The following is a 72,089-nucleotide window of genomic DNA, read 5'->3' as shown; positions in this document are numbered from 1 at the left end:
GATAGCAAGTAGAAGTTATGTGTTGTTTCATTTTCGCATGGAACTTGGACATCAAACGATGATTGTTCAGCTTGACCCTCGATATTCTGTGACCCTAAATAGGTGAAATGACAGAAGGTAATGTTATGCGTTGGAAAGGATACAACCACATGTGGCTGTAATAAAATATCGTGCCCTCCATATGAGACAAGGGTATTATTCAACACTCGACAACCCGGCCCTTAAGCTATCAGAGGAGTCAAAAAAAAAAGTTACAATATAAAACTGCATAGCCCCGCTGATTGTGATGTAAGATATCGCCTGAACGTGCAGAAAAAGCTGATATGCAGTTCATTTCGATGATCATATTCTAACTCGAGAATCATGATCTAAAAAAAAAATTGTATTTTTACCTTTACTTTTGAAAGAACTTTTTGATAGTTGAATAAGCCAAACCAACAGGGATCCGACTAGAGTTAGTGTCCCAGGTGTCACCGCAAACGCATGTCGCACGTAGTTGCCAACCGCCATATTTGAACTGGTTTGAATCGATAGAGGGAAATTTAGCAAATGAAAACATAACATTTATAGATGATTAAAAGTATGATGTCGCTACGGTATTTTCATGTGATGCAGAAAGGTGGACTCGACCAGGAAAATTTTCCTTGGTTTGAATCGAGAGAGAAATATTTAGCTAACCACAACATTACATAAGTGATTAATACTGGTAATTGAACTGAGTATAGTGCAATTTGTATGGGTAATCACATGATTCCGAGTGCAGTTTGGAATAAATAAGAACAAGTACATTTTTCAAAGACTAATCAAGTTGTTAGAGCCTGCAGGGTGGTGTAATTTGTAGCCATTGAAAGGTCAAAGTATATGCACGATAAATAAACAGCAATATCAGTTTTACCTTGAAATTAATCGGTTTTAAATAAAAACAAAACATTGAAGTAAAGTGTGCAGCTGATCCCAGTTTTGCTATTAGGAGTCTTTTTTACATTAAAATAATTGAATTCTCAGTTGATCACTTTGGATCACAGGGTACCTTCATCCATTGAAGAAAAGTATGGCAGCTCTTTACAGCACACTGACTACACTTCTGTTGGTATTACGACACATCTTTCGCATAAGCATGGTCTATGAAGTGTTCGATCGGCGGTCAACACTTCCAGAATTAAAACCTCCATATTCTTCATCTTCTACTTCATTTTCTTGGCTCTCTTCACTTGAAGAGTGCTCCGGGTGCAACTGATGGAGAAGATCTGTAACATATTAACTAAAATTTTCTTCAGACGTTACAAATTTCACATCGCCAGAAATCGAGGACATTTTGCTCCCGCATTCATTGGTCAGCGGATTGGAGTCGGATGAAAACAAAGATAGTGGTTAAGACAAGTTCCATATTAAATATGGAGCGATTTAAGTTCTGTGGACCTTCTTTATGGAGAAAAAAGCAAAAAAAATAGCTTTGAACATATCTCTGTATTTTTACGGCAGAGCGACTTATAGCAATTTGCTGTCTGATGTAATGCAAGGGACAATCTGTACAAAGCTTCAATGTCCATTCAAACTGCCTTTATTTGTAATCGTCTACGGATGTCAGACATTTTGGAAATTGTAGTTTAAACCACTTGCATTAAATAATGGGAAGATCTAGGCAAATCTTACTTGAAAAGGGCTTTTTCTCCCAGTTGAAAACACAGTTCAACGAACGTACTATACAGATCTCTTTGATCTGCTTCCTAATTTTCGCGCGAGAAAATAAATTTGTTCAAGGCTCTATTTTAGTATGAGAGGGTTTGGATTGAGTTTATTTCCCGTCAAACATTGTTTAATAAGAAAAACAAATATGGCGACAGTTTAAAGGTTTCGAAGAGGGTTTTTGTTTTAACGCTTTCCTTTCTGGTGCGTTCTCAAGGATGGTCTCAGATCACAGACTCCACAGAGCAAAAATAGCAATTTTCAAGCTCTTTTGAAAGTATCTTATTGTCAAGAAATGTTTCTTTTTATGGACGATTTGCTTACTTCGAACTTCCCTTTATCTAATGCGAGTCGGAGCTAGTTGACTTCTTGGAGGGTTGCTCCTCAAATCGACGATCCTTTGCCATGGATGACGCTATATTTGAAACCGACTAGAGGTAATGGCTAGCCTCGAATATCGAACATTGCTGACATTGCTGGAAGTAAGTGAACAAACAGCTTTTGGATTATTTTTATGCTAGAAGTACAGCTTAATCTCTTCTGAACTCGTTTCGAGTCGGAGCTAGGGAATACTCTGACTCGTATTTGTTGTATTCTAGATTTTTGTGGAAATCCCATACATTTCCTTACACGATTTCGCCGCCATTAACTCCTCAATACGCACGTGCGTCCGGCATTTTGACCCAAATTTCTGGCAAGGACGGACAAAACAAAGAACCACTTCTGGTTCATATCAAACTGAATCACACCAGTTCAGTGTTCTATCGCCCTTCAGAGCTACTTGGAAAATTGTCATAACGCTACTTGCAGACTGCATCTAAGCCAAAAAATACTTTGTAACGCAATGAGGTCGCGGCTCTAAAACCTCACCGAAGCAACACAACAATAGTCATCATGAATAAGACAGAAAAAACAAGAGAATTACAGCAATGGAATTACAGCAATGGCGGTCGGACGGGTTAATTTGACGTCCTTTATAGTTCTGTGTTTATGCCAAATAATTCTTCGCCAGGACGACATTGAGGACTCCAGAATATCTTTGGCTTCCTATCGTGTTTCGTTGGCAGAACGTTTTAACCGTCCTTCTGGTCGATATGGTAAATCTAAACTCGTCCGGTCAACAAGCAATGCGTGTTCCGAAACTAATGTCAAGGTTACCAAGTTACTGCACCTTATCCCGATTGGCCTAGTTGCAGAGTGGGGCCTGCTATGTGTATGTGGCGATATTTCGGTTAATCCTGGCCCTTTCAACCTATATGCCTCGCAATGCCGGAATGGTTTATCGCTCTGTCACTGGAACATTCAAAGGCTTACGGATCCAAAATTTGAAGAGATCTCTAAATCGCTTACTGGCGAAGCTCGACCTGACTGCAAGCTTGACATCTTGATCCTAACGGAGTCCTTTTGTGATAGTAAAGTGCCGGACTCGTACTATTGTATTCCCGCTTATAAGCTATATAGGAAAGACCGACAAGGAAAGCTTTGGGGTGGAATCGTCGCTTATGTAAATGAGAATCTATGCGTTCGACGCCGTTTAGACCTTGAGACTAACGACATTGAAGCCTTGTGGCTTGAAGTTTATCCACATAAATCAAAACGATCTTTATTGATCTCTGGGATCTATCGTCCTCCATCGGCGAAACGAGAATATAACATCAATTTCGGGAAAAACACCGAAAAAGCCTATTTGACAAACGCGGAGTTGATTGTGATGGGAGACCTGAATTATGACTTTTTAAATTCGACGCGTTTTTACAAACAAGAACTAAATTAAGTCCTTAGGGATTTGAGCCTAAACCAGATGGTAAACGTAGTCACCAGACCTGCTTCTGGCGCGTGCTTGGATCATATTTACGTAAGTCATTCTGAGAGGATATATGATGTCTCTGTAGCTAATGTCGGTTTGTCTGATCATTTGCCAGTTTTTGCATTGAGGCCTTATAATCAGTGGCAGGAGCAAGGCCCTTGAGGTAAAAAGAAACATCTTTCATTCAGATATAGGAATCTCAAGAATATTGACAAAGACAATTTTATAAAAGACCTTAATGAGGCCCCGTGGGACGCAGCCTTTGTCTTCGAAGAAACCGACGACATTATAGACACCTGATACGATATTTTCAATGGCACCTTGGAAAAGCACACACCAGCTAAAACAAAAAGAATCAAGGGAATTAGTCAGCCTAAATGGTTTACTGGCGATCTAAATGTCGAGATCAAGAAGAGAGATTGTCTCCTTAGAAAGGCTTGAAACTCAAGAAATCCGGGGGACTGGATGCTTTTTAGAGAAGCGAAAAATAAAGTTACCAAGTTCCTAAGAAATACTAAGAAAGCCTTCTTCAAGTCTCAAGTTGAGGAAAATCGGAATTGTCCAAAGAAACTATGGTCATTGATTAGAGATCTCATAAGAGATTCGCAAGGAAAGGATTGTCATGTTGGAGAGCTTGATGAAGACGGGGAAATTGTCACTGAAGACATTCATATTGCCGAACTGTTTAACTCAACATTTGTAAATCAGGCCACAAAAATATTGGATTCCGCTGATTCATGTTTACCAACTGAAACTGTGTCTTCCATTTTAAAGGAAACTAAGGAAATCGAATACGCATTTGAACTTCCATTTATCTCCCCTGTGAAGGTTTTGAAAATGCTGCAGGAAATGCCTTCTAGCAAAGCGACAGGAGATGATAGTCTTGGCATTCGAGTGCTAAAAATTGCTGCGCCAGGTATTGCCAGCTCGGTTACGAGCCTTATCAACTATTGTATTTCCACTCACAGTTTTCCGTCAATATGGAAAATGGCAAAAGTTACACCAATTTTTAAAAATCAAGGCTCTAAGACTGATAAACAAAATTATCGTCCAATCTCGGTACTTCCCACTTTGTCAAAGATCTATGAGAGGCATATATATGATTCATTGTACGCGCACCTGTCTAGAAACGGCCTTCTGTATGGATCACAGTCAGGTTCCGAAAGCATCATTCAACTGAAACTGCCCTTATTCGACTCTTGGATCAGATCCTCTTTGATATTGAGTGTAATAATGTAACTGGCCTTGTGTGTATTGATTATAGTAAAGCTTTTGACCTGATAAATCATGATATTCTCCTTGCTAAACTGAAGATCTATGGTGTCGATGATGGAAATCTACAATTGTTTCGGAGCTACTTGGCTGACCGTCCACAATATGTTAATATAAATGGGTGCACCTCATCCCCACTAGGTATCACCCATGGTTATTCACAAGGAAGTATTTTGGGCCCCTTGCTGTTCCTGACTTTCATCAATGACCTACCACAAGTGATCTCCAACTCTACTGTGGATGTTTATACCGATGATACTACCTTTTCCTCAAGTGCTCATTGTACTCTGGGGACAACGGCAGTTGAAGCAAAACTTCAGGAGGACATTGACAGTCTTTGCGCATGGTCTACTCAAAATCGCATGGTCTTAAATGCCGGGAAAACCAAATCTATTCTGGTAACTGGTAAGCGTCTCAAGTCACGTGTAGCTGACCCTTGTTTGAAGTTGCAAGCAAATGGAACAGCTATCGAGCAAGTTATACATCAGAAACTGCTTGGGGTTACAATTGATCAAGAACTAACTTTTAACGAACATGTAGATAAACTTTAGAAGAAGCTTAGCAAAATAATTGGCCTACTGAAAAAGTTGTGTACTTATTTACCCATTGAGGAAAGATTACTCTTCTATAATGCCCTTATTAAGCCGGTCATGATGTATGGTAGTATAGTTTGGACCTATTGTTCTAAGGAAGATCTCATAAGAGTGTTTCGGTTGCAGAAACGTGCAGCGCGTGTAATATTAGGTACAGGTATCAGATCAAGAACTGTGGAAAATTTTAAGAAACTAAATTGGATCCCATTCTATGATAAAGTCAAGATAAGAAAGTGCGTGTTAATCTATAAGGCACTGCATGGGGAATCCCCTACGTATATTGAAAGTACTTTAACTACAAATCCCTCCCTGCATGGTAGAGAGACCAGGCATGGCCAGTATAACCTAATCTGTCCCAAGTATTGAAATACTACTGAGGCAGGAAGGTCTTTCCAAGTTAGTAGTATTAAGTTATGGAATAGTCTTCCAAATGAGCTTAGGAAACAACATAGCGTCTTCTCTTTTAGGAGTGATTTGATGAATTATTTTATAAATTCTTATAGAGACATTGATTCTTTTGAAGCTGTATTATAATCTAGTTTTATTGTATTTATATAATCTTTGTATTTTATATAATCTATGTATTTGTATAATCTTTGAATAGTTACATTGTTCGATTAGTTAGTTCTATTTTTAATCTCTATGGCTTAGAATGTATTACTTACTAACTTTAGTTTTGAGGGCCACTGGTTTATCAGCGCAAGCTGTTATGTGTATACCCTCTTTAAATAAAGTCGATTATTATTATTATTATTATTATTATTATTATTATTATTATTATTATTATTAAGAGAGGCCAAAGTGCAACTCAACAACAGAGTTCACTTCAAACCTCTCAAAGCACCGATAGTAAAAAACACGAAGGAAAGGGTTAATGAGATCATTGACCAAATGCATCGGGGAAAACACATTGATGGCTTAGAAATGGCCGCTTTCACAAACTCCCAACATCCGCCTTCGGATACACAATTAGCCATTGCCGAAAACTATTTTTACTAATCACCCGATCATTTCTTGCAAAAAAGGAAAATCCCTTACGACAAGAAAAAAATTACAGTTCGAAGGCGATAAAGTGATGCGACCACAAAAGCCACATGGGTAGTCCGTGCCGTTCTGTGTTTATCTGTATTCGCATGGTAAAAATTCATCGTTTGTCGGCGCAAAACTTTCCACAGAAACTTCAGATGATTTCTGGGACAATCCATCGTCTGAAAAAGTCGGCATTTCCCGACTGAAAACGAAACATTTCTCAAAAAAGTAATATGTGTGATTCTCTGTGCAGCGAGCAAAGAGAGTTGTGACAAAGCAAAGCATAAGTTTGTTGATCCTTTGACGTCATGATGACGTTTTGCGGGCTCGGCTGGAACATGTTTTCAGCAATGGCGGACGATTTTTGGACTACTTTGAAACGTTAAAAGTTGGTCATCGAAGGTTTGTTTTGAGTTTTTTAATGGCAAAAGGGTCTTAACTTGACCCAATTAAACATTGTGTAAACAATTTAGGCCAAAATAAAATGTTCAATTTTCGTCTCAGGGGCACTTTAAGGCACCCTACTTCTAAATTTAAAAAAAAGGTTACTGTAGAGTTGCTCTCGGCTGCACCTCGAACAACTTTTATGCCTCTCTCGCGCTCTACAATATTCCGACATGCATTCATATCCCGATATACGCATGCTAAACACGAACCAATTCTTTAATGTATTTACGCGTAATGATGTTGTGTACCGGTATATAATCTTAAATGAAATTCTCTCAGAGTTTCGATTTCCTCTTTTATTCAGAACAACGGTTAACCTTCTTGAGTGGTGTTTATATTTATGCCACCGCCTGGAGCCTTCTTGGTCTTCACGATGGTGATGCTGTGGGACCCAGCAGCCCTCCAGATTTTACGGTCAGGAGCTTCTCCCCTACTTTTTTTTTAGAATTCATATACTCTAGTGAAGAAAACCTGCATAAGCGAAGGTATTTACAGTTGTCAAACGGTTTAGGGTAAAGTCACTTCGAGACCTATCAAATTCCCTGCTTTGGGGTAAGAAGTAGCTCTCGAGAAACTTCGCAAAGAAGTATATTCATAACTTTAGGTATCGCTATCTCCCTCTGTTGAACTTAAACTACATAGTGTGCCAAGAGATGCACAGCCAGGGTTCTTCTCCCACTGCTTTGATAGAGCTTCCTCTTCTTAGCTCTACTTGCAGTGGAGACACCTTTTTTTTGTCAGTTCTCTTGCTATTTATCTGCAGTCCCTTTCATGGATAGCGACTGGAACTGGAGTCTTCTTCAGTGTAATCATCTTTCTCTTTGGTGCAAAGGAACTTCAAAAACTGAACGAAGAGGGGAGGCAACCCACATGCGTTCACAGCATTGAAGATCAAGTTGCAATAAGCGACAAAGATGGCAAATACGATGAAAACGATTGCAGGAATCCTGCTACAAAAGAGCCTAAGAGACGTTTACGCACAAATAGCACACATTCAAGTATTATAGTAAGTCAAGATCAAGATCCTTGTAGTAAAGCCTCGTAAAGATAGTTGTGACTGAACAAATGTTTTGGTACTAGCACCTTCAATTCGCTTTGAACCAGACATATATCATTCGAAATGAAATTCACCCTAAAGTACTTATTACGTATACGCACCTTTGTATCCGACACTTTCGCGAAGGTATCGCGTTTATAGAATCGATAGGGGATTCTGTAATTATCGCAATTTCCAATTTTTTTATGGGTTGTGGAATAAATGGACTCAGTCAGTTACCTTTCTTTTATCTCAGGACGCTCTTGTAACAATACTGACGCCATTTGGAAGTAGAAATAAAGGCAAGTATGAATAAATCGTGCGATTTTATATTGATCGTGGTGAACATGAAGCGAAAGGAAACTTTCTCAATACTTTGATCAGGAAGCCAAAAAAGGCCGTGACTTTCAGCTTACCTCTATTTCAAGAAATGCCGTCAATACACGAGGACCAGCTAAAGGAATTAGTTTTTTTATGATTTGGCCGGAGAAGCAATGATCGCTAGTGAAAGTGCTCAGGATCATTATCTGAGACAAACTTGGAAAAGCGACGAAGGTCTGACTAGTATCTTATAAGGGAAACAATAATTTTTCAGCTTAAGAAGCAAATCCTGCAGATCTACACGGTCCTCGTGTTTCGCTGGAAAATGTTCAATCTAAGAGGAAATGTTCAAAATAAATCAAAGATTGGCTGAGAGATCCAAACTTGTATAAGGTAAAAAAACCCAGTCTTTTTACTGTCTTATTTGTTTGCTACTAAGGTTTTTAAAATTTTCTGCAATCGTTCTTCATCATTTTTCTTGTGTCACTTTATTTTTAGGCAGCCATTATCTTCACATGTACACGTCTTATACAGGACACTGTATACAGTTATTTACCATTATTCGTTACAGAAAGGCTGCTAGTTGCAAAGGAACTATATCAAAGTCCCTTCACTTTAACATTTGCGCTGTTGACTTGCTTACAAAATTCTTGAGTGTAATTACAGTGTTCTTCCCTCCTATGAGGAAGCTATCGCCTATATTCCACTTATTTTCCTGATCAATGCCTCCTTATCAAGTTTGATATGCAACAGACTCAGTGGGAAGATGGCGGAAGTAAGGTATAACCGTTAGATAAGTCCCATGAACAGTTATGACGGTATAACCGTTAGATAAGTCCCATGAACAGTTATGACGTACTACGTACGTCATTTAACGGCCTCCCGGTTGGCTCAGTTGGCTAGAGCGCCGGACTGTTTTGCGGGAGGTCGAGGTCGATGGTTCGGTCCCCGGCGGACCAACACTCAAGGTCTTAAAATAACTGAGGAGAATGCGCTACCTTTCTATAATATCAAGAAATGGATAGACATTCTAGCCTTCTTGGATAAGAACGAATAAACCGTAGGTCCCGTCACCTGCATCTATTAATTAGTTAATTTGGTTAGGCAGGGGACGTTAAAGAACCCACTCATGAGATTACTGTGATGTGGTCTGGCCTGTTTACTGGGAATTGGGGGGGGCATCTTCAAATAAGTTTCCTTCGATTGTTTGTAAACTGCTGATGCAGTCCGGCCAAAGTCCCCCGAAAAGTGTTGTGATGCGCATTGGATCATATCCACATGTTAATTTGCGCAACATAAATATTAAATTATTATTATTTAACAATGGGGTCGCGTGACCCTATTTTACTTTTTGATGTCTAAAATGCTTGTCACTATAAATCCATTCGTCATTAGTCATTGGTCATCGGTATCCTTGCGAAGTAATAAATCAATGGATTTGCGTTCTTACGTTCAGAGAAAAGTGATCGTTTCCCAAAATAAGCCCTACTCATTTTAATTGTTTGATTCTAATGAATTTCAATTTTGTACTGGTCGCGAAAATAAGTGGAGCTACATACTTGCAGCTTTCCTTGTAATGGGTGATGCTGTTTGGAGCTATTTTCTGACCGTCTCCACCAAACAGTCAACCTATGCACCATTAGTAATAATTGGAAGCGGTCTGTCAGTTACTACGTACGTCATGGCACTTGTCTTCATTACAGACTGAGCTGATTGAAGAAAATAAGGTTGGTGGTACACTTGTTTAACTAAAATTAATGGTCTTTAGGACTCACGGTTAAAATTTGTCAACTTTTACGCCTAAAGGCTAATTTTTGCCGTTTTACGGCTAACAGTTAAACCCATTGAGAACCACAAAGATCTAGCACCTGGGTATGGCATTTCAACAAAGTGGCTGGAACCAATCTTCAAAAGTTAGAATTCCTGAAGGGAGGCGATGTTGAAGCTTTGAATTGATTGCGCATCATTTTTTTTCTTCTAGCATAATACTTTCAGTATCCCTCCACCTAACGATGTCATCTGTTTGATGATAATCACCAAGAAAAACCGTGCCACAATGTATACTTTCACTCACGACGGAGTCTAGTGATTTTCCGTTAAAAATAGTTAACATATGGGTTTTCAACGGTGGAGGGGGTGGGGTGGGGTCGAGTCCTCCTACAGTTGTATCTCTACTTTTCAGTGAAACACTCTTCCAAGGTAACATATTCAATATTTATCTAATGAACAAGTTTTCTAAAGGTGTTATTCTCGTGGCCCAAAAAACTGCAAGAAGGGAACAATCCAATGTGTTTTTGTAATTGTAAATATTTCGACCTTGCGTGACAAACGCTTGAGTATGTTGAATTCATAATAATATCAAATTGCTTCCCGTCTTCAACATCTTCGGCAAAGAACATTTGACCTGCCGTTATAAATGATTGAATTGTCCTCTTTCAAGTCCACAATGAAGCTCAAGTCTACCCCAGAACTTTCTTAAGACTTACAGGTGTTCGAGTACGCAAAGAAAAACAGACGCTCTCCGCTAGCTTAAGGAATGTGTTATTGTAAACAATTCCCCAATGAGAAATGGCTTAGAATTTGAAACGAAAGCAGAGATAAAAACCAATCTGACGTGGTTAGCTATGCAAGGCTAGCTTACTGTATTGATTTCCTGATCGACCACGGTGCTAACTTCTAAAATGTGCTTCGAATTTTGCATTTAACAACGGGGTGCCTGATTAGATTATGTGGTAACATAATTGACAATGTGCAATTTTCACAAAGTTCAGCCTGGTTTTTCCGTGCGGGAATAAAAAGCCCCAAAATAACTTTTATATCCTCGAAAACAACACTGTTTCCACTTATCATGAGCTTAACCTGAAGGGATTCTGAGTTATACCACATGGTGAAAATGATAATTGAAAATTTGCAACAAAATGCAATATTTGGATTTTGAAATATTGTGGACTTTTAAAAGCGTTCCGTGATGTCAAAGTTAAATGAAACGGTCCCGTTTTAGACTTAAGCCATACCTCAATCCTTCATACACAAATTTGTAAAATTAATACGAGCTTCCTTCCTTTTGCGCTTTTCATGGGCAAAGTTCATTTGCCTCTACTCAGGGTACTGATTTCCGCCATTTTACTGCTACCGACGCTAATTTCAGTTTTCGCGAATTTTCTAGGATAAAGAAGCAAGTCTGGGAAAAACCTTGCCATGTTTCTAAGTTCACTATAAGGTATCTCTGCGCAAAATATGAAGGTTTTCAATTTTTCGATCATGCGCCACATTTTTCGATTTCCACTCAATCAATTCAAACATTCACTCTTATAACTTGCATTAAGCGACTGGGAGTATTGCTAGTTCCCCTGTAAGGGATGCAAGTCCACTATGGCGGGACTTAAATATGGGGCTAACCTTAGTTTTGAAATGTTGGATCGTGACATCATGTTATATGAGGTCATGTTCTAGACAGAACTGTCTATGGCCTCGACTGTTTCAGAAATATACTGCCTGTGCGTAGGTATTGTTGTATAGACCATTCAAAGATATGTTAGAATGATTTACAACGTCATTGCTTTAAGAGAACAACTTACTATCGGCCAAATGTAGCTCATGGCCTGAGAGATGGCTAGCTCAAAGAACTTTCCTAGAATAATAAGTCTCATTACGCTTAAACTCGATCTTTATCAATTTGATGACTCAGAGGAATAATAAGCTAGAGTTGAGTTGTAGTGTTAATGGGAGCTGGCTGGTGAACGTGACTGAGTCGAATTTACATAAATGTTCTCTCGATCGATTTTTTTTTTTAATTATGGAAAGTGCTATAATGGAGTTCCTAAAACAATTTACTGTGTTTTTCAATGTAGAAACCAGACATTATCCGCCCAAAGGGTTAATAAAACCGCAAAAAAGAGAAGCTCTCAAACGTAGTATCTAGGCCTTCAAAAGACGCAAAAGATTAGTTCAATACATTTTTGAGTATTATTCTTCGGTCAAAGTATAATATAGTGAAGGCTGAGTTACGATCCAACTCCATACGTTTTTATGAATTAATTTGCAAGCCACCTTGTAATTTTTTTACTACGCCCACGCGGTTGTCTTAGACTTTATTGGCAGTTATCAGGTTGATAAAATGTAATTAATCATGTTATAAATTGAAGGCAAATTAACAATTTAAAAAATAATTTCACTGATGCTTTCACGGAAGAACAAAGAATATCTGAATGATGTTATTTCAGTGTTTTTGGGATCTTAATCAACTATCAATTGTGGTAATAGGCTTTGGATTAATAAAGTGATCGTTATAAAATCAATTTACATACCTCAGCCGATCGATGAGGTTAGAGGTGAACTCTCAATGACACATTTTCAGACATAGTGACATATATTTTTTTTCAATTAACAACCTTTCGTAATCTTAAGAAGCTGTAGTCACGTTCTTAAGGTCAATAAATGATTGCCAAGTCCGTTTTTGCAGTGTAACAAGTGAGAGTCACTCAATCAGTGAACTGCTTAGTAATACCAATTTGTATAAGGTCAAAAATTTGGAAAGCACCCCTCCATTAAAATTCAAGCTGCTGAGGACCTTACTGAAATTATCTTGTTCCTGCGAGATCTATACATACTTTTTGAAACGAGGACTCTCAACCGTGAACGAGTCACTAAACCCTCCAGGTGGAGAAGCAATAGAGCATAAAATCGTGTTTCCTAGCAGGCACAAGACATTGCACAACTCTCAGGATCTTTTTAAGTGCATTTCTTTTGTCTGAATTCGGGGCCGCAGTAAGATCTTGGGGGCAGCTCGAGGTAACGCTCATCACCGTATTTGATATCCTCTAGAAGACTTGTTTTGCAAGGCACTTGGCATCCTGCATTTCTCTCACTTATCGGCCTTATTAAATTTTACAGAAGGAATAAGTTTGATAGCAAGGATTTAATCGAGCCTGCTAGATTGTTCTTGCTTGAGATGTTACATTGTTCGCACTTCCAGCCACTCAGGTTTGGATTTCCGTCTCATGATAGACGTTTGTTTTCAGTTCTAATTGACAGACTTCCGCTGACGTATTTCTCGCTTCCTGTCTTTTTCTTCGCCACGCTTTTCTCTTCCTATTTTAGAGTTAGTACAGCTCGAGAAAGCTGCATTACAGCTTGTTGATGATGCAGGTCAAGAAACGATTATCTTGTGCGGTTGGAAATGTTTTCAACGATCTCTACCGACAGCTCGGATTGTCGTTTCAACTCTTGTTCTTCATGAACGTAGTTGAACTTTCAGCTTCAGAGGCAGGACTGATGTTTCTGATCGGACAAATTGCGGACGCCCTTTTTTCTCCAATCTCAGGGTACCTTGGTGATCATGTTGATATACCTTTCTTTTCAAAGAGAATTGGGAAGCGAAAGTCCTGGCATTTGTTGGCAACAGTTCTCATGGCCGTCACAGTCCCTTTTTTGTACAATCAGTGCTTTTTGTGTACTGGCAATTATCAAAACTGGCTTCCACTCGTTTACTTCGGCTTTTTCGTGGCGTTGGTAAATATATGTTACAACGTGGTGGACATAAATCACATGGCTATCATTCCAACTGTTGCTAAGTCTTTGGAGGAATGTGCAGTTCTGAGCTGGATGAGGTATGTTTTTGATAATTTTGTTTGAATTATGTTTGAGAAATGATATATAATGCATATAGGTGCGGTTTTATGTCTTTTGGTCCGCAGTGATAATGCGCGTGAAACCTAATGAGAATGTTATTTTTCTGTCTCGTTTTCGTTTGATATAGAACTGTGTTCAGCTTCGTAAGTGGTGTTTACATTTATGCCATCGCCTGGGTTCTTCTTGGACAAGACAGTGCAGGTGCTCTTGGACCCAACAACCTGTCGGATTTTGCGGTTAGTAACAGCTCTACATATACTATTGGTAAAGAAACTTCAACGAGCGTAAATCATAAATCAAAAAAGCTAGGCTTTGGGTACTCTTTGCATTTCTCCATGCTACTCTACTATGAAAATTACCTTTTCTAAAATATTTATTATATTCGCTTTTCTTTTAAAGTACCTCTCATGGATTACTGCTGGAACTGGAGTCTTCTTTGCAACTGTCTTTCTCATTGGTACAAAGGAACCTCAGAGACGTGTGAGAAGAAAGAGCACATTCTCGACTATTATGGTTAGTAAAAAACTGATGTAAAAGTCCTCGTATTGAATTTAATTTAACCACACAATGATTAAAGTAATCAAACATTAGAGTAGCGGCTTATTGTCGCTCTCGTCTTCAACTATAAACATCTTACCATAAATTATTTCAACCAGACTTTTCACTACCTACCCTGAGTCGGTGGCTATGAATCAGGGTAACAAGACTGTTGCAAAAAGAACGATAAACGGCATTCTTCAATACAGCAAGTTATTTGCGACGTTACGTTTCTGGAATGGACCAACTTAGTCCTGACTTTATATTTCCTTGTAGGAAGCCCCAGGAATAGTTGTAATGCCGCCGTTTGGAAGAGAAAGTGCAGGTAAGTCTTCAAACTTCAAATGATATAATATGACTCTCCATGATACCCTATGACGTTGTAAAATTATCAAATCGACAGTGGTTAAGCGTGTTCTGTTCTCTTGACCACAACGATATTCGTCATTACAATAGATAAAACGTTGTGGACTCAAGAGGTGCAGCCGAGTAAGTCCGCGACAACTTTTTACCACAATATCGAAGTCAAATAAAATGACTTCTTCAGTGCGTGACGTGCTGCGTGATACGATGACGCGAGCAGCGCAGTCTGTAATCTTATCAACAACGGCAAATTGCCTCGTTATATTACGACATTACTGCCAATTGTAGTAACAATTGTTTTGTCGGTGTTCGTTTAGAATGCTTACAAGTTTTAATTACAACATCGTTTCGAAAAGGAGTGTTCTCCAATAATTGATTGTATCTTTTTTCAACGGTAAAGGTTCTTCACAAATCAACCTCGCTCATAGATTTGTGGACATGATCATGGCTTCTTCTCAAGTTGAAACTTATCAGCATGAGCACAACGGACGTGAAGAAAACCAAAGCCATGAACAGCGAGAAAGAAGAAAAAGTCTACTGCACAAGTTTGCTGCTGCAATATTTTCCGATGAGCAAAAGGACACTGACCTTACTGAGTCAGTTCCTGATCCAGAGAAGGGAACTGAGAACCCAGAAAGTGAGGATACAAAGTCGCAAATGTGTTTAGAAGTACAGCAATTAGATAGTGAACGTAAGAAGAGTCTGCTGGTGCGTTTTTTGGACGGACTCCTCGTAAGATTTGATCAAGAAGAGGAAGAGCAACCTAAATTCACTGTCGACATTGAAGACCAAGTTTTATTGGGCAGTCAATGTGAAAGGTATGACACCAATGAAGATTACTATAAAAAGGAAGAGATCAGGACCTTTCCCAACAGAGAAACTCGCAATATGTACGACAGCAACGAAGCTGGTAAAGCTCAAACAGAAGAGGAGATGGAAGAAGATGATGAAATAAAAAGAATCCGGGCCATCCCAGAAACATCGATGGATTCCAAAAGTCGGCTAAGAAAGCATGCCATCGTCAACACTTCCCTCGATGTTGATAATAGCCTCTTTAACTTGGGATTTGAATATGACAAAAGTGACGATGCGCAGAAAGACAATTTTTTCAGCCTTTCCGATAGGAAGCCAAAAAAGTCTGTGACTTCCCGTGCGCCTGAATTTTACGATATGCCGTCAGTGGACGTGGGAACGCAGAAAAAATCAAGCGTTGTTGAACTCACTGAAGAGGAAACCATCCTGAAAGAAAGTGTTCAGAAGCATGTGGAACAAGAATTTTCCAAAGATGAAAATAAAGCATCTTGCGAATGCAACAATAATTCGTCAGCTTTAGATGATAATACTAATTTGCAAAATTTTCCCGTTCCATCGGACAAATTGCCATCTATTAGAAAACGTCCAAAAGCAGTTAAAGACTGGCTGAGAGATCCAAATTTGTATAAGGTACAACCACACCTTCTTGATGTCTTGCTTATTTTCGCGACAAAGGTTTGAAAGCTTTATTTTCATTTTGCTCTTGTGTCATTTCAGGTAGCCATCATATTCACGTGTTCACGCCTGGCGCAGGGATCTGTATATATATATTTGCCTCTTTTCCTTACAGAAAGGCTACTATTTGCAAAGGTATCGTGGTCCAATCTTCTCTAATCGATTAAATTTAAGATACAATTTACGATGTTCACTTGTGTTTTTGATAGCGCTGTGTTTTTTTTCCTTTTTTAGGAAGCCACTGCTTATTTCCCACTTATTCTTCTGATCAGTGCCTGTTTTTCAAGTTTAATCTGCAACGGACTCAACAGGAAGATTGGAAGCAAAGTATGGCCATAAGATGAGTTCAATAATTAACAGTTTCGTTCAGTAACTGGGCAGTCACACGTGCGACCCTATTTTATATATTTTATGGCAACAGCAGATTTTGTAAAGGGACCTGAGTTACACGCAGGTTTCTTTGTGTGAAAAACATACTATTTCAAAATAATGAGCTTTGCTACCTTGAATTGATCTTTTAAGCTTTAATTTTTCATTGTTTCTGGTGTTTAGTGGAGTTACCTTTTGGCCGGTTCTGTAGTGGTGGGCTGTGCTGTTTGGAGCTTTTTTCAAACCCTTTCCACCAGGCAGGCAGCCTATGCACAAGTGATAGTTATAGGAGGTGGTCTGTCCATCATGCAGGTCATGGCACTTGTTTTCATCACAGAGCTGATTGGAGAAAATAAGGTTAGTATTGTAAAACGAATTTCATTGTCTTTAGATTTACCCAGGCCCCCAACCAAACTCTCAGAAAGTAAATATCGACAGTCAACTCTATGCAGCCAAATTGTTATTCCGATTATTTTCTCGATCAGTTGCGAACTTTTCCCCTTCGCTTCGGGAAAAGTCCCTCCGCACCACCACTACAAAAAAACTTTTGTTTTGAAAGGTTGAACCGGAACAATGGACCATTTCTTGATATAAAAAAGGAGGACATTTAAGCAACCATGGGCATATTTATAAAGCCTATAGGTGGAAAAAAAAATGGAAAACTCTTCATTGAAGCCTATTATTTGGACATCCTGAGCTTATTGTGTTTTCCGGATAGATAACTCCAAGAATTTCTTAGTTTCCTTGAAATTTGGCAGGGATCCCTTTGAACCCCTATGTGTAGAAAGGCGCCTTTTAAGAAGGTATCCTGTCTAAGAGCACACACCATAAACTGGCAAGGGGTAGGACTTCACCCCCGAGTCCAGTGCACTACTAGATCCGGAAGTCCAGTGAGCTAACAGACATCGGCCTCAATAAATTGGAATAATCATTTGCTTTTAGGAAACCAGTGGATCAGTGTTTGCCATCATCAGTGTGATTTCTAAACTCTTAGGTGGTGCACTCATCATCGGAATTCAGGAGTTTTACCCCGAAGAAAGGTCAGTAAGCTATTATCAAGTCGACATACAAAGAAACCTTATTATGATCCTGATATAGTTGTGAACGGTATGTGAACTCACTGTTTTAAAAAAATACTGAAATTTTAATTTAAAATTCAAATATTGTGGCATCGTACGGAGGAAATCATTATTTTCTGGCTCTACTGGGCTAATGATTACAGCTTTAAACTTCTTGTCATCTGATTCCCCTTTCTCGATTCAGAAACGACTCAAACGACGCAATTAGCAACTACGTGCGATATGTGTTTGCAATGGCGCCTGGAATACTAACTCTGGTAGGATCCCTGTTGGTTTTGGTTTTGCTATATCAACCGTCAAACGTTTCCTGCAAAAGGAAAGGTAGTAACCTTAAAATGTTCTTTGATTTTTGTATCTAAGCTGACTTATTAAGAATAATTTCAAACAGCGTCACCGCGACATGTTCGTGTATCTTTTCAAATGCATAACTTTTCCACGTACCATTTTACTTGTTTAGGCTCACAGGATGTTGAGGCTCAAGCTGTTCAGTCATCGCCTAATGTGGAAGTTCCTGGGTCTCCATCTGAAAATGATGCCACGTCAAACGTCAGCTTGGAAGCAAATCAAAGTTCTTCTCTCGCGACGGTGTATTCGTGCCCTGAAGACACAAAACTGTAATTTGTTCAGAAATATTTTACGCGTAGGTGATGTTTTGTCGACCATTACGTTTACTAACCTTTGAAAAGGCTACGCCCGTAACTCCACGTTCGGGATTTTCTTGGGGGAAGGATTATGCATGTATGTGATGTGACCACTATTGCGGTTTACAGACGTTTGACACTGTTAGCCGCCTTAAGTAAATCTTCCCTGTCTAACATTAGGAGATACGGTAGACCGATTTACTTGAAATTATATTACAAAAAAATATCACTTTTATAAAGATACAGCTTAACTATTCTCTTGAAGCTAATGGGATGTGGACGATGAACATGAGGATTTTTAAACACGTTTCAATTAGCTGCTGTTGCAATCCACTTCCTTATGGTACTGCAAGGTTGACGAGTATTTTTATATCTAGCGACCAACATTTTTATCGATTACTATCCTCATAAATCTTAGTCACCACTGTCTGCGGGTTTTGGCGTCTATTTATGCAATACTTTAAACATGAAAGTCAAGGATGTGCTGAGCTAGAGCTGCCTACTCTGACTACGCTAAAGTATTTTACTCTTGAAATGTATGCTGTCAAGTTTTGCAAAGTTCAATTAATGTTTCAGTGGAAAAATTCTTGGCTGTTTTTAAAAAAAGCTATGGTGTATCAATTCACTAGAAATGCAAAAACTGTCAGTGTTCTATGATACAAATAAATAATCTGCTGGCTATTCACGAACGTGAGTATCCAATACTGATTCCACACAACATACGTCTTGTGTAACTCAATCAACTTCCCTCCCCTTTGACCTCACTCTCTAAATTTTCTTAGTAGTAATGGCCTCTAATAGTCGGGTTCGAATCACGTGGAAGCATTAATCTTCTCAGGCTTCGTGTCTGCAATCTCTTTAAGGAATGAGTTGCCAGTAATCGCATCCTAGTATTTTCGCAAAAATTTCTTAGATCGCCACTGGGCAAACATAGCAAATTGCTAGAGGAAAGATATGGCGAAAGGTTGTTTCGTCTACGTTCAGAAAAACTATTTCGGAAATAGATCAACGCTTTTTTGCTGCATTTTTTATCATAATTGGATTAAGACGATGTTCATACGACGGAAGGGTAAGTTTGTCTCAAGATAACCACGAAATATGTTATAAAACCAATCGACTTCTCTTCTTACATAAGGTTTATTGTGAAGTCGTCTTCGCGTAATGGTTTCGACATATCCCAAAATTAGGCAAAAATCGCTGGGAAATAACACATTCAAGTCCACTCACGTAGGGAGAAAAGTTATCGGTTGATTTCATTAAATATTTCATGGTTATTCAACAAAAACTTACGCACCAACTTATCCACATTACCTTAATCCATTTCTGATAAAACAGCGGGGAAAAAGCGATGATCTCTCTAAAAAAAATGCAGCACGCTTGCGAGAAAGATGACTCTACTCGCAACTCCCCTTCAATTATGCAAATCACAACAATTGTAGACGATAGCTATCAAATAGGTGACACTGTGGTAAGTATATAAGCTGAAAGTACGTTGTGGCGTCAAGGTAAGGTTGAGCAACGTTTTGTCAGAAAGAGATGATGAAATACGACAGTGCAGTTGTCTCCAACAGCAGGGAAAAGTAAAACGGTCAACCCTCTTTTCCTCTTTCCAAAATGCAAAACAAAGAAATGAAGGCCGCGTTTCTCACGTGAATTCTAAACATTCATGTCAGAGGTACGTGGAGAAATCCTGTTAAAAGCGGGTCATTTTATTATTTTTCTTCAGCCTGATCTTTAATTTATTTTGCAGGCTTTGCTGGTTTGTAAGTTCGTGTGCTAGTAAACTAAGTTAATGATTAAGCTAATTAACTAAACTAATGTTTATGCTCACTCCATTTTAATAATCTGCTTTGCTGTAAATTTCATAGTAAACTAGGAGAACTATGGGTACCTAGGTGTGTGTGTGTTAAAAAAAAAAAAAAAAAAAAAAAAAAAAAAAACAGGAGGTACAGATATGTGTCCTGCAAGTTGGAATATTTTAGTAAACAGCGTAAAATTAAATGACCGCTGGATTAATTATTAACTGATTCAAGCATCAGCTTGTGGTCCTCAAGACACAATGAATAACGCACGTGCAAAGTTAAAGGCACAAAACTATAGTTAAACACATACACGGCGTGACAGCCTTCAAATTAAATTAATCGGGTCAACACTAAATTAATATCGCTTGATCAATCAACCTGAATTCGCTGTACGTTTTGGAGATCCTTCGATCTGACAGTGGTTGTTGAGTTTTTGGATCATCGAACTATATTTTAGCACATTTTTTAAGCACTAATTTTCATGATTTCGCAAAAAATTTCTAAGAATGAAGGTAAAAACTGACCAGCACAGACTCCCTATCTGGCTTTTGTGGTGGCATCGCACTATCAAATTTCTGACAGTCAAGTCAGCATCCCAGCACCCCTAACAAACGAATGTAAAATCAGGCCAACTCATGCGAGATCTGTTCGCAAGATGAATGCGTCTCAATTACACTTTTCAAGGACAAAACAAAGAACCACACCTGTTTCCTATCAAACAGGATGCCACCAGTTCAGCCTTCAATCGTCCTTGAGAGTTACTTGGAAAATGTCATAACACAACTTGCAGAGATTACTGTATCCAAGCCACAAAACAGTTTGTAATGCAATGAGGTCACGGCTCTAAAAGAGTTGAAAAACAACTCTGCTTTAAATCCTTTAAAAAGCAACACACCAACAGCCAGCATGAATAAGACAGAAAAAAACAAGAGGCCAAAGTGCAACTCGACAACAGTCAGTTCACTACAAACCTCTCTAAGCACCGATATTAAAAAAACACGCAGGAAAGAGTTCATGAGATCATTGGCCAACACATTGATGACATGACGGAGAAATGGCTTTCACAATCCGCCTGGATACACAATCAGCCCTTGCTGAAAACAATTTTTATATAGCATGCGATAATCTCGTACAAAAAAGGAAAATCCTTTACGACATGCTTTTGAGAGCAAAAATACAATTGGAAGGCGATAATACGACGTAGCCATAAAAGCCACATGGGGAGTCCTTGCCGGTCTGTATTTACCTTTATTCGCTAATTGGTTAATAAACGATGAAGCTGCGTAACAGGATTCGCTCATGTACATAACCATGAAAACCACGATAGGCAATCACGATCACGATCACGATCTTAAAATATCGGTCCCGCTTGTGCCAAAGGTTAAGAACCAAAAACGGCAAGTCGAACAGATAGAATGGACAAGGCGAAATACAATCATACACTGGCTAAAGGGACGCTAAACGAGGCTTTTATACGCGCGTGGGGACGCTAAAATATCTGATTACAAACCAATCGAGAATAGACAACAACGTAACCACATCCGTAACTAAAGTAATTCGTAACAAACAAATCAAATTCCACCTAGGCTGAATGAATCGTTTGAGTATCCTTAACCCTTCCCTTTAAGCAATACAGTCAACCTTATCATAAGCTGACACTGTCAGGAATTGGGAAAAGTGTCCATCAATAGAGCTATTGCCTACAAGAGTTGTTCTCATAAGCGGACACTAATTAAAGAAAATAGAGTGGATGTCTTGTTTATGGGAGAGAAACAAGAAGCAAGTACACTGTAGACCCTGACAAACATGGCCTTAACATGACTCTACAAATTAAGTTTATGTTGCACTCCTGTTAATTTCAAATGAATAAACAGCTCGCTCTCCCGTGGACAAATGAAAATTTGATAAAACTGATCCCCACTGATCTGTTACTCTGTCAAAGGTCATATTTTTTAATTGCAATTTAAAGACAAATTTCATTGTCGAGAGTAAATTGTTATGTATGGGGTGGCTACTTACAAGAGAGTGTAAACAAAAGAGTAAAATCTAATCTTCACTTTTAAGTGTCTGCTTTTGATTACGAGAGAGTGTCTGCTCATGGGAATGTGTAAATACAGAGTTTGAGTGGGAGGCAAAACAGATAGTTGAAAAAAGTGTCTGTAAGTTGGGAGTTTTTTTTTTCGTTAGCATAAAGGTTAGTTGCAAAAGTTCCACTTCTAAATTTTTCCCCTATGTGAAATTCAATTTTAAACTCAGTAAATTTGATTTCACTGCATTGTGACAGATGAAAGCAGAAAATTAAAAAAATAAGAACATTTGGAGCAGCGCATAGAACTTTAACCCTTTAAATCCTAATAGTGACCAGCATTTGATTCCTTTTTACAATAATATTGCTGAGTCATTCATGAAGATCATTAAAATGAAGGAAAGGATCACATGCAACTTAAGAAGCTTTGGTTGTTAAATGAATTCTCCTTGTCAGTGCCAAAGGAAATGTGAAGAGAAACAAATGGAGAATATGGGCACCATGGTTTGGATGTAAAATGAAAAAAAAACTTTCTAAAATTATTGTATTATTACTGTATTAGAAGATTATAGGAGGAAGATTGTAATATTACCATTGTTATAGATATGTATATTAAAATATCGTATTGTAATACTGTACTGTAATATTAGTTGACTGTTTTAAAAGATAAGAGAGCGGAGCTACGCTATTTGTGGGAACATGGTAACTAGAAAAACACGAATAAATTCGTAGAATGAAAAACGTTCGTTAATACCGGTGGGATTAAGAGTGCCGATTTGAAAGGTAAATTTTTGTTCAAGAGTTTTGCGGCTTTCCAAGCTACCTAAATGTAAGGAAAGACCGCAGATTGCCATATGTTGTTTAGAATGATTAGGTAAATTAAAGTGTCAAACGACTGGTTTAGATGCGTCCTTGTCATTCCTTTCTACGTCGCGAAGGTGTTCTCGGAATCGGTCCCCTTGTCGTTTTGCTGTTTCTCCGATGTATATCTTTTTGCAATAAGTGCAAGTTATGCAATAGATAACGTTGGCTGAGGGGCACGTGACGTGATCAGTAATCTTAATGGATCGTTTGGGTCCCAATATTTTTTCAACGTTCTGAAAGAAAGGACAAGTTTTGCATCGTGCGCGAGCGCATTTAAAAGTTCCGGGTTGGTCATTAGTTTGTAATGAACTTCTGACCAAAAAATTGCCTATGTTTTTTAATTGTTACTTAATTTCTATTTTCGACATTGTAATGACAAGGTATTGAACGCGGATAAATATGTTTTAGTTAGTGAGTTTGTTCCATGAGCTGGAGCCCGGGTTATTTTTTATGTTTGTATCACTATGATTTCTTAGCAATTTAATCTATCTAGTACAGTGACAGGGTAAAACAGTTTTGGCCACCAACTTTTTGGAATTGCCTACCACTTTCAAATATTTAGGAGCCAAGTGGCTACCGGAAAAAAAAAAAAGGTTAATTTTACGCCCTGACATACTCTATTTATTTGCTCAAAGTGTATGTATTCCTCTCAAAATCAAATATGTGATTTTAGTTCTCAATGGTTTGTAAACAACTAGCACCACACGATAGAGCTGGATAATGTATGCCCACAATTAAGCTAGGTTTTGGCACGGAAACACTTATGGCTGATCTCTATTCTGTTGACTCGAGGCTTTGTTTAAAGTCAACTGACCCTCAGGAACTATCAATAATGTTCTCTCTTGCTCAAGAAAAGTCTGTGTGCCTTCATTGTTTTAAGTCTGCCCGCTACAAACACAGCTTCTCTCGGGTTTTCAACTTAAACCACTAGGAGACTTCGCTTCTGATTTCTCCTTACTAAACACCCCTGAATCACACGTTGAGGTTACAAGAATAAAGAAAATGATCACTAAAGGGTCTTGAATGTGAAACAGACTATTGTTAACAGTAACATCGTAAGTGTATGGATAACATTCATACAGATGTGTACAGATGTTGGGGTTTCAAGGGCTAAAATCGCAAAACATCAGAGCGCAAAAATTCTCGAAAAACGCTCGGATAACATCATAATCTTTCAACCAGGCTAAAATCTTACTTAGAAACACAGAATACAACTTGCATTGATATAGAAATAAATTGGATGGAAAAACAAATTTCCATGCAATGTTCGAGTTAAAGTTTCATTAAACAACTCACTTGGTCTCCATTTGGTGTTCTTCAACCAGTGTTGACATTGTTCCATCCAAAAACCACAGCACGAGAACAAATTTGGTCTGAGAGGCAGCTGATACTCGAATGACCACCTTTCCTCTAATTTTGCCTTAAAAATAACTATATTTGACCATTACTGCATCATATCTTTGACCACGTCGCCATGTTGGCTTTACTACCCTTATGCTCAGTATTTCTCGGCAAAACGCGTCACGCTACACGCGAAATTGCGCGTCAACACGCAAAATTATCAACGCCAGAGTTAAAAGAATTTTCTTCTTTTCTTTTCTTCACTTCGAGAAGAGGTCGTAGCAGACGCTCACAAAGAAAGAACATTTTGATCAGTCATTTTCATTTAGAGGACTTTTTTGGAGCAAGAAGGCGTGGTGTTTGGTTATTTTGGTCAGCCAGCTTGGGCTTATTTTTTGTGCTGTAATGAAGAGCAGCTTTAGGAGAGCCTGAGGATTGAATAAAAACTTTAGTTGAATATCCTCATTTAATACGTTACATTATAAATGGCAAACCCCGTGGTGTAAAAAAATTAAGTGATATTACTCAACGTACTCAGCTACAGTTGTTACAAAAGCCTTGTCATTCATCAAAAAAATGATAAAAAACGAGAATGTAAAATCCTATTATAAAATAACTGAGCATGAGGCACTACGAGCATACTGATTGCTCGGGAGAACACGAGAAAATATTAACAAACTCATTTTGTGTTCTTTCAACATCTCGCGAAGGTTATTACGCCATTATACCGATAGTAAATGCAATTCGGTGCTTAAACTTAAAATACGACTGGAAGCCAACTTTGATTACTTCCACACCTCAAAGATAACTTAACTGGGACCTTAAGCATATGAAAATCACCCAAAAAGTGAACAACTCCGTCATTAACTACGTGAAATTTTATGAGACGTGATAATGGGAAAAAGTCAGGAACAGGAGCAGGAAACAATAAAAACATGGACACAGGAAATTGTACTCAATTATGGCACGGCGGAGACTCTACATAGTAATTCAGTGCATTCCTAATATAAAAACCTGTTCCGTTAACGAGTCACGTGAAATCAAGAAACCAAACCAGAAAAGTCGAACAATAAATTACAGGAAACGTAACCTTTTTCACCGACGTTAATATAACCATAAATTCGTTAGGATGCTTGGCAACAAATGAGTGAATGAAGTACTTTACCATACTTTAATTACCGAAGATATGCTTACACGGCTAATAAATTGAACTATGTAACATGTAGCATAATATTTATTCAAGATAATGAAACCACAAGGGGATTAAAAAAAAATCATTATGAAAAGAGAAAAAAAAAGGTTGACCGTTTTACTATTCCCTGCTTTTAGACATAGCTGCACTGTCGCATTTCATCATCCATTTCTTACAAAAAGTTGCTCAACCTTAACTTGAAGCCACAACGTACTTTCAGTTGATTTACATACTACAGCGTCACCAATTTGGCAAAAAAAAGGTATCGTCGATGATTGTCATGATTTGCATAATTGAAGGGAAGTTGCAAGTAGAGACATCTTCCCCGCAAGTGAGCTGCGAACGTGAGAGATCATCGCTTTTTCACCGCGGTTTTTTCAGAAATGGATGTGGGAAGTGTTGATACAAGGGAAGCGTACGTTTTTGCTTAAAAAAAAACATGAAATATGTGATAAAATCAAGTGATAAATTTTTTACCATGCGAGAATGGACTTATTGAGTTATTTCCGAGCGATTTATTAAATTTATAGTCAGTTTGTAATATGTCGAGATTATTATGCGATGACGATTTCACAAAAAAAGGAAAGAAGTTTATCGGTGTGAAGGTGTAGTCTGATCGTCCGGGTGAGTGTAGTCCTGAGAAGGACTGTTGTCGGTGGTAGTGACTGACGTTTCGACAACCTGTGCGGAAGTCATCATCAGAGTCAAGTGAATGATTGTTGTCAGTAGAATGTTCTTATTCCAGTTCGTGTGAAATGATCGGTTGGTTTTGCCGTGATGTTATTGGCTGTAAGACTCAAGTGACGTAAGTCGGTCGTGATTGGTCTGTTTCGATCTGTCGGTAAAGTTAGGTCGTTCTTTTTCGGTCGTTTGTGATATTTATGTCGTGAATGAGTCGTTTGTATGGAGCGGGTAGTTGTTGACATCTGTTTAGGGGAGTCTGTTCTAAGTTAGTAAACCAGCTTTCCAGAGTCAGTCGTTGAAAATAGTCAGTGCTGTAGGTTAGGCATTGCGCAGAGTCCCAGTCAATGTTGTGGTTGGTAAGTCGATGGTGTTCAGCAATGTGATTGCTGACATCACCTTTCCTCGTCGCCCGTCTGTGTTCAGTCAGTCTTGTTGTGAGGTTTCTACCAGTCTCACCGATGTAGGAGGCTTGGCAGTCGGAACAATTGATCTTATAAATCGTTCCCAATGCCTAACCTACAGCATGCTGTCCAGTCTATTCGTGTGGTCGACAATGCGCGAGCTGGTTGCCATCCATTCCAAGTCGGAAAAAGAGGCCCCGACATCATCTTCAGTGATCCACAGAACCGCAAGATAGACAAGTACACCATCGAGTCATCTGCTTTGGAAGATTTTGGTAGGGGTAACGAAGACAGCGTGGACGGCCCTCTTGCTCAACGCAGCTTTAGACCGCCATGTGGAATCGACATCGAATTTGACAATGTTGTCTACGAAACGGACGCAATGTCAGGAACTGTTAGCATTATATCTCCCTTACTATCACTGTCAACTTTCTGAAAGCGGTGGGCGATCTGTACAGGGGATTTTCGTACATGACAAAGGCAAATCATACGAAAATTTCAACCTTCAGTCTGCATTGGGCCTGATACACAACTCTCGTGTGTTCCTAGAAGAAAACGAATAGGCCATTTACCATGACGTAAATACTCATCTCTCTAAAACTTTAAGTGGTCCTCACGGAAATGTTGCTGGGAAAACTATTGACACAGTTCGTCTGGTTGAATGGAGGTTGAACCGTCTAAACGAGGTTACTAAGCAACTCAATTACCATGAGAACAACTTGCTAAGCTGTATGACCCTAGACGTCGAACACTTTCATTCAACGATTCATGTCAAAAGTGACGTCATGTCCATGTTGCAGTATTATCGCTCATTTGGAAACTGCGTTAAAGAGAACGTGAATAGATTGTCAGCATGGGGTGCATTCTACTTTACTCATCTTCGAAGCTGGTATCCGCTGCCAGAAGGTTCGATCCAGTTTCAAGAAATGCCTACAATGAAGCCCCTTCCTGCTCGTGAGCTGAGCTTAGATGGCTGCCAGAAGTTGACCGAATTTGCAAAAGTTTACGGCAGAGCAGTCAGACAGAGGTCTGTGTGCCAGGAAATGACGAGGGCGAAGGCAGGAACATTGCCATCTGCTTGCTATGAAACCAATCTGCCTGTTCAAAGAGTGATGCTGCGCCGCGATGATATCCACGATGATTCAGACGCTCCACTTCAGCCGGTCGAATCAAATTTTGAAGATAGTAGTGGTGAAAGTGAGGACGAAGATGAAAACATTGAGTTTGACTCCGACGAAAGTGTAGAGAATGATGGCTCTGAGGACGACACAAGGACCAACAACTATGATGAACCGCAGTTGGCTCCTGAAGCTCTTTTCCTTGTTGAACGCTGATCTAGGTTTAAAAGGACGATTCGCTTCAATGGGAGATTTGTACAATAGTTGACTGTCAGCAATGCGTCCAACCCACTGGAGCAGCGGCGATGAAAGTGTCTCAATCACAGCTGCTAATCAAAAGCGTCTGTGAGCCATGACGGAAGTTTTCATACTTTCTATGCGGCTGTGTGGTGTAGTGGATGTACCTGGAGACTTTCCAGTGTGAGACTCAGGACCTGACTACGATGGAGTGTGAGCTCCACGACAAAACCACTGCGAATGTGTACAGATCCTTTTAACTGGCCAGCAGTATTACAAAAAAATGTTTACGACTGATTGACCAACCAACCAACCACCGAAGTGAGCGGGGGAATTCATTTCAGCACATAACGACTGAATTAAAAAAAAATTTTGTCTTAAAAACTAACTAAACCACAGGGAAGCATCGTCCTACCATCCGACCTCATCTCCTGAAAATGACTTGAAACATGTCCATTCTCGTCACTAACGACTTCATCGTGAGGATGATACTTAAGAACAGCGACCTTTTTCCCGGAATTATAGAGGGAAGTATTTTGAGGCCCTGAACACAAAAATAGCATCCAATGGTCTTCAACTTACACTGCTGTATCGGCTTGCTAGATCCCTGCCACATATCAGAAGGCCTCTGTCCTGGATTGAGATCATTCCATGGTAAAGGTAACGTAAATTTCACAAGCTTGTTTTGTCCGAAAATCCATGATAGAGCGACCACATAAGAACAGACAACACACCCATCCCTAAAAACTTGTACTTTTACAATTCGTTATAAACATTTCGAGCAATTTTTGTGTTTGTGAACAGCCCATTAGACGTCAAAACCTTATTGTTTACTGAATGGAGTTCTATAGAAACAATTTGTTCTGTTCTTAATATCTTACGGTCTTTGTGAGGAGAAATACGATTATTGAGCTAACATATCGCAAAGAATTTGCTACGTGCTGTTAAAAGATCGGTTATGAGGATACAATTTGGATATATCAACACAGTTGAAATGGTAAATTGGCCACCGTAATGATTACAAAAGCTGACGTTTCGAGCGTTAGCCCTTCGTCGGAGCGAAGCGGTTATGAGGATAATCGTCCTACCTGTAGGGCGGTGTCAATTTTTAGAAAAAACGAAAGCGGTTTGCGGTTTCGAAGGAACGAAATATGGCGGTTTACGGAATGTACAACCCCTATAATAGACCCTCTTTTCCCACACGTTTTTTAATCCGATTTACAATTTTTAATATTATGATGACTTCTTATTGTCGACAGATGTTCTTGTTTCTGCCTGATATTTCCTGATATCAACGCAACTTTCAGATAATTATTGTCAAAATTGAACATTTTCCATCAAAATTTTGTTCACACCTCCTCAGCTTGGTAGCTATATAAACTAAAAAAAATGCATTGAGTGTAAATGAAAAAAGATAAAATGATAATAATCACAACTGTTTTTCATTGTTGACCATTTTGTTTTGTTTCTTTTACTTCTTCCTGCACACAGGTATCTTTGATATATGTCCTCCATAAACTAAAATTTTCTAAATGTTTCCGGTTTGGAGAAGATCATTGAAACCGTTATTTATCATCGCCACGTGACTGATGTAAGTTCTTGTGAAATCAGCATCCTCTGGGTTTGTTTCAGAGGGTAGAAAATCAATTTCAAAGAAAGAGGTATCTCATGATAAATATTTTCGAAACGCAAAAGATGCAGGAGTAGTTTGTAAGTCAATATGTTATGTGAAGACAAAGTTTCAAAAATCCTTTCCTTATATGTTATCATAGCTAAACTTCAAATGAATAACGGGGTTTCAGTTCCTCCGCATGTCTCATTAATATCAGCCACGATAAAAAATGATTTGGTGCAAAAGAAAAACATACCAAGGGCCGAAAAATGGGTCATTTCTTTCACTCTTTGGTCTATACAGTTAGTAAACCGTGCGAAAATCGTGGGAAGTCGAGCCAGATAGGACATCACCGATAAGGTATGTTTTTAGAATGAAACCACTGATAAGCATAAGTTTGAGTACTCAAGCGTAAGGACCTACAAAAAGCTTAAATTAGTGTTCACTGAGGACCTCAAGTAAGATTCTGATCATTTTATTAGTGCATCAAATATTGTGGCATTAAAGAACTTGTTTCTAGTAATGACCAGGAGCATTCAGTTGATAAACTGTAAAATTACAGTAGATGAGGTATTTTCAAACTGGAGACCGTGGAAATGCGTATGATAACAACTGAAAATGATGTACGGAAATCAGCGGATTGCAACAAATTTATAGGGGTCAAAACATTCAAATTACGCATCCCCTCAGGACCATCATTTCTCGGCCTGAGATTTTGGAATAATTAATCATGTTAGCTTCCTTAACAAGAAAGGAAAAGGAAATAACTCGTCAACGCATGTCGCTTCGGTCAAAACTTGATGGCTAACTTGATGGATGCAATTTTTTTTAATTCTGTACACGGTCTCTTGAGAAGATTAGATGATATGAACGAACTTCTTATAAAAGCAAGATGTTATTTTGAAATTCGCACTGATTTTGAAATTCGCACTGATTTTTAAATGTTAGGAAATCTAATAAAAACTCCTTCAATTGATCCGTTTTTAGCCCGTCAGTGAATGTTCAGAGCTACATTTAATTGTTGGTAACATTTATTGATGGTTCCTTCTCCGAGATCAAAGTTTAGGTACCTTTCAAAAAGTAGATAATTGTATACCATTGCAAGATAATTGCCAACTTTAAGTTACAGTTGAAATCATTTTGGGTGGTAAGGATGCTTAGATACTTCCAACAAATAAACCTCCCTTCCCTGACCTCTGAATAGGATCATGTGACGCCATCTATTTTACCTGCTCTCTTAATTTTTTCCACCATGCAGTCTCGTTTCATAACTGGAAGACGACAATCTCAAAATAAATCTTCTGGAAATTTCACAGATAATGAAGCAATTACCTTGAGCAAAAGTGCTGATACACAGCACTCCGATGCTCCAAAATCAAGTTCGGGCTAATTTAAGGTCTCCACTCAACGTCACCGTCAAAGACCTCAAAGTGAGTTTCTAATTCAAAATTGAATGTGTGCGCTTTCACCTGAAAGATTTTGTTTGATGGCTAATCAGGAATTTGACGAGGTTTGAAGACTAATTGATTTCATACCTAGAATAATTTGCGGATACTTAAAAATTGGGCAAAGTTAAACAAGATCTTTTCTCTTAGAAATGCCCATAGAAAATGTTAGAAAACCCAACAGCAAAAGGTGTAATACTTTCGAAAATTAATTACTAATAATTATTCTTTAACATGTGGCAAGGAAGTTTGGAGGTATATCCTAGACTTCTGATTGGTTCTTACTTGGTCAGCAGTTGCCATTCGAAACCGTATATTGTTTTTTCTCGAACGCCGGAAAGTTAAACAGAAACAACTACTGCTTGCTCGAGTCGCACTGAGTAATATTGGCTCTTGGTCTTTACTGTCACGACCTCGGGCCAATATTCCCAGTACGGTCCACGCGCTTGGTTGTTAAAGGTTAATTTTTTGTCATAAATAAGCCTCTTGCTAAATTAAAGCTTTGCAGCAGATAGTGAGAGAACAATGGCCGGCATAAAAATTCCATTAAAATCGTGTTACCATCTCATGTGGATAACCAATGAAGAAATCAAATGGTTAAATATGCGCGAAATACAACAACGTTTGATTAGGGTCACTCTCTTTCATAAAGGACAAAGAAAACTCACTTTAGGAAGTGTTCTGAGCCTGAAATGAGCTGGGCCCATGCCGAAAACATAAAGATAAAAGGACCAATTTCAAAGACAAGCTTTTGAAAGAGGGAACTGAAGATTTCCAGAGGACAAATTTCTCAACTGTTTGTCGAAGTATATTTTTTTGTTACTTTTAGATGAACAGATCGGGCCTTTTCCGATGGAGAGGCTCGAATACATATTAATTTCTGATCTGCTGGCTGGAAACTTGCTGATCAATATAATTGATATTTCGAAAATACTGTTCAAATATGTTTCATTGTTCTGTTGGAAAAACATATCTTAATAAAGTTTGGAAATCAAGTTTCCATGCATATTTGCATCTAGGCAAATCTCCAGGATTCCTTAACTATTCACCAACACCAAGCACATACAAGCCTGTCTGATTTATAGTGCATGTACAGAAAGCACCTACTCATCGACATTACATAACTGCCGAAAAAATAAAATTATTACATACGGGCTCTCATGGGTCAGAAGCATATACGATATAGCTCATATGCTTCTGATTTGGTTGTTTCGCGTCCATTCCATTTTCCTTTTTTATACTTACTGTAGTTCGTGGGTAGAACAACGTGAGAAGGATTGCTGAAAATGCACACTCGAAAGAGTCAATTCGTCAGAGAGAGGCTTATGAACCTGACTTTTACATAGTACACACTTTGCTATGGATGGTGCGGAAGCAGTTGCATTGGAGAGCAACCACTTAACAATGAGGTTTTATTCGTTGAGGAAAGGGGAGAGGATATTCTGTTTAAAATCGACGGAGGCGAAGGCCGATTATCAGGAAAAGTAATTTTTTTTGATAATTTTCTGTGGTGGGTGAGACTCGAATCTGTTTCCTTTCCATGGAAATGAGTTATCTGGGACGGTTTTTGTGTGGCTTTTGAAACTTAAAGCCATACCAGGGTAGCTCCAACACTGCCATTTTAAGATTTTGAGTGACGCACTTAGGTGTACGGAGAAAAATAGGTTGATTTCTCGACGAAGCCAAATTGCAATTGGATGTGGAATTGAAGAATTGAAGTTGATTTTCAGTTCAGTTTTGAACACAAGTCATTTCACGTTCTCTTACGATGATTGATAACCTCCTCTATTTTCTCTGTTCGATTATTTTCGTTAGTCCTCAGATGATTGATTATTCATTGCTTTGAAAGCCTAAACCACGCCTAATTTTCCACTGCACGCAATATTGGTAGACATTGGAAAGATTTAGCTGAGCATCGCATTTCAGAAAAGAAACACGAAAATGTCGCTCTATTACGTAATCGTTGTGACACTGCAATTATTCTCAATAAGTAATCTTGGATACAAAAATCAAACAACATTTTAAGGTTGGTACCTTTCCTTTTGCAGTTATCTTGACACAAACTTACACTCCCTCGTATCAACATTATTTTAGTCCAATTATAATAAAAATCCAGCAAAAAAGCTTTGATCTCTTTCTAAAACCGTTTTTCTGGACGTCGACGAAACAACCTTTCGCCATATCTTTTCTCTAGCAATTTGCAATGTTTGCCCCGTGGCGATCCTGGAAATCTTTGCGAAAATACTAGGATCCGATTACTGGCAACTTATTCATTAAGAACACGAAGCCTGAGAAGATTAATGCTTCCACGTGATTCAAACCCATGCCTCCAAGAAACTATTCGGTCACTACTACTGAGAAACTTTGGGGAGCGAGGCCAAGGGAAGGGAAGTTGATTGAGTTACAAAAGACGTATGTTGTGTGGAATCAGCATTGGATACTCACGTTCGTGAATAGCTGGCAGATTATTTATTTGTATCAAAGAACACTGACAGTTTTTGCTTTGCTAGAATATTGATTCACCATATCTCCCTTTGAAAACATCCGAGATTTTTTCCACTGAAACATTGAACTTTGCAAAGCTTGACAGCATATATTTCAAGATTAAAATACTTTAGCTTAGCCAGAGTTGACAAATCTGCCTCAGCACATCTGTGAATTTCATATTTAAAGTATTGCAGAAGTACCTCACGTATTGTCATGTCGAGTGTGGCACTTTTGCAAAGCGAGCGACACTCGAAAGCTTGAAAGACTGCAAGAAAGAGGACTTAGGGCGGTTTTCAAGAACTATAATTCTAGTTACGAACAGTTATTAGAGAGGGCAGATTTGCCCACTCTACTAAATAGGCGCTTACAGGACCTGTGCATCCTCATGTACAAAGCAAAGCATAAACTGTGTCCTGCATATATAAGCAACATCTTTAAAGTACACAATAGTAATTACAATTTGAGGTAAGCCGATTTCTCTATACCCAGGTATGAAACTGTCACTTATGGCAAACATTCTATTAGATTTCTAGAGCCCAGGCTATGGACAAAATTACCCAAGAGTAAAAGGGTGGTCGAGACCCTCAAGTCGTTCAAAGGCAAGATACGCCAACTCAGTATAAGTGAGCTCTTGGATGATGGCTGCACACTCTGTAGCCTCTGCTCCTCTTGAATTTTGTATATTTTTATTACAAATCCCGTAACTAGTTAACGATAGATTTTCTCTTAGTTTTAATATCTATACTATTGTAAATAGCTCCTAATTTTTTTTCTTTTTTAGTGTCCCCAAATTAGTAAGGGATTTTTCCCTAGCTAGACGGCTCTTGACACTTTTAATAAAGTTTTACTGCTACTACTACATAGACGCCAAAACCCGCAGGCAGTCAGTAGTGACTAAGATTTATGAGGATAACAATAGATAAAAATGGTGGTCCCTAGCTATGAAAATGCTTGTTAACCTTGCATCACCATTGGAAAGTGGATTGAAATAGAAATTAAGTGAAACTTGTTTGAAAATCCTCATGTTCATCATCCACATCCCATTAGCTTTAAAACGATATTTAGCTGTATCCTTTAAATGGTGATATTTTTTTTTTGGAATATAATTTCAAGTAAATCAGGCTACCATATCTCCTAATGTTAGACAGGAAAGATTTACTCAAGGCAAACAGTCCTGTGTCAAACGTCTGTACACCGCAATGGTGGTCACATAACCCTTCCCTCAAGAAGATCCCGAACGTGAAGTTACAGGCGCAGCCTTTTCAAAGGTTAGTAAACGTAAAGGTCGGCAAAACATCATCTACACGTAAAATATTTCTGAACAAATTACAGTTTTGTGTCTTCAGGACACGAATACACCGTCGCGAGAGAAGAACTTTCATTTGCTTTCAAGCAGACGTTTGACGTAGCTTCATTTTCAGATTGACACTGAGGAACTTGGATATTAGACGATGACTGAACAGCTTGAGTCTCAACATCCTGTGTGCCTAAACAGGTAAGATGGTACAAGGAAAAGTTATGCATTTGAAACGATACACGAACATGTCGCTCTATAACATGATCATTGTTGTAAAACGCTGTTTGCAATTATTCTCAATAAGTCAGTTTACATACAAAAAATCAAAGAACATTTTAAGGTCATTACCTTTCCTTTTGCAGCAACCGTTTGACGGTTGATAAAGCAAAACCAACAGGGATCCTACCAGAGTTAGTATTCCAGGTGTCATTGCAAACACATATCGCACGTAGTTGCTAACAGCGTCATTTGAGCTGGTCCTAAATCGAGAAAGGCGAATCAGATGACAAGAAGTGTAAAGCTGTAATCATTAGCCTAGTATAGCTAGAAAATAATGATTTCCTTCGTACGATGGCACAAAATTTGAATCTTGAACTAAAATTTCAGTATTTTTGAAAAATCAGCGAGTTCGCATACCGTTCACAACTATATTAGGATCATGATGACTTTTCTTTGTATGTCGACTTGACAATAGCTTACTAACCTTTCTTCTGGGTAAAATTTCTGAATTCCAATGACGAGCCCACCACTTGAGAGTCTAGCAATCACAGTGATAATGGCAAACACTGATCCACTGGTTTCCTAAAAGCCAATGATTATTCCAATTTATTGAGGCCAATGTCTGTTTGCTCACTTGACTTGATCTAGTAGTGCGCTGGACTTAAGGGCGAAGTTCTACTTCTTGTAAGTTTATTGTGTGTGCTCTTGGACAGGATACCTTTTTACAAAGCGCCTTTCTACACGTAAGGGGTTCAAAGGGATCCCTGCGAACGTTTAGGGAAACCTGAAGAAATTCTTGGGGTTATCCATCCGGAAAACGGAATAAGCTCAGGCGGCCTAAATAATAGGCTTCAACGCAGAGTATTCCATGTTTTTTCACTTATAGGCTTCAAATTAATGTCCTCTTTTTCGTATCAAGAAATGATCCATGACTCATTGTTCCGACTCAACATTCTAAAATAAAAGTTCCTTTGTTATTAGTGGTGCTGAGGGACTTTTGCCAAACCGAAGTGGATAGATCGTAACTGATCGAGAAAATGATCTAAATGACAATTTCGCTTCATAGGGGGAGTGGGTAGCGAAAACCTGCGCAAGCAAGATCAATCTCCATCGGTGTAACTTGGGGAATACTTGACTCTCCATATCTACTTTCTGAGAGTTTGGTTGGATGTCTGGTTAAAACCAAAAACAGTAAGATTCGTTTTACAATACCAACCTTATTTTCTCCAATCAGCTCTGTGATGAAATCAAGTGCCATGACCTGCATAATGGACAGACCACTCCCCATAACTATCACTTGTGCATAGGTCGACTGCCTGGTGGAGAGGGTTTGAAAATAGCTCCAAACAGCACAGCCTAACACCATAGAACCCGCCAAAAGGTAACTCCACTAAAAGCCGGGAAAAACGAAAAATTAAAGCTTAAAAGATCTATTAGACACAATTTACGGTAGCAAAGCTAATCATTTTGAAATAGTATGTTTTTCAGACAAAGAAAACGCCATAAAACTTATTATTTATTTTTTCCACAGAACTAACTCACCCACCGAATGTGTCCCTTTTGAAAAACTGCTGTTTTCAGAAGTGTTTATAAAATAGGGTCACACGTGTGACTGCCCAGCTGGAACGAAGCTGTTAATTATTGAACTCATGTTATGTCCATACTTTGCTTCCAATCTTCCTGTTGAGTCCGTTGCAGATTGAACTTAAAAAAAGAGGCACTGATAAGAAGTATAAGTGGGAAATAAGCGATGGCTTCCTAGGAAAGGAAAAAAGCATAGCGTTATCTAGAAAACAAGTGAACATCGAGGGAAGATTGGACCTCGATACCTTTGCAAATAGTAGCCTTTCTGTAAGGAAAAGAGGTAAATATCCATACACAGAGTCCTGCGCAATGCGTGAACATGTAAATATGATGACTACCTGAAAATAACACCTGAACAAAAAGAATGTAAAGCTTTTACACCTTTTACGCAAAAATAAGCGAGACAACAAGGTTTGGTTGTACCTTATACGAATTTGGATCTCTCAGCCAGTCTTTAACTCCTTTTGGACGTTTTCCTATAGACTGAAATTTGTTCGATGGAACGGGAAGACTTTCCAAATCAGGATTATCATCTAAAGCTGGCAAACTATTGTTGCCCTCGTATGATGCAATATTTTCATTTTTAGAAAATTCTTGTTCCACATGCTTCTGAGCACTTTCTTTCAGGATGGTTTCCTCTCCAGTGAATTCAACAAGACTTGATTTTTTCTGCGTTCCCACGTCCACCGACGGCATATCGCAAAATTCAGATGTGCGGGCTGTCACAGACTTTTTTGGCTTCCTATCGGAAATGCTGAAAAATTTGTCTTTCGGCGGCGCATCGTCACTTTTGTCATATTCAAATCCCAAGTTAAAGAGGCTATCATCAAAATCGAGGGAAGTATTCAAGATGGCGTGCTTTCTTTGCCGACGTTTGGAATCCATCGATGTTCCTGGGATGGCCCGGATTCCTTTTTCTTCATCATCTTCTTCCTTCTCTTTTTCTGTTTGAGCTTTACCAGCTTCGTTATTGTTGTACATATTCCGAGTTTCTCCGTTGGGAAAGGGCTTGATCTCTTCCTTTTTATAGCAATCTTTATTGGTCTCATACCTTTCACATTGACTGCGCAACAAAACTTGGTCTTCAATGTCGACAGTTAATTTAGGTTGCTCTTCCTCTTCTTGATGTAATCTTGCGAGGAGTCCGTCCAAAAAACGCACTAGCAGACTCTTCTTACGTTCACTGTCTAACTGCTGTACTTCTAAACACATTTTCGATTTTGCATCCTCACTATCTGGGTTCTTAGTTCCCTCCTCTGGATCAGGATCTGATTGAGTAAGGCCAGTTTCCTTTTGCTCGTCGGAAAATATTGCAGCAGCAAACTTGTGCAGTAGACTTTTTCTTCTTTCTCGCTGTTCATGGGTTTGGTTTTCTTCATGTCTGTTGTGCTCATGCTGATAAGTTTCAACTTGAGACGAAGCCATAATCATGTCCAAAAATCTATGAGCGAGATTGATTTGTGAAGAACCTTTACCGTTGAAAAAAGATACAATCAATTATTAGACAACACTTCTTTTCGAAACGATGTAGTAATTAAAACTTGTAAGCATTCTAAACGAACACCGAGAAAACAATTGTAAAATTACTACAATTGGTAGTAATGTCGTAATATAACGAGGCGATTTTCCGTTGTTGATAGGAGTACAGACGACGCTGCTCGCGTCATCGAATCACGCAGCATGTAACGCACTAAAGGAATCGTTTTATTTGACTTCGATGTTGTGGTAAAAAATTGTTGCGAACTAACTCGGCTGCGTCTCGTAAGTCCACAACATTTTAACTACTGTTAGTAATGACGAATATCGTTGTGGTCAAGAGAACAGACCAAGCTTAGCCACTATCAATTTGATAATTTTACAAGGTCATAATGTCTCAAGGAGAGTCAAATTATATCGTTTAAAGTTTGAAGACTTACCTGTACGTTCTATTCCAAACGGCGGCATTACAAACATTCCTGGGTCGTTCTACAAGGAAATATAAAGTTAAGACTTAGTTGGTCCATTCCAGAAACGTAACGTCGCAAATAACTTGCTGTAATGCAGAATGCCGTTAATCGTTGTTCTTGTAACAGTCCTGTTACCCTGATTCATGGCCTCCGACTCAGGGTAGTTAGTGAAAAGTCTGATAGAAATAATTTCTGGTAAGAAGTTTATAGTTCAAGACGAGAGCGACAAGAAGCCGCTACCTTAATGTTTGATTACTATAATCACTGTGTGGTTAAATTAATTCAGTAAAAGGACTTTTACCTCAATGCTTTACTAACCATAATACTCGAGAATGTGCTCTTTCTTCTCACACGTCTTTGAGGTTCCTTTGTACCAAGGAGAAAGACCAAAGCAAAGAAGACTCCAGTTCCAGCAGCAATCCATGAGAGGTACTTTACAAGAAAAGCGAATATTATAAATATTTTAGAGGACCCAAAGTCTGGCTTTTTGAATTTATGAACTTACGCTCGTTGAAGTTTCTTCACCAATAGAATATTTAGAGCTGTTACTAACCGCAAAATCAGACAGGTTGTTGGGTCCAAGAGCACCTTCACGGCCGAGAAGACTCCAGGCGATGGCATAAATGTAAACACCACTTAGGAAGCTGAACACAGTTCTTTATTACACGCAAACGAGACAGAAAAACAAAATTCTCCTTATGTTTCACGCGCATTATCATTGCGGAACACAAGACACAAAACTGCATCTAAACGCATTATGTATTATTTCGTAAACATAATCCAAACAAAATTGTCATAAGCATACCTCATCGAGCTCAGAGCTGCGCATTCCTCCACAGACTCAGCAACAGTTGTAATGACAGCCATGTGATTTATTTCTACCACGTTGAAGCACATATTTATCAACGCCACGAAAAAGCCGAAGTAAACGAGTGGAAGCCAGTTTTGATAATCGCCAGTACACAAAAAGCACCGATTGAACAAAAGAGGGACTGCGACGGCCATGAGGACTGTTGCTAAAAAATGCCAGGACTTTCGCCTCCCAATTCTCTTTGAAAAGTGATCAACGTGATCCCCAAGGTACCCTGAGATTGGAGAAAAAAGGGCGTCCGCAATTTGTCCGATCAGAAACATCAGTCCTGCCTCTGAAGCTAAAAGTTCAACCACGTTCATGAAGAACAAGAGTTGAAACGACAATCCGAGCTGTCGGTAGAGATCGTTGAAAACATTTCCAACTGCACAGGATAATCGTTTCTTGACCTGCATCATCAACAAGCTGTAATGCAGCTCTCTCGATCTGTACTTACTCTAAAATAGGAAGAGAAAAAAGTTGAAGGAAAAAGACAAGAAGCGAGAAACACGTCAGCGAAAGTTTGTCAATTAGAACTGAAAACAAACGTATATCATGAGACGGAAACTCAGACCTGAGTGGCAGGAAATGCGAACAATGTAACTTCTCAAGTAAGAATAATCGAATAAGCTCGATCAAATCCTTTTTATCAACCTTATTCAGTTCTTCCGTAAAATTTGATAAGGTCGATCTGTGAAAGAGATGCAGGATACCAAGTAGCTTGCAAAACAAGTCTTCTAGAACATATCAAATACGGTGATGAGTGTTATCTCGAGCTGCCCCCAAGGTCTTACTGCAGCCCCGAAGTCAGACAAAAGAAATGCACTTAGAAAGATCTTGAAAGTTTAGCAATGTCTTGTGCCTGTTAGGAAACACGATTTGATGCTCTATTGCCTCTCCCCCTGGAGGGTTTAGTGACTTATTTACGGTTGATAGTCCTTGTTTCAAAAAGTATGTATAGATCTTGCATGAACACAATAAGTTCAGCAGGGTCCTCAGCAGCTTGAATTTTAATAAAGAGTTGCTTTCCAAATCTTTGACTTTCGTATACAAATTGGTATTAGTAAGCAGTTCCCTGATAGAGTGACTCTCACTAGCTACGCTGCAACCATTTATTGACCTTAAAACGCGACTACAGCTAATTAAGATCACGAAGGTTGTGAATTTGAAAAAAATTTGTCGATGTGCACGAAAATGCGTTACTGAGAGTTCACGTCTAACCTCATCGATCGGCTGAGGTATGTACATTGATATAACCATCACTTTATTAATCCAAAGCCTATTACCACGGTTGATAGTTGAGAACGATCCCAAAAACACTGAAATAACATCATTTAGATATTCTTTATTCTCTCGTGAAAGCATCGGTCCAATTATTTTTGAAATTATTAATTTCCCTTCATTTTATAACATAACAAGGGTCTTTACTGTTCTCTTGCATTTTATCTCCTTCAAACTCAGTTCAATCGAGTTATATGCAACAAAACGTTTTTCCTTGGCTGTTCCTGACAAAAAAAATTTAAGAATGAATGAAGACTTTGATTAATTACCTTTTATCAAATTGATAACTGCCAATAAAATCTAAGACAACCGCGTGGGCGTTGTAAAAAATTACAAAGTGGCTTGCAAATTAATTCATGAAAACGTACATAGTTGGATCGCAACTCAGCCTTCACGATATCTCTTTTGAAGGCCTAGATACTATGCATAAGAGGTTCTCTTATTTGCGGATTTACTAACCCTTTAGGGCGGATAATGTCTGGTTTCTACATTGCAAAACATAGTAAATTGTTTAGGAACTCGGTTGTAGCACTTCCCATGAATTAAAAAAAAAAGTCGATTTCGAAAGCATTTATGTAAATTCGACTCAGTCACGCTCATCAGCGAGCTCCCAGAGACACTAAAAGTTAACTATAGCTTATTATTCCTCAGAGTCATCAAATTAATAAAGATCGAGTTCAAGCGTCATCGTGACTTATTATTCTAGGGAAAGTCTTTGAGCCAGCCTTCTCTCAGGCCAGGAGCTACATTGGGCCGATAGTATGTTGTTTTTTTAAAGCGGTGACGTTGGAAATCAGTCTACCATATCTTTAAATGGTCTATGCAACAGTACATATTGGCTATTAAGCACGCTTGAGGTCAAGATGGCTGGAGTTTTGTGGACCGAGACGAAGTCAAGGTACATAAAGATGCGAAAAAAGGACGAGGCTAATATCCAGCCATCTTGACCGAACAAGCTTGGTTAAGAAAGGATTTACTAAATTTCAAAAATATTTTGCTTTAATAAGAATCAAGAGTGACTTTTTTACTTCGAGAGCATGGAAAGAAGGCCAACTGTGTTTGTAGCACAACAAACTAACGAGAGTCGTTTCTGTTTTCTTTGTTTTGACTACCTTCTGCCACTTTTTGCATTTCCATCGCCGAAATTGTCCAAGAATTACGAACGTAGTTCTAATTCTATTTTCTTCATGCGCAGGATCAGTGCCGGCAATCCCGAGCGGGAAAGATAGGCGCATCTTCCCCGCTCGGGTTGCTAATCAGAACACAAAGTTTGCTTCATCTTGACCACGGGCGCTGCGAGCGACGTAATAACTACGCATATAACAATTTACTCCTAAAACAGTCCAGGCCATAGACAGTTCTGTCTATAACATGACGTCATAAAACATCACGATCCAATTTTTCCAAACTAAGGTTAGCCCCATATTTAAGTCCCACAATAGTGGACTTGCATCTCGAGCAGGGGGATTAGCAATACTCCCAGTCCCTTAATGCCAGTAATAAGCTCTGGAGCCTTTTGGGTAACTCGGTTCCAATGCAGACTAAAGGACTAAAGTCTTGTAAATCATGAGTCTTCATCAGCCATTTCTCTCTTTTATCTCCACAGGATATCGAAGCTCAAGCTACCCAATCATCCTTTGTTGTCCAAGTAAGTTCCTCGGCGTTCATCTAAAATAAAGAAACGCAAAATATCTGCTTGGAAACAAATCAAATTTCTTCCATCGCGTTGGTATACAACCTTGGTCTGAGGACACAAAACTGACTCAAACTGTAACTTTGTTCAAAAATGAATTGCTCAAAAAAAACCGATCAAGAGGCCATTGACTTTGGCTTATAAACGTTTTCTTGTTTAGTGGAAGAAATTTCAGGAATGAGTCTTTTTACGGCCATAGGGCGATTTTCAATTTAGTGTCGAGATTGCTTTGGTTCTGCTTTGCAACGCTCTGTGATTTTTCAAGAAGACTTGTGCCATCCTCTAAATACCATTCAGAGGCAAAACTAAAACCAATCGTGAGTTTCACACTCGCGTCACTGTTTTTTTTTTTGGCGCTCTTAGCAAATCATGGCGCTAAGTTTTCTTTGTGATCGTCCATTATGGTTACTCAGGGTTTAGTTTCTTTACACTCAATAGAACATTTCCAAATTACCTTCAGCGTCTTTTTCAAAGCGAGTCCTAATGCTCATTCTTTCATATAATAATACGTTTTTATTCACATGCAAAACCTTAATCACGTGCGCGCTCTGTTTTGCGATTGTGGGTCTTGACACCCTAACATCTGCATACATCTGTGTACATCTGTATACATATTATCCATACATTTTCTATGGTACTGTTAGTAATAATCTGTTTGACAATGAAGACTGTTTTAGTGATCATGTCCTTCATTCTTGTAACCTCAATGTGTGATTCAAGGGTGTTTGGTAAGGAGAAATAAGCTAAGTTTCTATTAGTGGTTAAAGGGTTAAAAACACGAGAGGAACTGTGTTTGTAGCGGGCAGGCTTAAAATAATGCAGGCAAAAAAAGTTTTTCTTGAGCGAGAGAGAACATTATTGATGGTTCCTGAGGGCAAGTTGACTTTAATATAGTTTAAATTTGTATTTGCTGTTGCTGATGCAATCAGTCAAGTTTTCACCTTTTGAAAATTTCTGTGGAGAAAAGCGAAACAGAACTGTTCATTTTGTCAGTAAAATGTTTTGGTGAGTAAAATGTTTTGGAAGTAATCTTTATTGTTTCAGTGTCATGTCTCAGAAGAAATTAGAAATGAGGATAAAAACCAAAGTTTTGCAGGGAAGTTAAATGTTTCTACGAGGTAATTTTTGCAAAAATTTTCCCCAAATGACCTGAATATTAAAAAAAAACGCTGAATCCTCCAGATTCGTGTTACCTTCATGGCTCCTATTATTATATTGCCTGCTATTTACAACATGCTGTTATATTTGATATATACTGTAGTTCTTTTTCAATGTTTAAGTCAGGAATTACCAAGGGCTGGAAGAAAAACATCATATCTTCGAGGATTCTAGCAAAGATTTTAACATACTTGTAGGACAAATTTTAAAATTGAGTTACTATTCACAACAGGGAGACAAGATAGAGAAACAGCTTCAATATTCCACATTGTGAATTATGGATTAACTTAAGCAAAGACCTAAGGGAAATAACAGACATTTAATCAAAGAACTGATTTGCGACATGAACTAGGTAAGATGATAATCATTGTACATAGTTATCATTTAGAAATTCTTGTGGGTAGTTTTTACATAGTTTATCATAGTTTTTATCAATTAGTGATATAATCAATTTATTCATTTATTTATTTAATTTTCTTTTTAATATTAATGCTGAAAAGCCTTTTTTAGGGATGTTCAATGAAGTGTACGTGCGTATGTATGTATTTATGTATGTATGTATGTATGTATGTATGTATGTAGGTATGTAGGTATGTATGTAACATCTTGGAAAGATCCTTGTTTTGTTCCAGAGGATATTCCAGGATCCTTGCACAGATCCTGCAGAGATCTTGAAAAGGATCCCTGTAAGATCCTTATTAAATTATCAAGAATCTTAGCAAAGATCTTTGAAAGCCTCCTTTGGAGATCTTGGAAGATCGTCATTTTTTCTTTGAAGATCTTGGAATATCCTTACAAAGATCTTGATAAGATATTTGTAAGAATCCTCGTAAGATCTTTGAAAGATCCTCATTTTTTCTTCAAATATCTTGAAGGATCATCACAAAGATCTTGAAAAGATCTTGATAAGGATTGCTTTGAGATTGGATTCATGCAATATTGGTTTTCGTGTGCAGTTTCATGCAGAATTCCCTTCTCAGGTGATGAATTTTCCCATAATATTTCCCAGTTGGTTCTTGTGACTTTGAAGCATGGAGCCAAAACATTTTTTTTCAATGGGATCATGAATCTAGGAACTTGTGTGTTATAATTTAGAGCTACAAGTACACTGTGAAAATATTTGGCTGTTTAAAATTGTAATGTGGCACAATGATGACTTGCTGTAGTGAAGCATGATAGATCACGAATGTGTTATGCTAAAACGAGAAACTCAGTAGAGTTGAACCTGTATTAAGTGACACTATGTTAAGTGGGCACCCTGTAATAAGCGGTCGGTTGTTAAAGTCCACAATTTGTTACCCACAAATTACTGTAACTTTTACCTCTAGCTAGTGGATGTGCTCACCTTTGAAGGAGTCCCAATGGCTTGTTTGTATTGTCTTTCACTTGCACTGAATGGTCACTTAAAGTGGAACCACTCAAATATAACTGAAAATAATATTTCAAGTAAAATTTAATCCATGTTTCTCTCCCAACATCAATGGTAGTATTTGAAGGTGTAGTCTGATCGTCCGGGTGAGTGTAGTCCTGAGAAGGACTGTTGTCGGTGGCAGTGACTGACGTTTCGACAACCTGTGCGGAAGTCATCATCAGAGTCAAGTGAGTGATTGTTGTCAGTAGAATGTTCTTATTCCAGTTCGTGTGAAATGATCGGTTGGTTTTGCCGTGATGTTATTGGCTGTAAGACTCAAGTGACGTAAGTCGTTCGTGATTGGTCTGTTTCGGTCTGTCGGTAAAGCTAGGTTGTTCTTTTTCGGTCGTTTGTGATGTTTATGTCGTGAATGAGTCGTTTGTATGGGGCGGGTAGTTGTTGACATCTGTTTAGGGGAGTCTGTTCTAAGTTAGTAAACCAGCTTTCCAGAGTCAGTCGTTGAAAATAGTCAGTGCTGTAGGTTAGGCATTGCGCAGAGTCCCAGTCAATGTTGTGGTTGGTAAGTCGATGGTGTTCAGCAATGTGATTGCTGACATCACCTTTCCTCGTCGCCCGTCTGTGTTCAGTCAGTCTTGTGGTGAGGTTTCTGCCAGTCTCACCGATGTAGGAGGCTTGGCAGTCGGAACAATTGATCTTATAAATCGTTCCCTGTCTGTTCCTCGGTTCGTCTTTGTCTTTAACGTTGGTTAGTAACTGACGTAGTGTGGTGATGGGTCTGTGGGCGACGCGGATATTGAAGGGTAGTAAGATGCGCGAGATGTTTTCAGACATACCTTTTATGTACGGTATGGTTGCTGTAGTCGTAGGGGTTGCGGTGTCGTTTGTTTCGGTAGTGGTAGTGGGTCGGTGAGTGTTTCGTCGGATGAAGTCGTTGTTGTAGTTGTTCTTCGTAAAAACACGGTGAAGGTATTTGTTCTCGTCGGATAAGCTGTCTGTCGAGTCACATACTAGTTGTGCGCGTCGTGTTAGAGTTCAACCATACCGTACATAAAAGGTATGTCTGAAAACATCTCGCGCATCTTACTACCCTTCAATATCCGCGTCGCCCACAGACCCATCACCACACTACGTCAGTTACTAACCAACGTTAAAGACAAAGACGAACCGAGGAACAGACAGGGAACGATTTATAAGATCAATTGTTCCGACTGCCAAGCCTCCTACATCGGTGAGACTGGCAGAAACCTCACCACAAGACTGACTGAACACAGACGGGCGACGAGGAAAGGTGATGTCAGCAATCACATTGCTGAACACCATCGACTTACCAACCACAACATTGACTGGGACTCTGCGCAATGCCTAACCTACAGCACTGACTATTTTCAACGACTGACTCTGGAAAGCTGGTTTACTAACTTAGAACAGACTCCCCTAAACAGATGTCAACAACTACCCGCCCCATACAAACGACTCATTCACGACATAAACATCACAAACGACCGAAAAAGAACAACCTAGCTTTACCGACAGACCGAAACAGACCAATCACGAACGACTTACGTCACTTGAGTCTTACAGCCAATAACATCACGGCAAAACCAACCGATCATTTCACACGAACTGGAATAAGAACATTCTACTGACAACAATCACTCACTTGACTCTGATGATGACTTCCGCACAGGTTGTCGAAACGTCAGTCACTGCCACCGACAACAGTCCTTCTCAGGACTACACTCACCCGGACGATCAGACTACACCTTCACATGTTACCCCCGGGTTCAAACCATTTACTGCAATGGTAGTATTATTTTCAACCAAGATTTTTGTATATCAAGAGGTCAATTACGGCACAAAAGGGCGCTTTTTTATAATTTTCTATATTACCCTATTCTGTGGAACCTGTGTTAAGCACTCAGACTTTCGCAAGGGGTCAACTTGCCATTCCCCATAGGTGACTACTTAATACAGGTTTGACTCTATTTAGTACAGATTTCAAATCATTATTTTCAATTTTCAAAACAAACTTTATTCCCAAAGCGAACAATAGTGTTGTCAGCGTGCTCTCTACTCTCATAAAGCAGGCCACAATAAGCCGACCAGAATCCTTTTTGGAATAGTACAAGTAATCTGATTGGCTGAACATGACTAATGCTGTCAAAAATGTCAAATGGTCAAAGTTCCCAAGTGACGACTAAAGTTCCCAATCTGCAATAGTTCACATTTAAAAAAACAACGTGTCTTCCTACTGGAATATATGGCCAGTCAGCATAGAAACTGACCATCTGTTTCGTACCTAATTCACGGTTATAGAAGGTGTTAGCTGATAAAAATCAACAACAGCTAACTGTAAACATTGAACTGTAGAACTTATCTCTCGATCACACGCATATTAACAAAAACTATCACGCACCGGCCATCATATCCTGGTCCCAGACGTTCTCAGAGGTTCTCTTCTCTCCGAAAAAAAAGGATAAATCTCTTCTCCCTAAAAAATCGGCGCCAGGCGCCGACAACGAGCTGCGAAGCAGCGAGCAGTCGAGAGAACCTCTGGTGGAGACCGTTGAGAACTTCATTTTGGTGCATTAAGCTGTTTTGACAGCTGACCAAATCTATCACTTTTCAACAGCCAATAGGAAACGTCAGTATCAAATAAAAAAAAACTTAGGGTCGGGGGGTTTCGTGAATGTGTTGTTAGATATTAAACTACTCTGGAGGGGATGGGAGCGCCAATGTTTTGAAATTATTATCTGTCAAAATACTGTTACACGTGCGACAGTTCTCCACCGTGTATCGACAAAGAAATCAACTTTGACCTTGACACTTCCACGGTGTATTTATGAATAGAACTAATTAAACTCCTCTCAAGCGCTTCAGCAATCGACCAAACGATTTTTGCAGAGTCTGTAGAGAAATCATAAAGATCGCTGGCAGTTCACAGTATAATATTTTCTCCGACAAGAAAAAAGAATTTCTCGACATCTTTCGGACTGTGGTTGCTTCAGACGTTCAAGATAGGAAGGATTTATCTTAGGTTTTATGTCAGAAATGCTAGAGAACTATTTTGAAATATTACAAACCCCTAGAACAACCCCAAGAACTTGAAAGACTTGGACTTGACTATAAGGAATCTGTATGGGAAAGCACTGACATACAGCGCGAAAAGAGGTGCCCCAAATACTCCCCGGTTGATAATCATGACATAAACTGAGAATGCAAGGAAAAAAGCGTGTATCTTTTCCGCAGCTCCAAAGAGCAAAAGAAAACTTTGTGTGCAAAATAACAATGATATGGAAGATCCTTTTTCAGCTTTGGATGTTGATTATTTCTGCGATTCAAGAGATCGAAAACGTAGTCGTGCACGAACAGAGGTGAGAACTTTCGAAGTAAACTCAATGATTTCTGTTATATTGTCGACACTCTTGTAACTTGTTTTACCGTGGTACCAGAGGTTCTGTTCTCTCTAAGTTGAGTTGAGTTTTTAATCGAAAAATTACAACTAAAATGTTACCTGTCAAATTTAAATCGCAGTGACTAAACGTGTGAAATATTGGCAATGAAAAAACTGCCAACTGTCCGGTCCCTCGGTACGATATCGCAATACTACACCCTTCCCCACATATTTTTTCACTGGCCAATCACAGGTATTGAAAAATAATAGCCAATCAGATCGCGACGATCATCAGCTGAACGCACCAAAGTGAGGTTCTCAACGGTCTCCACTAGAGGTTCTCTCGACTGCTCGCTTTGAAGCTAGTTGTCGGCGCTTGGCGCCGATTTTTTTTAGGGAGAAGAGATTTATTCTATTTTTTTAGAGAGAATAGAACCTCTAGGACCAGGTTACGGCCATCATTGACTATCATCGACTATTATCAACTATCATATACTTTGGACATGTTCAAATTCGACGTGATATTGATGATAGTTTTGCCATTTGAACGAGCGGAAGATAGTTTTTAGGCTACCAGTTTTTATAACAACAGGCGCAAACCGAAATTGCCGCTAGTAAAATATTTTAATTAGTCGTGAAATTTTCACAGAAAATATTGTTGTTCATTGTCATCATCTCTCGTAGGTTTAGATAAATAGACGTTTATTAAAAAATACCTTAATAGCAACTGGAAGCTGAATTGCAAAGGTGTACAAGTTATGTTATAGAACTATACAAGAAAATCAAACCTAAAAGGGAACTAATTTACACATACAATTATAATAAATGTTAGTTAAAATGTCTTGCGCTTGCTGGAATGAAAGTATCTCTGAACCGATTTGTTTTAAAGGAAACTCTAAATGGTCTGCTTCGTCGTAATTCCATAAGTTGATCTCGGTTATCGAAAGGCAGTAAATGGTATAAACAATCCAAAGTATTGGAGACGATGTTGTTAAAGAATTTTAAGCAAAGGTTCTCTATCCGATCCCTTAGGGTTTTCAGCCCTGCCATCTGAAGCACTTCTCTATAATGATTATCATAACCGTATATAATTTTCAAGGCTCTCTTTTAGACACGCTGTAAACTTAAGCTCAAATAATTGGGGAGACTATAATGGTAGACCTGACATCCATAAAGTAAGACAGATTGAATACAAGCAACGTAAAAATTTGCTAATTCTGGTGATGATACCTTAGCTCGCTTTAACTGAGTTAAAAACTAAAGGCGTTTAGCGGCCTTTTTAATCGTCTCAGTAATGTGAGTGTTCCACTTGAGGTTCTCCTGAAAATACACACCCAGTAATTTCACGACATTTACGGTACTAACCTTAGAGTCATTAATTTCTATGAGATCGTAGAAAGTGGGGGAGCGCACAAAGGAAACTCTTAGCTCATTACATTTTTTTGAGTAGAGTTGAAACGAGTTGAATATTGGCCAGGTAGCTACTTCGTTTATCATAGACTAAGCATTGCTAGGGCCACCCTTGTTTATGATTTCAAACACTGTCGTATCATCTACATATTTGATACTGGCTGAAGGCTATTTTATACTGGCTGATAACTACTTTATACTGGCTGATGGTACTTTCAAATCGTTAATCATAACCAAGAATAGCCACGGTCCTAATTTTGTTCCCTGCGGTACTCCTGCCCGGACCGATCCCCACTCTGAGAGACAATCATGTGCAAGTTTGACCCTTTGTTTCATATCTTTAACAAAGGCTGTTATCCATTAGTGATGTAAGGGTTGATGTTGTAGGTCGAGAGTTTCGATAGCAAGCAGAAGTTCTGTGTTGCTTCATTTTCGCATGGAACTTGGACATCAAACGATGATTGGTCAGCTTGACCCTCGATATTCTGTGACCCTAAATAGGTGAAATGACAGAAGGTAATATTATGCGTTGGAAAGGATACAACCACATGTGGCTGTAATAAAATATCGTGCCCTCCATATGAGACAAGGGTATCATTCAACACTCGACAACCCGGCCCTTAAGCTATCAGAGGAGTCAATTAAAAAAATTACGATATAAAACTCCATAGCCCCGCTGATTGTGATGTAAGATATCGCCTGAAAGTGCAGAAAAGGTTGATATACAGTTCATTTGAATGATGATATTCTAACTCGAGAATCATGATCTAAAAAAAAATTGTATTTTTACCTTTACTTTTGAAAGAACTTTTTGATAGTTGAATAAGCCAAACCAACAGGGATCCGACTAGAGTTAGTGTCCCAGGTGTCACCGCAAACGCATGTCGCACGTAGTTGCCAACCGCCATATTTGAACTGGATTGAATCGATACAGGGAAATTTAGCAAATGAGAACATTACATCTATAGATGATTAAAAGTATGATGTCGCTACGGTATTTTTATGTGATGCAGAAAGGTGGACTCGACCAGGAAAATTTTCCTTGGTTTGAATCGAGAGAGAAAGATTTAGCTAACCATAACATTACATAAGTGATTAATACTGGTAATTGAACTGAGTAGAGTGCAATTTGTATGGGTAATCACATGATTCCGAGTGCAGTTTGGAATAAATAAGAACAAGTACATTTTTCTAAGACTAATCAAATTGTTAGAGCCTGTAGGGTGGTGTAATTTGTAGCCGTTGAAAGATCGAAGTATATGCACGATAAATAAACAGCAATATCAGTTTTACCTTGAAATTAATCGGTTTTAAATAAAAACAAAACATTGAAATAAAGTGCAGCTGATTCCAGTTTTGTTATTAAGAGTCTTTTTTACATTCAAATAATTGAATTCTCAGTTGATCACTTTGGATCACAGGGTACCATCATCCATTGAAGAAAAGTATGGCAGCTCTTTACAGCACACTGACTACACTTCTGTTGGTATTACGACACATCTTTCGCATTAGCATGGTCTATGAAGTGTTCGATCGGCGGTCGACACTTCCAGCATTAAAACCTCCATATTCTTCATCTTCTGCTTCATTTTCTTGGCTCTCTTCACTTGAAGAGTGCTCCGGGTGCAACTGATGGAGAAGATCTGTGATATTTTAACTAAAATTCTCTTCAGACGTTACAAATTTCATGGACAAAACAAAGATCCACTTCTTTTTCATATCAAACTGAATGCCACCGGTTCAGTCTTCTATCGCCCTTCAGAGCTACTTGGAAAATTGTCATAACGCTACTTGCAGACTGCATCTAAGCCAAAAAATACTTTGTAACGCAATAAGGTCACGGCTCTAAAACCTCACAGAAGCAACACAACAATAGTCATCATGAATAAGACAGAAAAAACAAGAGAGGCCAAAGTGCAACTCAACAACAGAGTTCACTTCAAACCTCTCAAAGCACCGATAGTAAAAATCATGTAGGAAAGGGTTAATGAGATCATTAACCAAATGCATCGGGGAAAACACATTGATGGCTTAGAAATGGCCGCTTTCATAGACTCCCAATATCCGCCTTCGGATATACAAGTAGCCATTGCCGAAAACTATTTTTACTAATCACCCGATCATTTCTTGCTAAAAAGGAAAATCCCTTACGACAAGCAAAAATACGGTTCGAAGGCGATAAAGCGATGCGACCACAAAAGCCACATGGGGAGTCCGTGCCGTTCTGTGTTTATCTGTATTCGCATGGTAAAAATTCATCGTTTGTCGGCGCAAAACTATCCACAGAAGCTTCAGATGATTTCTGGGACAATTCATCGTCTGAAAAAGTCCACATTTCCCGACTGAAAACGAAACAGTTCTCAAAAAAGTAATATCTGTGATTCTCTGTGCAGCGAACAAAGAGAGTTGTGACAAAGCAAAGCGTAAGTTTGTTGAGCCTTTGACGTCATGATGACGTTTTTGCGGGCTCGGCTGGAATATGTTTTCAGCAATGGCGGAAGATTTTTGGACGACTTTGAAACGGTAAAAATTGGTCATCGAAGGTTCGTTTTGAGAATTTAATGGCAAAAAGGGTCTTAACTTGACCCAATTAAACATTGTGTAAACAATTTAGGCCAAAATAAAATGTTCAATTTTCGTCTTAGGGGCACTTTAAGGCACCCTACTTCTAAATTGAGAAAAAAGGTTACTGTAGAGTTGCTCTCGGCTGCACCTCGATCAACTTTTACGCCTCTCTCGCGCTCTACAATATTCCGACATGCATTCATATCTCGATATACGCATGCTAAACACGAACCAATTCTTTAATGTATTTACGCGTAATGATGTTGTATACCGGTATATAATCTTAAATGAAATTCTTGCAGAGTTTCGATTTCCTCTTTTATTCAGAACAACGGTTAACCTTCTTGAGTGGTGTTTATATTTATGCCACCGCCTGGAGCGTTCTTGCGCTCTTGACGATGGTGATGCTGTGGGACCCAACAGCCCTCCAGATTTTACGGTCAGGAGCTTCTTCCCTACTTTTTTTTTAGAATTCATATACTCTAGTGAAGAAAACCTGCATAAGCGAAGGTATTTACAGTTGTCAAACGGTTTAGGGTAAAGTCACTTCGAGACCTATCAAACTCCCTACTTTGGGGTAAGAAGCAGCTCTCGAGAAACTTCGCAAAGAAGTATATTCATAACTTTAGGTATCGCTATCTCCCTCTGTTGAACTTAAACTACATAGTGTGCCAAGAGATGCACAGCCTGGGTTCTTCTCCCACTGCTTTGATAGAGCTTCCTCTTCTTAGTTCTACTTGCAGTGGAGACACCTTTTTTTGTCAGTTCTCTTGCTATTTATCTGCAGTCCCTTTCATGGATAGCGACTGGAACTGGAGTCTTCTTCAGTGTAATCATCTTTCTCTTTGGTGCAAAGGAACTTCAAAAACTGAACGAAGAGGGGAGGCAACCCACATGCGTTCACAGCATTGAAGATCAAGTTGCAATAAGCGACAAAGATGGCAAATACGATGAAAACGATCGCAGGAATCCTGCTACAAAAGAGCCTAAGAGACGTTTACGTACAAATAGCACACATTCAAGTATTACAGTAAGTCAAGATCAAGATCCTTGTAGTAAAGCCTCGTAAAGATGTTTTGGTACTAGCACCTTCAATTCGCTTTGAACCAGACATATATCATTCGAAATGAAATTCACCCTAAAGTACTTATTGCGTATACGCACCTTTGTATCCGACACTTTCGCGAAGGTATCGCGTTTACAGAATCGATAGGGGATTCTGTAATTATCGCAAGTTCCATTTTTTTTTATGGGTTGTGGAATAAACGGACTCAGTCAGTTACCTTTCTTTTATCTCAGAACGCTCTTGGAACAATACTGACGCCATTTGGAAGTAGAAATAAAGGCAAGTATGAATAAATCGTGCGATTTTATATTGATCGTGGTGAACATGAAGCGAAAGGAAACTTTCTCAATACTTTGATAAGGAAGCCAAAAAAGGCCGTGACTTTCAGCTTACCTCTATTTCAAGAAATGCCGTCAATACACGAGGACCAGCTAAAGGAATTAGTTTTTTTATGATTGGGCCGGAGAAGCAATGATCGCAAGTGAAAGTGCTCAGGATCATTATCTGAGACAAACTTGGAAAAGCGACGAAGGTCTGACTAGTATCTTACAAGGGAAACAATAATTCTTCAGCTTAAGAAGCAAATCCTGCGGATCTACACGGTCCTCATGTTTCACTGGAAAATGTTCAATCTAAGAGGAAATGTTCAAAATGAATCAAAGATTGGCTGAGAGATCCAAACTTGTATAAGGTAAAAAAACCAAATAAGTCTTTTTACTGTCTTATTTGTTTGCTACTAAGGTATTTAAAATTTTCTGCAATCGTTCTTCATCATTTTTCTTGTGTCACTTTATTTTTAGGCAGCCATTATCTTCACATGTACATGTCTTGTACAGGACACTGTATACAGTTATTTACCATTATTCGTTACAGAAAGGCTGCTAGTTGCAAAGGTACTATATCAAAGTCCCTTCACTTTAACATTTGCGCTGTTGACTTGCTTACAAAATTCTTGAGCGTAATTACAGTGTTCTTCCCTCCTATGAGGAAGCTATCGCCTATATTCCACTTATTTTCCTGATCAATGCCTCCTTATCAAGTTTGATATGCAACAGACTCAGTGGGAAGATGGCGGAAGTAAGGTATAACCGTTAGATAAGTCCCATGAACAGTTATGACGGTATAACCGTTAGATAAGTCCCATGAACAGTTATGACGTACTACGTACGTCATTTAACCGCCTCCCGGTTGGCTCAATTGGTTAGAGCGCCGGACTGTTGTGCGGGAGGTCGAGGTCGATGGTTTGGTCCCTGGCCGGACCAACACTCAAGGTCTTAAAATAACTGAGGAGAATGCGCTACCTTTCTATAATATCAAGAAATGGATAGACATTCTAGTCTTCTTGGATAAGGACGAATAAACCGTAGGTCCCGTCACCTGCATCTATTAATTAGTTAATTTGGTTAGGCAGGGGACGTTAAAGAACCCACTCACGAGATTACTGTGATGTGGTCTGGCCTGTTTACTGGGAATTGGGGGGGAGGAGGCATCTTCAAATAAGTTTCCTTCGATTGTTTGTAAACTGCGGATGCAGTCCGGCCAAAGTCCCCCGAAAAGTGTTGTGATGCGCATTGGATCATATCCACATGTTAATTTGCGCAACATATATATTAAATTATTATTATTATTATTATTATTATTATTATTATTATTTAACAATGGGGTCGCGTGACCCTATTTTACTTTTTTATGTCAAAAATGCTTGTCACTATAAATCCATTCGTCATTAGTCATTGGTCATCGGTATCCTTGCGAAGTAATAAATCAATGGATTTGCGTTCTTACGTTCAGAGAAAAGTGATCGTTTCCCAAAATAAGCCCTACTCATTTTAATTGTTTGATTCTAGTGAATTTCAATTTTGTACTGGTCGCGAAAATAAGTGGAGCTACATACTTGCAGCTTTCCTTGTAATGGGTGGTGCTGTTTGGAGCTATTGTCTGACCGTCTCCACCAAGCAGTCAACCTATGCACCATTAGTAATAATTGGAAGCGGTCTGTCAGTTACTACGTACGTCATGGCACTTGTCTTCATTACAGACTGAGCTGATTGAAGAAAATAAGGTTGGTGGTACACTTGTTTAACTAAAATTAATGGTCTTTAGGACTCACGGTTAAAATTTGTCAACTTTTACGCCTAAAGGCTAATTTTTGCCGTTTTACGGCTAACAGTTAAACCCATTGAGAACCACAAAGATCTAGCACCTGGGTATGGCATTTCAACAAAGTGGCAGGAACCAATCTTCAAAAGTTAGAATTCCTGAAGGGAGGCGATGTTGAAGCTTTGAATTGATTGCGCATAATTTTTTTTCTTCTAGCATAATACTTTCAGTATCCCTCCACCTAAAGATGTCATCTGTTTGATGATAATCACCAAGAAAAATCGTGCCACAATGTATACTTTCACTCACGACGGAGTCTAGTGATTTTCCGTTAAAAATAGTTAACATATGGGTTTTCAACGGGGGAGGGGGTGGGGTGGGGTCGAGTCCTCCTACAGTTGTATCTCTACTTTTCAGTGAAACACTCTTCCAAGGTAACATATTCAATATTTATCTAATGAACACGTTTTTTAAAGGTGTTATTCTCGTGGCCCAAAAAACCGCAAGAAGGGAACAATCCAATGCGTTTTTGTAATTGTAAATATTTCGACCTTGCGTGACAAACGCTTGAGTATGTTGAATTAATAATAATATCAAATTGCTCCCCGTCTTCAACATCTTCGGCAAAGAACATTTGACCTGCCGTTATAAATGATTGAATTGTCCTCTTTCAAGTCCACAATGAAGCTCAAGTCTACCCCAGAACTTTCTTAAGACTTACAGGTGTTCGAGTACGCAAAGAAAAACAGACGCTCTCCGCTAGCTTAAGGAATGTGTTATTGTAAACAATTCCCTCATGAGAAATGGCTTAGAATTTGAAACGAAAGCAGAGATAAAAACCAATCTGTCGTGGTTAGCTATGCAAGGCTAGCTTACTGTATTGATTTCCTGATCGACCACGGTGCTAACTTCTAAAATGTGCTTCGAATTTCGGATTTAACCACGGGGTGCCTGATTAGATTCTGTGGTAACATAATTGACAATGTGCAATTTTCACAAAGTTCAGCCTGGTTTTTCCGTGCGGGAATAAAAAGCCCAAAATAACTTTCATATTCTCGAAAACAACACTGTTTCCACTTATCATGAGCTTAACCTGAAGGGATTCTGAGTTATACCGCATGGTGAAAATGATAATTGAAAATTTGCAACAAAATGCAATATTTGGATTTTGAAATATTGTGGACTTTTAAAAGCGTTCCGTGATGTCAAAATTAAATGAAACGGTCCCGTTTTAGACTTAAGCCATGCCTCAATCCTTCATACACAAATTTGTAAAATTAATACGAACTTCCTTCCTTTTGCACTTTTCATGGGCAAAGTTCATTTGCCTCTACTCAGGGCACTGATTTCCGCCATTTTACTGCTACCGACGCTCGTTTCAGTTTTCGTGAATTTTCTAGGATAAAGAAGCAAGTCTGGGAAAAACCTTACCATGTTTCTAAGTTCACTATAAGGTATCTCTGCGCAAAATATGAAGGTTTTCAATTTTTCGATCATGCGCCACATTTTTCGATTTCCACTCAATCAATTCAAACATTCACTCTTATAACTTGCATTAAGCGACTGGGAGTATTGCTAGTTCCCCTGTAAGGGATGCAAGTCCACTATGGCGGGACTTAAATATGGGGCTAACCTTAGTTTTGAAATGTTGGATCGTGACATCATGTTATATGAGGTCATGTTCTAGACAGAAATGTCTATGGCCTCGACTGTTTCAGAAATATACTGCCTGTGCGTAGGTATTGTTGTATAGACCATTCAAAGATATGTTAGAATGATTTACAACGTCATTGCTTTAAGAGAACAACTTACTATCGGCCAAATGTAGCTCATGGCCTGAGAGATGGCTAGCTCAAAGAACTTTCCTAGAATAATAAGTCTCATTACGCTTAAACTCGATCTTTATCAATTTGATGACTCAGAGGAATAATAAGCTAGAGTTGAGTTGTAGTGTTAATGGAAGCTGGCTGGTGAACGTGACTGAGTCGAATTTACATAAATGTTCTCTCGATCGATTTTTTTTTTAATTATGGAAAGTGCTATAATGGAGTTCCTAAAACAATTTACTGTGTTTTTCAAAGTAGAAACCAGACATTATCCGCCCAAAGGGTTAATAAAACCGCAAAAAAGAGAAGCTCTCAAACGTAGTATCTAGGCCTTCAAAAGACGCAAAAGATTAGTTCAATACATTTTTGAGCATTATTCTTCGGTCAAAGTATAATATAGTGAAGGCTGAGTTACGATCCAACTCCATACGTTTTTATGAATTAATTTGCAAGCCACCTTGTAATTTTTTTACTACGCCCACGCGGTTGTCTTAGACTTTATTGGTAGTTATCAGGTTGATAAAATGTAATTAATCATGTTATAAATTGAAGGCAAATTAACAATTTAAAAAATAATTTCACTGATGCTTTCACGGAAGAACAAAGAATATCTAAATGATGTTATTTCAGTGTTTTTGGGATCTTAATCAACTATCAATTGTGGTAATAGGCTCAGGCTTTGGATTAATAAAGTGATCGTTATAAAATCAATTTACATACCTCAGCCGATCGATGAGGTTAGAGGTGAACTCTCAATGACACATTTTCAGACATAGTGACATATATTTTTTTTCAATTAACAACCTTTCGTAATCTTAAGAAGCTGTAGTCACGTTCTTAAGGTCAATAAATGATTTCCAAGTCCGTTTTTGCAGTGTAACAAGTGAGAGTCACTCAATTAGTGAACTGCTTAGTAATACCAATTTGTATAAGGTCAAAAATTTGGAAAGCACCCCTCCATTAAAATTCAAGCTGCTGAGGACGTTACTGAAATTATCTTGTTCCTGCGAGATCTATACATACTTTTTGAAACGAGGACTCTCAACCGTGAACGAGTCACTAAACCCTCCAGGTGGAGAAGCAATAGAGCATAAAATCGTGTTTCCTAGCAGGCACAAGACATTGCACAACTCTCAGGATCTTTTTAAGTGCATTTCTTTTGTCTGAATTCGGGGCCGCAGTAAGATCTTGGGGGCAGCTCGAGGTAACGCTCATCACCGTATTTGATATCCTCTAGAAGACTTGTTTTGCAAGGCACTTGGCATCCTGCATCTCTCTCACATATCGGCCTTATTAAATTTTACAGAAGGAATAAGTTTGATAGCAAGGATTTAATCGAGCCTGCTAGATTGTTCTTGCTTGAGATGTTACATTGTTCGCACTTCCAGCCACTCAGGTTTGGATTTCCGTCTCATGATAGACGTTTGTTTTCAGTTCTAATTGACAGACTTCCGCTGACGTATTTCTCGCTTCCTGTCTTTTTCTTCGCCACGCTTTTCTCTTCCTATTTTAGAGTTAGTACAGCTCGAGAAAGCTGCATTACAGCTTGTTGATGATGCAGGTCAAGAAACGATTATCTTGTGCGGTTGGAAATGTTTTCAACGATCTCTACCGACAGCTCGGATTGTCGTTTCAACTCTTGTTCTTCATGAACGTAGTTGAACTTTCAGCTTCAGAGGCAGGACTGATGTTTCTGATCGGACAAATTGCGGACGCCCTTTTTTCTCCAATCTCAGGGTACCTTGGTGATTATGTTGATATACCTTTCTTTTCAAAGAGAATTGGGAAGCGAAAGTCCTGGCATTTGTTGGCAACAGTTCTCATGGCCGTCACAGTCCCTTTTTTGTACAATCAGTGCTTTTTGTGTACTGGCAATTATCAAAACTGGCTTCCACTCGTTTACTTCGGCTTTTTCGTGGCGTTGGTAAATATATGTTACAACGTGGTGGACATAAATCACATGGCTATCATTCCAACTGTTGCTAAGTCTTTGGAGGAATGTGCAGTTCTGAGCTGGATGAGGTATGTTTTTGATAATTTTGTTTGAATTCTGTTTGAGAAATGATATATAATGCATATAGGTGCGGTTTTATGTCTTCTGGTCCGCAGTGATAATGCGCGTGAAACCTAATGAGAATGTTATTTTTCTGTCTCGTTTTCCTTTGATATAGAACTGTGTTCAGCTTCGTAAGTGGTGTTTACATTTATGCCATCGCCTGGGTTCTTCTTGGACAAGACAGTGCAGGTGCTCTTGGACCCAACAACCTGTCGGATTTTGCGGTTAGTAACAGCTCTACATATACTATTGGTAAAGAAGCTTCAACGAGCGTAAATCATAAATCAAAAAAGCTAGGCTTTGGGTACTCTTTGCATTTCTCCATGCTACTCTACTATGAAAATTACCTTTTCTAAAATATTTATTATATTCGCTTTTCTTTTAAAGTACCTCTCATGGATTACTGCTGGAACTGGAGTCTTCTTTGCAACTGTCTTTCTCATTGGTACAAAGGAACCTCAGAGACGTGTGAGAAGAAAGAGCACATTCTCGACTATTATGGTTAGTAAAAAACTGATGTAAAAGTCCTCGTATTGAATTTAATTTAACCACACAATGATTAAAGTAATCAAACATTAGAGTAGCGGCTTATTGTCGCTCTCGTCTTCAACGATAAACATCTTACCATAAATTATTTCAACCAGACTTTTCACTACCTACCCTGAGTCGGTGGCTATGAATCAGGGTAACAAGACTGTTACAAAAAGAACGATAAACGGCAAAATTCAATACAGCAAGTTATTTGCGACGTTACGTTTCTGGAATGGACCAACTTAGTCCTGACTTTATATTTCCTTGTAGGAAGCCCCAGGAATAGTTGTAATGCCGCCGTTTGGAAGAGAAAGTGCAGGTAAGTCTTCAAACTTCAAATGATATAATATGACTCTCCATGATACCCTATGACGTTGTAAAATTATCAAATCGACAGTGGTTAAGCGTGTTCTGTTCTCTTGACCACAACGATATTCGTCATTACAATAGATAAAATGTTGTGGACTCAAGAGGTGCAGCCGAGTAAGTCCGCGACAACTTTTTACCACAATATCGAAGTCAAATAAAATGACTTCTTCAGTGCGTGACGTGCTGCGTGATACGATGACGCGAGCAGCGCAGTCTGTAATCTTATCAACAACGGCAAATTGCCTCGTTATATTACGACATTACTGCCAATTGTAGTAACAATTGTTTTGTCGGTGTTCGTTTAGAATGCTTACAAGTTTTAATTACAACATCGTTTCGAAAAGGAGTGTTCTCCAATAATTGATTGTATCTTTTTTCAACGGTAAAGGTTCTTCACAAATCAACCTCGCTCATAGATTTGTGGACATGATCATGGCTTCTTCTCAAGTTGAAACTTATCAGCATGAGCACAACGGACGTGAAGGAAACCAAAGCCATGAACAGCGAGAAAGAAGAAAAAGTCTACTGCACAAGTTTGCTGCTGCAATATTTTCCGATGAGCAAAAGAACACTGACCTTACTGAGTCAGTTCCTGATCCAGAGAAGGGAACTGAGAACCCAGATAGTGAGGATACAAAGTCGCAAATGTGTTTAGAAGTACAGCAATTAGATAGTGAACGTAAGAAGAGTCTGCTGGTGCGTTTTTTGGACGGACTCCTCGTAAGATTTGATCAAGAAGAGGAAGAGCAACCTAAATTCACTGTCGACATTGAAGACCAAGTTTTATTGGGCAGTCAATGTGAAAGGTATGAGACCAATGAAGATTACTATAAAAAGGAAGAGATCAGGACCTTTCCCAACAGAGAAACTCGCAATATGTACGACAGCAACGAAGCTGGTAAAGCTCAAACAGAAGAGGAGATGGAAGAAGATGATGAAATAAAAAGAATCCGGGCCATCCCAGAAACATCGATGGATTCCAAAAGTCGGCTAAGAAAGCATGCCATCGTCAATACTTCCCTCGATGTTGATAATAGCCTCTTTAACTTGGGATTTGAATATGACAAAAGTGACGATGCGCAGAAAGACAAATTTTTCAGCCTTTCCGATAGGAAGCCAAAAAAGTCTCTGACTTCCCGTGCGCCTGAATTTTACGATATGCCGTCAGTGGACGTGGGAACGCAGAAAAAATCAAGCGTTGTTGAATTCACTGAAGAGGAAACCATCCTGAAAGAAAGTGTTCAGAAGCATGTGGAACAAGAATTTTCCAAAGATGAAAATAAAGCATCTTGCGAATGCAACAATAATTCGTCAGCTTTAGATGATAATACTAATTTGCAAAATTTTCCCGTTCCATCGGACAAATTGCCATCTATTATAAAACGTCCAAAAGCAGTTAAAGACTGGCTGAGAGATCCAAATTTGTATAAGGTACAACCGCACCTTCTTGATGTCTTGCTTATTTTCGCGACAAAGGTTTGAAAGCTTTATTTTCATTTTGCTCTTGTGTCATTTTCAGGTAGCCATCATATTTACGTGTTCACGCCTGGCGCAGGGATCTGTATATACATATTTGCCTCTTTTCCTTACAGAAAGGCTACTATTTGCAAAGGTATCGTGGTCCAATCTTCTCTAATCGATTAAATTTAAGATACAATTTACGATGTTCACTTGCGTTTTAGATAACGCTGCGTTTTTTTTCCTTTTTTAGGAAGCCACTGCTTATTTCCCACTTATTCTTCTGATCAGTGCCTCTTTTTCAAGTTTAATCTGCAACGGACTCAACCGGAAGATTGGAAGCAAAGTATGGCCATAAGATGAGTTCAATATTTAACAGTTTCGTTCAGTAACTGGGCAGTCACACGTACGACCCTATTTTATATATTTTAAGGCAACAGCAGATTTTGTAAAGGGACCTAAGTTGCACGCAGGTTTCTTTGTGTGAAAAACATGCTATTTCAAAATAATGAGCTTTGCTACCGTAAATTGATCTTCTAAGCTTTAATTTTTCATTGTTTTTGGTGTTTAGTGGAGTTACCTTTTTGCCGGTTCTGTAGTGGTGGGCTGTGCTGTTTGGAGCTTTTTTCAAACCCTTTCCACCAGGCAAGCAGCCTATGCACAAGTAATAGTTATAGGAGGTGGTCTGTCCATCATGCAGGTCATGGCTCTTGTTTTCATCACAGAGCTGATTGGAGAAAATAAGGTTAGTATTGTAAAACGAATTTCATTGTCTTTAGATTTGCCCAGGCCCCCAACCAAACTCTCAGAAAGTAAATATCGACAGTCAACTCTATGCAGCGAAATTGTTATTCCGATTATTTTCTCGATCAGTTGCGAACTTTTCCCCTTCGCTTCGGGAAAAGTCCCTCCGCACCACCAATACAAAAAACTTTTGTTTTGAAAGGTTGAACCGGAACAATGGACCATTTCTTGATATAAAAAAGGAGGACATTTAAGCAACCATGGGCATATTTATAAAGCCTATAGGTGGAAAAAAAATGGAAAACTCTTCATTGAAGCCTATTATTTGGACATCCTGAGCTTATTTTGTTTTCCGGATAGATAACTCCAAGAATTTCTTAGTTTCCTTGAAATTTGGCAGGGATCCCTTTGAACCCCTATGTGTAGAAAGGCGCCTTTTAAGAAGGTATCCTGTCTAAGAGCACACACCATAAACTGGCAAGGGGTAGGACTTCACCCCCGAGTCCAGCGCACTACTAGATCCGGAGGTCCAGTGAGCTAACAGACATCGGCCTCAATAAATTGGAATCATATCAAACTGTTTCCCCACTGCGATGGACATTTGTTTTTGTCGGTTCCAGCCTGGCGCGGCCGCTAACACAGATGCCCCCCTGAGCAAATTTTCAAAATGGCGGACAAGCCAAAGAGAGAGATAAGAGAACCAAAGCGATTCTGCAACAAATAATCAGCATACACCCCTGTTAAAAAGGTCATTTCACAGAGAAAGATACCAAATTGTATGATATTGAAGTCACGGAGGTTGACAAACCCAACAAGAGACTGAAAATTCACTACACTGGCTACAGTACACGCTTCGATGAGTAAAGACCCATCGGGGTTCTGTCCGCGCGTACCGGTTCACAAGAGCCAATAGAAAAGACCAAACAATACACAATAGCTAACCGATAACTCCTAAACAAAGAAAGAACAATGGTAACTCCGTTGTGAACCGGTACACCAGGACAGAACCCCCTTCGGGGACGGTGAAGCATCTGAATATTTTCTTTCGAAATTGTATAGATTAGTAGGCTGCAACAAAAATTTATTGGAGGACGTTTAGGGTTAAAAACAGCAATCTAACCTGAAAAAAATGTATTTATTCCGACTCTTTCGGAAAATAACTTCACAAATCTTACTTGTTTATCTCGTAAGTAAACGAGGGTGAAGCGCTTTCCGAGCTACCCGATTCTTCTCCCACTGCTTTCACGCTTATAAAACAGGAAACGAGCAAAAGGAGGAAGGTGTGGCTGTTTTAATAGGCATTTGACGAGGTTCAATCTGCTCCTTGTTCGACAATTTACATATCAAAACAAAGGAAATTTGTTCCTCTCTTTGATTTTGGCGGTACATTTTCAATTTGTGCTTGCGTAAGAGAGAAATAGCCTAAGACTCCTTGCTCGGTCTTGTTTTGACCACGAACGCCTTCTTAATTTTGTTTGACCCGCTCAGCAAAAGGTGAAAATGACGAGGGAAAAACTTTACTTTGTAGTACGAAAATACACAAAATGGAAAGCCATGATATTATAGTTCGATATTTCGGTGGTACATTGTTAACTTTTTATACAGAGAGTCGGCAAGATGATATAACATCCAAAAATCGCACTCGATTTGAGTGGGCTGATGGAGTGGGCGTGGTCATGAAATTCAGTAAGAGACTATTTGTACCCCGTGAGTTTGATATGATCATTTGCTTTTAGGAAACCAGTGGATCAGTGTTTGCCATCATCAGTGTGATTTCTAAACTCTTAGGTGGTGTACTCATCATCGGAATTCAGGAATTTTACCCCGAAGAAAGGTCAGTAAGCTATTATCAAGTCGACATACAAAGAAACCTTATTATGATCCTGATATAGTTGTGAACGGTATGTGAACTCACTGTTTTAAAAAAATACTGAAAGTTTAATTTAAAATTCAAATATTGTGGCATCGTACGGAGGAAATCATTATTTTTTGGCTCTACTAGGCTAATGATTACAGCTTTAAACTTCTTGTCATCTGATTCCCCTTTCTCGATTCAGAAACGACTCAAACGACGCGATTAGCAACTACGTGCGATATGTGTTTGCAATGGCGCCTGGAATACTAACTCTGGTAGGATCCCTGTTGGTTTTGGTTTTGCTATATCAACCGTCAAACGTTTCCTGCAAAAGGAAAGGTAGTAACCTTAAAATGTTCTTTGATTTTTTTATCTAAGCTGACTTATTAAGAATAATTGCAAACAGCGTCACCGCGACATGTTCGTGTATCTTTTCAAATGCATAACTTTTCCACGTACCATTTTACTTGTTTAGGCTCACAGGATGTTGAGGCTCAAGCTGTTCAGTCATCGCCTAATGTGGAAGTTCCTGGGTCTCCATCTGAAAATGATGCCACGTCAAACGTCAGCTTGGAAGCAAATCAAAGTTCTTCTCTCGCGACGGTGTATTCGTGCCCTGAAGACACAAAACTGTAATTTGTTCAGAAATATTTTACGCGTAGGTGATGTTTTGTCGACCATTACGTTTACTAACCTTTGAAAAGGCTACGCCCGTAACTCCACGTTCGGGATTTTCTTGGGGGAAGGATTATGCATGTATGTGATGTGACCACTATTGCGGTTTACAGACGTTTGACACTGTTAGCCGCCTTAAGTAAATCTTCCCTGTCTAACATTAGGAGATACGGTAGACCGATTTACTTGAAATTATATTACAAAAAAATATCACTTTTTATAAAGATACAGCTTAACTATTCTCTTGAAGCTAATGGGATGTGGACGATGAACATGAGGATTTTTAAACATATTTCAATTAGCTGCTGTTGCAATCCACTTCCTTATGGTACTGCAAGGTTGACGAGTATTTTTATATCTAGTGACCACCATTTTTATCGATTACTATCCTCATAAATCTTAGTCACCACTGTCTGCAGGTTTTGGCGTCTATTTATGAAATACTTTAAACATGAAAGTCAAGGATGTGCTGAGCTAGAGCTGCCTACTCTGACTACGCTAAAGTATTTTACTCTTGAAATGTATGCTGTCAAGTTTTGCAAAGTTCAATTAATGTTTCAGTGGAAAAATTCTTGGCTGTTTTTAAAAAAAGCTATGGTGTATCAATTCACTAGCAATGCAAAAACTGTCAGTGTTCTATGATACAAATAAATAATCTGCTGGCTATTCACGAACGTGAGTATCCAATACTGATTCCACACAACATACGTCTTGTGTAACTCAATCAACTTCCCTCCCCTTTGACCTCACTCTCTAAATTTTCTTAGTAGTAATGGCCTCTAATAGTCGGGTTCGAATAACGTGGAAGCATTAATCTTCTCAGGCTTCGTGTCTGCAATCTCTTTAATGAATGAGTTGCCAGTAATCGCATCCTAGTATTTTCGCAAAAATTTCTTAGATCGCCACTGGGCAAACATAGCAAATTGCTAGAGGAAAGATATGGCGAAAGGTTGTTTCGTCTACGTTCAGAAAAACTATTTCGGAAATAGATCAACGCTTTTTTGCTGCATTTTTTATCATAATTGGATTAAGACGATGTTCATACGAGGGAAGGGTAAGTTTGTCTCAAGATAACCACGAAATATGTTATAAAACCAATAAACTTCTCTTCTTGCATAAGGTTTATTGTGAAGTCGTCTTCGCGTAATGGTTTCGACATATCACAAAATTAGGCAAAAATCGCTGGGAAATAACACATTCAAGTCCACTCACGTAGGGAGAAAAGTTATCGGTTGATTTCATTAAATACTTCATGGTTATTCAACAAAAACTTACGCACCAACTTATCCACATTACCTTAATCCATTTCTGATAAAACAGCGGGGAAAAAGCGATGATCTCTCTAAAAAAAAATGCAGCACGCTTGCGAGAAAGATGACTCTACTCGCAACTCCCCTTCAATTATGCAAATCACAACAATTGTAGACGATAGCTATCAAATAGGTGACACTGTGGTAAGTATATAAGCTGAAAGTACGTTGTGCCGTCAAGGTAAGGTTGAGCAACGTTTTGTCAGAAAGAGATGATGAAATACGACAGTGCAGTTGTCTCCAACAGCAGGGAAAAGTAAAACGGTCAACCCTCTTTTCCTCTTTCCAAAATGCAAAACAAAGAAATGAAGGCCGCGTTTCTCACGTGAATTCTAAACATTCATGTCAGAGGTACATGGAGAAATCCTGTTAAAAGCGGGTCATTTTATTATTTTTCTTCAGCCTGATCTTTAATTTATTTTGCAGGCTTTGCTGGTTTGTAAGTTCGTGTGCTAGTAAACTAAGTTAATGATTAAGCTAATTAACTAAACTAACTAATGTTTATGCTCACTCCATTTTAATAATCTGCTTTGCTGTAAATTTCATGGTAAACTAGGAGAACTATGGGTACCTAGGTGTGTGTGTGTGTTAAAAAAAAACAAAACAAAACAAAAAAACAAAAAAAAAAAAACAGGAGGTACAGATATGTGTCCTGCAAGTTGGAATATTTTAGTAAACAGCGTAAAATTAAATGACCGCTGGATTAATTATTAACTGATTCAAGCATCAGCTTGTGGTCCTCAAGACACAACGAATAACGCACGTGCAAAGTTAAAGGCACAAAACTATAGTTAAACACATACACGGCGTGACAGCCTTCAAATTAAATTAATCGGGTAAACACTAAATTAATATCGCTTGATCAATCAACCTGAATTCGCTGTACGTTTTGGAGATCCTTCGATCTGACAGTGGTTGTTGAGTTTTTGGATCATCGAACTATATTTTAGCACATTTTTTAAGCACTAATTTTCATGATTTCGCAAAAAATTTCTAAGAATGAAGGTAAAAACTGACCAGCACAGACTCCCTATCTGGCTTTTGTGGTGGCATCGCACTATCAAATTTCTGACAGTCAAGTCAGCATCCCAGCACCCATGACAAACGAATGTAAAATCAGGCCAACTCATGCGAGATTTGTTCGCAAGATGAATGCTTCTCAATTACACTTTTCAAGGACAAAACAAAGAACCACACCTGTTTCCTATCAAACAGGATGCCACCAGTTCAGCCTTCAATCGTCCTTAAGAGTTACTTGGAAAATGTCATAACACAACTTGCAGAGATTACTGTATCCAAGCCACAAAACAGTTTGTAATGCAATGAGGTCACGGCTCTAAAAGAGTTGAAAAACAACTCTGCTTTAAATCCTTTAAAAAGCAACACACCAACAGCCAGCATGAATAAGACAGAAAAAAACAAGAGGCCAAAGTGCAACTCGACAACAGTCAGTTCACTACAAACCTCTCTAAGCACCGATATTAAAAAAAAACACGCAGGAAAGAGTTTATGAGATCATTGGCCAACACATTGATGACATGACGGAGAAATGGCTTTCACAATCCGCCTGGATACACAATCAGCCCTTGCTGAAAACAATTTTTATATAACATGCGATAATCTCGTACAAAAAAGGAAAATCCTTTACGACATGCTTTTGAGAGCAAAAATACAATTGGAAGGCGATAATACGACGTAGCCATAAAAGCCACATGGGGAGTCCTTGCCGGTCTGTCTTTACCTTTATTCGCTAATTGGTTAATAAACGATGAAGCTGCGTAAGAGGATTCGCTCATGTACATAACCGTGAAAACCACGATAGGCAATCACGATCACGATCACGATCTTAAAATATCGGTCCCGCTTGTGCCAAAGGTTAAGAACCAAAAACGGCAAGTCGAACAGATAGAATGGACAAGGCGAAATACAATCATACACTGGCTAAAGGGACGCTAAACGAGGCTTTTATACGCGCGTGGGGACGCTAAAATATCTGATTACAAACCAATCGAGAATGGACAACAACGTAACCACATCCGTAACTAAAGTAATTCGTAACAAACAAATCAAATTCCACCTAGGCTGAATGAATCGTTTGAGTATCCTTAACCCTTCCCTTTAAGCAATACAGTCAACCTTATCATAAGCTGACACTGTCAGGAATTGGGAAAAGTGTCCATCAATAGAGCTATTGCCTACAAGAGTTGTTCTCATAAGCGGACACTAATTAAAGAAAATAGAGTGGATGTCTTGTTTATGGGAGAGAAACAAGAAGCAAGTACACTGTAGACCCTGACAAACATGGCCTTAACATGACTCTACAAATTAAGTTTATGTTGCACTCCTGTTAATTTCAAATGAACAAACAGCTCGCTCTCCCGTGGACAAATGAAAATTTGATAAAACTGATCCCCACTGATCTGTTACTCTGTCAAAGGTCATATTTTTTAATTGCAATTTAAAGACAAATTTCATTGTCGAGAGTCAATTGTTATGTATGGGGTACAAGAGAGTGTAAACAAAAGAGTAAAATCTAATCTTCACTTTTAAGTGTCTGCTTTTGATTACGAGAGAGTGTCTGCTCATGGGAATGTGTAAATACAGAGTTTGAGTGGGAGGCAAAACAGATAGTTGAAAAAAGTGTCTGTAAGTTGGGAGTTTTTTTTTTTCGTTAGCATAAAGGTTAGTTGCAAAAGTTCCACTTCTAAATTTTTCCCCTATGTGAAATTCAATTTTAAACTCAGTAAATTTGATTTCACTGCATTGTGACAGATGAAAGCAGAAAATTAAAAAAATAAGAACATTTGGAGCAGCGCATAGAACTTTAACCCTTTAAATCCTAATAGTGACCAGCATTTGATTCCTTTTTACAATAATATTGCTGAATCATTCATGAAGATCATTAAAATGAAGGAAAGGATCACATGCAACTTAAGAAGCTTTGGTTGTTAAATGAATTCTCCTTGTCAGTGCCAAAGGAAATGTGAAGAGAAACAAATGGAGAATATGGGCACCATGGTTTGGATGTAAAATGAAAAAAAAACTTTCTAAAATTATTGTATTATTACTGTATTAGAAGATTATAGGAGGAAGATTGTAATATTACCATTGTTATAGATATGTATATTAAAATATCGTATTGTAATACTGTACTGTAATATTAGTTGACTGTTTTAAAAGATAAGAGAGCGAAGCTACGCTATTTGTGGGAACATGGTAACTAGAAAAACACGAATAAATTCGTAGAATGAAAAACGTTCGTTAATACCGGTGGGATTAAGAGTGCCGATTTGAAAGGTAAATAATTGTTTTTAAGAGTTTTGCGGCTTTCCAAGCTACCTAAATGTAAGAAAAGACCGCAGATTGCCATATGTTGTTTAGAATGATTAGGTAAATTAAAGTGTCAAACGACTGGTTTAGATGCGTCCTTGTCATTCCTTTCTACGTCGCGAAGGTGTTCTCGGAATCGGTCCCCTTGTCGTTTTCCTGTTTCTCCGATGTATATCTTTTTGCAATAAGTGCAAGTTATGCAATAGATAACGTTGGCTGAGGGGCACGTGACGTGATCAGTAATCTTAATGGATCGTTTGGGTCCCAATATTTTTTCAACGTTCTGAAAGAAAGGACAAGTTTTGTATCGTGCGCGAGCGCATTTAAAAGTTCCGGGTTGGTCATTAGTTTGTAATGAACTTCTGACCAAAAAATTGCCTATGTTTTTTAATTGTTACTTAATTTCTATTTTCGACATTGTAATGACAAGGTATTGAACGCGGATAAATATGTTTTAGTTAGTGAGTTTGTTCCATGAGCTGGAGCCCGGGTTATTTTTTATGTTTGTATCACTATGATTTCTTAGCAATTTAATCTATCTAGTACAGTGACAGGGTAAAACAGTTTTGGCCACCAACTTTTTGGAATTGCCTACCACTTTCAAATATTTAGGAGCCAAGTGGCTACCGGAAAAAAAAAAAAAAAAAAAAAAGGTTAATTTTACGCCCTGACATACCCTATTTATTTGCTCAAAGTGTATGTATTCCTCTCAAAATCAAATATGTGATTTTAGTTCTCAAAGGTTTGTAAACAACTAGCACCACACGATAGAGCTGGATAATGTATGCCCACAATTAAGCTAGGTTTTGGCACGGAAACACTTATGGCTGATCTCTATTCTGTTGATTCGAGGCTTTGTTTAAAGTCAACTGACTCTCAGGAACTATCAATAATGTTCTCTCTTGCTCAAGAAAAGTCTGTGTGCCTTCATTGTTTTAAGTCTGCCCGCTACAAACACAGCTTCTCTCGGGTTTTCAACTTAAACCACTAGGAGACTTCGCTTCTGATTTCTCCTTACTAAACACCCCTGAGTCACACGTTGAGGTTACAAGAATAAAGAAAATGATCACTAAAGGGTCTTGAATGTGAAACAGACTATTGTTAACAGTAACATCGTAAATGTATGGATAATATTCATACAGATGTGTACAGATGTTGGGGTTTCAAGGGCTAAAATCGCAAAACATCAGAGCGCGTAGGTGATCAAGGTTTAAAAAAAAATGTTTGAATTTCCCGAAAAACGCTCGGATAACATCATAATCTTTCAACCAGGCTAAAATCTTACTTAGAAACACAGAATACAACTTGCATTGATATAGAAATAAATTGGATGGAAAAACAAATTTCCATGCAATGTTCGAGTTAAAGTTTCATTAAACAACTCACTTGGTCTCCATTTGGTGTTCTTCAACCAGTGTTGACATTGTTCCATCCAAAAACCACAGCACGAGAACAAATTTGGTCTGAGAGGCAGCTGATACTCGAATGGCCACCTTTCCTCTAATTTTTCCTTAAAAATAACTATATTTGACCATTACTGCATCATATCTCTGACCACGTCGCTATGTTGGCTTTACTACCCTTATGCTCAGTATTTCTCGACAAAACGCGTCACGCTACACGCGAAATTGCGCGTCAACACACAAAATTATCAACGCCAGAGTTAAAAGAATTTTCTTCTTTTCTTTTCTTCACTTCGAGAAGAGGTCGTAGCAGACGCTCACAAAGAAAGAACATTTTGATCAGTCATTGTCATTTAGAGGACTTTTTTGGAGCAAGAAGGCGTAGTGTTTGGTTATTTTGGTCAGCCAGCTTGGGCTTATTTTTTGTGTTGTAATGAAGAGCAGCTTTAGGAGAGCCTGAGAGTTGAATAAAAACTTTAGTTGAATATCCTCATTTAATACGTTACATTATAAATGGCAAACCCCGTGGTGTAAAAAAATTAAGTGATATTACTCAACGTACTCAGCTACAGTTGTTACAAAAGCCTTGTCATTCATCAAAAAAATGATAAAAAACGAGAATGTAAAATCCTATTATAAAATAACTGAGCATGAGGCACTACGAGCATACTGATTGCTCGGGAGAACACGAGAAAATATTAACAAACTCATTTTGTGTTCTTTCAACATCTCGCGAAGGTTATTACGCCATTATACCGATAGTAAATGCAATTCGGTGCTTAAACTTAAAATACGACTGGAAGCCAACTTTGATTACTTCCACACCTCAAAGATAACTTAACTGGGACCTTAAGCATGTGAAAATCACCCAAAAAGTGAACAACTCCGTCATTAACAACGTGAAATTTTATGAGACGTGATAATGGGAAAAAGTCAGGAACAGGAGCAGGAAACAATAAAAACATGGACACAGGAAATTGTACTCAATTATGGCAAGGCGGAGACTCTACATAGTAATTCAGTGCATTCCTAATATAAAAACCTGTTCCGTTAACGAGTCACGTGAAATCAAGAAACCAAACCAGAAAA

The 72,089-nt window shown here is 38.7% G+C and overlaps 2 protein-coding genes, 1 long non-coding RNA gene and 1 pseudogene across 5 annotated transcripts; 2 read left to right on the top strand and 2 right to left on the bottom strand.

The window, feature by feature from the left end:
* The first annotated feature begins 13,074 nt into the window (after positions 1–13,074).
* LOC148732342 (uncharacterized) lies at positions 13,075–18,980 on the top strand. Its single transcript, XM_088758986.1, has 11 exons — positions 13,075–13,800; positions 13,950–14,058; positions 14,222–14,335; positions 14,636–14,684; positions 15,123–16,165; positions 16,253–16,345; positions 16,445–16,537; positions 16,763–16,936; positions 17,522–17,619; positions 17,843–17,979; positions 18,116–18,980. The coding sequence occupies exons 1-11, from the start codon at positions 13,331–13,333 to the stop codon at positions 18,274–18,276; spliced, it is 2,541 nt and encodes an 846-aa protein (XP_088615112.1). The 5' UTR covers positions 13,075–13,330; the 3' UTR covers positions 18,277–18,980.
* Positions 18,981–33,476: 14,496 nt separating this feature from the next.
* On the bottom strand, positions 33,477–40,028 carry LOC148732341 (uncharacterized; annotated as a pseudogene). Its single transcript, XR_016000849.1, has 11 exons — positions 39,360–40,028; positions 39,108–39,210; positions 38,873–38,986; positions 38,525–38,573; positions 37,032–38,077; positions 36,854–36,946; positions 36,689–36,782; positions 36,241–36,414; positions 35,509–35,606; positions 35,154–35,284; positions 33,477–34,995 (listed from the first exon to the last, which is right to left on the bottom strand). The product of XR_016000849.1 is annotated as an uncharacterized LOC148732341 (transcript).
* Positions 40,029–48,907: 8,879 nt separating this feature from the next.
* LOC148732340 (uncharacterized) lies at positions 48,908–53,751 on the bottom strand. The gene is made up of 2 exons (XR_016000869.1): positions 50,503–53,751; positions 48,908–50,205 (listed from the first exon to the last, which is right to left on the bottom strand). It is a non-coding gene; the product is annotated as an uncharacterized LOC148732340 (long non-coding RNA).
* Positions 53,752–58,259: 4,508 nt separating this feature from the next.
* LOC148732339 (uncharacterized) lies at positions 58,260–65,660 on the top strand. 2 transcript variants are annotated; one of them, XR_016000468.1, is made up of 11 exons: positions 58,260–59,291; positions 59,441–59,549; positions 59,713–59,826; positions 60,127–60,175; positions 60,614–61,656; positions 61,745–61,837; positions 61,937–62,029; positions 62,255–62,428; positions 64,216–64,261; positions 64,485–64,621; positions 64,758–64,894. XR_016000468.1 is itself a non-coding variant. In XM_088758181.1 (11 exons), exons 1-11 carry the CDS (start codon positions 58,822–58,824, stop codon positions 64,916–64,918), a joined length of 2,541 nt encoding a protein of 846 aa, XP_088614307.1. In that variant the 5' UTR covers positions 58,260–58,821; the 3' UTR covers positions 64,919–65,660. The 2 variants fall into 2 exon arrangements, 1 of the variants encoding a protein (XP_088614307.1); XM_088758181.1 differs by having other exon boundaries at positions 64,164–64,261; positions 64,758–65,660.
* The last annotated feature ends 6,429 nt before the right edge of the window (positions 65,661–72,089 follow it).

This window comes from Stylophora pistillata, chromosome 4, assembly GCF_964205215.1.
Source record: "Stylophora pistillata chromosome 4, jaStyPist1.2, whole genome shotgun sequence".
NCBI classification, from domain to species: domain Eukaryota; kingdom Metazoa; phylum Cnidaria; class Anthozoa; order Scleractinia; family Pocilloporidae; genus Stylophora; species Stylophora pistillata.
The sequence above is the reverse complement of the archived record's forward strand: the minus strand, read 5'-3'. Positions and strand labels throughout refer to the sequence as shown.

What these genes read in the sequence shown, in the direction of transcription:
- LOC148732342 (XM_088758986.1), top strand. Translation starts at nt 13,331, where the DNA reads ATGATGCAGGTCAAGAAACGATTATCTTGTGCGGTTGGAAATGTTTTC. An exon ending in GTTTGGAAGAGAAAGTGCAG is followed by an intron (nt 14,685 to 15,122) that starts GTAAGTCTTCAA and finishes TCAACGGTAAAG; the next exon opens with GTTCTTCACAAATCAACCTC. An exon ending in AAAGGCTACTATTTGCAAAG is followed by an intron (nt 16,346 to 16,444) that starts GTATCGTGGTCC and finishes TTCCTTTTTTAG; the next exon opens with GAAGCCACTGCTTATTTCCC.
- LOC148732339 (XM_088758181.1), top strand. Translation starts at nt 58,822, where the DNA reads ATGATGCAGGTCAAGAAACGATTATCTTGTGCGGTTGGAAATGTTTTC. An exon ending in GCAGTTCTGAGCTGGATGAG is followed by an intron (nt 59,292 to 59,440) that starts GTATGTTTTTGA and finishes CCTTTGATATAG; the next exon opens with AACTGTGTTCAGCTTCGTAA. An exon ending in CGTTTCCTGCAAAAGGAAAG is followed by an intron (nt 64,622 to 64,757) that starts GTAGTAACCTTA and finishes TTACTTGTTTAG; the next exon opens with GCTCACAGGATGTTGAGGCT.